The sequence below is a fragment of the Pecten maximus genome, chromosome 14 (assembly GCF_902652985.1).
Source record: "Pecten maximus chromosome 14, xPecMax1.1, whole genome shotgun sequence".
In the NCBI taxonomy this organism is placed as follows: Eukaryota; Metazoa; Mollusca; class Bivalvia; order Pectinida; family Pectinidae; genus Pecten; species Pecten maximus.
The window spans coordinates 35,938,150-35,989,693 of NC_047028.1; the positions used below are offsets into that span (position 1 = coordinate 35,938,150).

Consider the following 51,544-nt stretch of genomic DNA (forward strand, 5'->3'; position numbering starts at 1 on the left):
CATTTGAACATTTTGAAATTCAAATTTTGATTCAGTTAATTATTCTACATTCAACAATACAGCCTATTAGTTGGAAACCGAAAACTATAACTTAATGGATATTAATCTAGTCAATATATAAAAAGTATGTATTTATAAACTGTAATTCATGTTAATCTTCCCCGCATTGACAGGCCTGGGACGCGTGGTTTTATTGATAAAATGCATAGTACAGAGATGTACAGAGTTTATAATTGATACCAAGTTCTCACTATCTATGTGGGATCTGCTGGAATTGGACGCTAAATTTGTATAGTGGTTTAAGTAGGTGCAGAGGTACAGTGCTGAAACAGAATCTATTAGGTAACGTGTCTGGGTAGTTTCCTAAGTAATGTAATGATTGAAAGTGATCATGCGGGTAAGACATGCGGGCCCATTAGACCTCTTGTTAAATAGAGTTGAAACATGGGAAATAAGGGAGGGATTCCTCATTGTGTAACAATTTCGACCAACAAAATGATGTTTTGAACAATGAAATATGATACTTCTTAATATAGTCATTACATTCTTTAGGAAACTTCACTGCATATTTTAATGTTTGTTACTTTTGGCACTCGTACATTTAATGAGGAAACTCTAAACAACAACGACAGTAATAAGAATATAATATTGATAAGTATTTACAACCCACAAAGTTTCACCTCTGGTATTCTTGAGATCACTAGTTTCATCTCAGTATGGTATGTACCCACGAAGGATGTCAAACTCCTGTATTTTTCATATGTTTTGGTGTTATTTTCATCCAGAACAATTTTTGTTATATTAGTAAGCCATCACATTTAAGCTTAGATGTTAAGAAATTGGTTGTATGCTTCTTTAGACTTTTGTGGACATTTAACATATTTTGTACAATCAAAGCAGATACGTTTCTGTAATATTGTTTACACTATACGTTTATAAACAATTACTTTTTTTGATTTTTTGTTTTTGTGAAAAAGAAAATAATCATGCTTTGTTTGTACCAAGTAGTCTAATAGAATTTGCTCGGTGTTTTTCAAATGACAAAATCGTTCAAAAGGAAAGTTTTCGTTTCGGTATCTCCTGAGATTGAGTTTCTTCAGATTATGGAATGATTTTTAACTTACTGTTTGTTTTGAGATTTGTTGAAAGTAGTGGTAGGTTTTTGGCCCGGCGCCTTTAGAGGTCGTGTGTGTCACAGAGATCTTTGTACAAATCTTTGTTACGTTAGTATTAGTCGCGGGGTGATTAAGACGTTGCTGTCACCGGGTTAGAAGAGAATTGTGTTACGTACAAAGACTTTTTCCGTTAACAAGCAAGACGAGTGTATTGGATATTGATACTGCAGTCAAACTTTGTAGTTATATCTATATATATATATATATTTATTAAGGTGACATTATAAATGTTTTATCCAATACATGGATAAGCTTTAAGCTGGCTTTTGTTAATCGAATGTTTTCATTGGCATTGACTTCTGTTTGTGTGCTCACACTAAATTTGTTTTTCAAATCTAGTGCTTAACATTGACAAAATAAAGATAATTAGAAAATTATATTTTGTTGTCGTGGTAATTAAAGTGATTTGAACCTATATGTATGCTTTCCACTCAATGGCGGACCTTTACGCCTACCACCAGATGGTGGGTTGTTCAAATGGCCCTTCATCCGAAAGATCTTTATGGATCATTCTCGGATTTTATAGGTTGTTGTTCCTTGTTCCCTAGTTGTTTCTTTTTCATCAGTGTTGGTATGTATATGTACCAGTGCCACTAACCTCAATGTGAATAACTTCAGTTTCTCATAAGAACTATCGCAACCATGATGTCTACAAAAAACGTGACTGCAAGTGATTTCAAATTGATGGATTTTAATCTCACCTGTCCCGAAGGGCCGATGAGCTTATGACATGGCGCAGCATGGGTCCGAGGGGCAAATTCTTAAAAAATCCTTCTTCTGTAGGAATGAAAGGATTTGGTCTGAACCATCCCTGGATGGAAGGGATCCAACTTTGATTAAATGTTAGGTCTGGCCACCAAGGGGCTAAAGGGTGGGACCTAGTAGGGGAAATATAGGAAACGCTTTAAAATCGGTCTTATGTAGGCTTGGAAGGATGTTGTTCATATTTGGTCTGAAGTATCCCTTGGTGAAAGAAAATCAGTTTTGTATAAACGCTAGGTTTGGCTCCAAAGGGACCTGAAGGGTGGGGCCCAATAACGGAAATATAGCAAATTCTATAACATGCTTCTTATTTCATAGAAATTTAGTTATTTCCTCATATCAACAGCAAGGTGAGTGATAAGGCCTTCTAGGCCTCCTGTTTGGTTGCAAAACTCATAAAAATGTTAAAATTTATTGACCACCTACAGTAAATTACACAAAAATATTTACTGTTTTCAATTATTTGATCTAGAATTCGTTTGTGGGGAATTTTGCGTTTTAGGAGAAGATTTCAATATTCTATTGTCAGGTATGTAATCTCCGCTACCCACAAGGTCAATGCCACAGTTATAGCTGGGTAGCTCTTTAGTATATCGTCCTATAAATAGCAGAGGACGGCTTAAAAACTTTTAAAACTTAATAACTACTATCCTAGGTAGTTTCTGTAATGAGAACATGAACTTTGATATGTTAAGGTAACATTAAATGAAGCGTGTTCTCTATCGATGATACGTGCAATGAAAATTTAAATAAAATTCTGGTTTAGCCACATTCTTGAAATGACTTGCACAGATTTTCTTGGCATTTCTCTTGAAATTCCCTTTTGAATGACTTTTTCTCCGATTTCATGACATCTCTTCGTATAATGCTTGTGAGCCTGCATGGATTGAAAGTGATCTAAAATTGCGGCTTTCTATATTGCAGCTATGTTGCTCAAGTCGTGGAGAATATATTTAGTCAAAGTCGAATAACTTAAAAACCGGAGCCAGATCGCTGCTGAAGCTTTCTCTATAGAAAATACAATTTCTGCTAGGGCAATGTCTTGGAGGCTATTTTTGTCACATTAGTGATTTTACTGTTGTTTACTTTTTCAGCTCTTCGATAAAAGGTAGTTCATGCAGTTCAAACGATTGATTAGATCCTGCGCTATCAAATCCCCCAAACTAAGCTTCCTCAGAATCCAGGTATCTTGTAATAAGGCAGCTGCCTGTCGAATGTGCTGGTCAACATTAAATGTTTCGACTTTATGTAAGTTCCCTGTTCATTCATGGCAGAAAAAAACACTGTTTGTATGATTTTTCTGTCGGCTTTGGAGTTTCAGATTTATGTAATTTCCTCTTTCTGTGGTGTATTTTCCTTATCACTCTCATCACTGAAATTTCTTTTTTGAAGTAGTGAGTACTATATAATTGATTACAGTGATAGGTTATAATGATATACTCATAAACAGATATGTCTAACGTACTTCCTCCTGTACAAAATGCTAACCTCCTCACATTCCACTTCAATATGATGCCCTATCCACTGGAACTGAGTAGAGCATCTATTCTCTCCACGGCAGGATTAAAATCAGACATTACGTAGACTATTAATGCTTCCGGGTGCCACACATCCTTTTACAAGCTATTGTTGGTGAACTACGATATCTGTTTACACTTTCTAGGTATAACGCATGTCCCCGGTACTGCATTTTCCATGCGTTTTCAGGGCCGTAGTCGCTATTTCGGGGCTGTTGTTTATGTATTCATTTGTTTTTATGTATTTTGTAGTTTATGGTTTGTTTGCATGCGTATATTTACATTCTAACTTGATTCTTTATATAAACACACAAAGTGAAACCAACTAATATTTGACCATAAAAACAGTATGAAAACAGTATGAAAACACTATGAATACAGTATGAAAACAGTATGAATACAGTATGAAAACAGTATGAAAACATCATTTCCGCACAATACATCAGTTAAATATTGTTACGTCATCGTTTCATTTCCGTAAATTGTTTTCTTTGCTATCTATTCACAGAAAATAAATCTAATTGAACCGAAACCCGGATTCTTGTATTCGTTGTTTCTTTATTTGAATAATGATAATAAATAAATACATCAAAACAACCAATCTGAAACTGTGGAAGATTGTGGTAAGCGATGGCATGGAGCAATGGCGGGATCACCAGTTGTTCAATTAAAATTGCATCTTATCATCGTAAATAAATATCAAAAGTTAATAATTTAAAAATGACTCTGTTCCCTAATGTAAATATATTATGAACTGAATTGATTTTGTTCATAGCGCCTACCACGGAATATATAGATATGTTAACGTTGTGAGCTTCATGTTGAGGATTTGGATTTTGCTGTTATTCATAGCCGCAATGAAAATAAAAAAGAATCCATTCAATTCCCATGTAGATCAGACTACGGAATGGTATTTTCGATAACAAATATATAATGTACTGAACCTGCCGGAGCCCAGATATGAGGACTTGGTATTAACGAAAAATATTTCTGAGGAGAGAACTTGTTTAATCGACTAATGTAAACGTACATGAGTTTATCTTATTTTAGCACTTTTCGTCCCGGAAATATTACTTGGAATTATGATTGCGCTTATTAAACTCTTTATGCGCTTTGTTTAATAAAGAGTTTAGAGTAGGTCATGACAATCTCTGTAATATTAACACAAACTCTGTAATATTAACACAAACTCTGTAATAGTTCCACAAACTCGGTAATATTTATACAGTCTGTACCAGTACATCTCTACTGTCACTATACTATATGAACAGTGTTTACACTTATTTACACATAAATATGTGTGCCGTAATATATACAGAACGTGTTATTTAACATTTAAACCATTGTATAATATCGTTATCCAACTGTAACCCAAACGGAATATAGATATCGCCTTGTAAACTATCGTCTGTTTGTGTTGCCACGATTTCAAAACAGTCACGTAATAATTTTAAGATTATTTCCGCGCTAAATTAAGAGGGGGGATTCCCAATTAAATTGAGTGGTCAAGCTGGACATAGGGATTGACTGTGAACATTGGGACAGCACAGAAACATAACTGGAAAGGAACAAAACGCGTACATTCAGTGAAAATTGCAACGTTTATCGTGATGTCCCTTTTAAATTGAATGCAAGCTGAATAAGTGGATGCATCTATTCAAATGACACATTTGCAGTCCTATTATCACCAAAAATGATTCAAACTGATATAATTTTGTTATCCGTGCTGAAACTGCGTATCTATTAATTAAAATGTAGTTCATTAATTTATTTCACCAGTAGTTTTACATTATAACCACCAGCATTAAAGCTATGCCGTTTATCTTTTTTAAAGATATTTCTTGTTCATTAGTATTATTCATTGAATTGTAAAAGATGAAGCGTGAACAGTTTGAATTTGAAATTAGTGATAGATATGATTTAATCTATGCCCGAATATTAAAAACACACTCTACCATTCTGATATTTAGACGATTCGTGATTCTTATGTGATGCTTACCATACGAGTTGAAGTAAGAAAGGGACAATAATCAAATACAGTCAAAACAAAATAATGACTTATATAATTAAGATCTAACTTTAGTTTGTTTTTGTGTAACGTCCTATTAACAGTCAGGGTCATTTAAGGACGTGCCACGTTTTGGAGGTGGAGAAAAGCCGGAGAGTACCCGGAGAAAAACCACCGGCCTACGATCAGTACCTGGCAACTGCCCCACGTGGCAACTGCCCCGCGTAGGTTTCGAACTCGCAACCCAGAGGCGGAGGGCTAGTGTTAAAGTGTCGGGACACCTTAACTACTCGGCCATCGCGGCCCCTAAGTTCTAACAATTTGATTTGGATAACAGGGATATGCTGTCATACAAGTTGAAACAAAAAAAGGGACAATAAGCAAATAAGTCAAAACAGATCATAAAACGCACAATACACTATTTATTAGCACAATGTACCATATACACTATGTGTTGGTGATCCGAAGATATAGATTTGAATTTCCTGTCGTAGTTGTACCGAGAGAAATATATATAATATACATTTGTATGTACAATTCGTATCCATGTATGTAAATACATTGCGATCCAGGTATTCATATCATCTTATAGACGACTTCCACAGTGATAATGTGAGGGTACCGGGCCGACCATCTCTGCGCCATTGAAACGTTCTTTTTTAAGGACGCCGATGTGGCGCAGCTATATAGGCTGTGGGTATTTCCGGCTAGGCGATTGTGTGCCGTAGACCGTGAGTTCGAGGCCCGGTCAGGGCACGAGTCAAAAAGTTGTCTTTCTTCGTCATTTGTGTGGCTAAGTTTAGTTCTAACAATTTGATTTGATTTGGATAACAGGGATGCGCTGTCTAGCACAAATGTCGATCACTAAAAATTTACCAGCATGTCAATTTTGTTTAGCAAAATACAAAGTTTATAACATTCCCAAACTTTTTTTAAAAAAAGTACCATAGAAATGTGTTTGAAATTACTGGAAATCTGATAAACCAAACCTCACGTAGAGGACATCCTGCGATATTAACAATGATTATATTTATGTAAAATAGAAATATGTCCTGTTGGAAACTACCAGTTGGCCGCTTGCCAACTTTGAGTACTGTATCAAGTGTTTAGTGAGATACGTATCAGATACGTATACAGATGAAAAGGCTGTGTCGACATTGTATATACTGCAGTTTGATATACAATATTCAGTAGAGAGGAAAGGTTTAACAGGACAGCTTCTAACGAGGGAATACAGTAGTTAATAGGACAACTTCTATCTACAAGCAGTAACGAGACAGTAATCGGATATCAAATGGAATATGTAAAAACGGAATAGAAAATGGTAAATCCCTTGAAAAAAGTCTTCAGTATTAACTATGAGAGATTCTTACTCAAGAATTATCACGCTGGAACAATGATGAATATAAGTATTGCGACTTATAGAATAGAATTTGGTGAGACATTGCCGATCTGTGGACAATCCATCTATAATGAAGATATGTGCGCACCTACAGTTCGGTTGACATGGTTGTCATTGATTCTTTAGAAACGCAGTTTTAAGCATGTCTGCAATCTGTAGGTGTGTGTTTGAGCACATCAGATCGGGAGAACCATGTCCACTTACTGGTCAATACATATCAAAGGTAAGCATTGACGTCATTATACATTACTCACCACAACTTACTTTTATAGTAAACGAATGTCAGTGTATCAATTAACATTAATATTTTTTGACAAACAATAAGGAAAAGTATAAATTTTTTGCCTATAATGAAGTTCTTCCATAACAGAGTAGATTTATTAAGATATATACGAGTATACTGTAAGAGCGATAAGATATAGTGTACAGAATTATGATTAACAACTAGGCTATTTTAGTTCTCAAATAACCATTTTATATTTTTGTTAATTCGAAATTTAAAATATGCAATTACAATTCTTAATTAAAATAAAACATTCAGGGCCCAGTTGTTCAAAAGATGATTAGCTTAATCACTTGATTAGTGAAAAATTCATTTCTCCTTTATTACAAAACCAGTCAGTATATCATTTTAAAATTACAAAATGCATGGAAATACACAGACAAAATGTCTTGAGGTACATTTGACCTGCAGTTGACTTGGATTTTACCTGAAATATTTTCATGTCAAATTCAGGACTAAATTTCAGGTCAAATTCAGGTTAATTTTTAGTCAAATTCAGATCAATTTCTTGATGGTTGACTATTCTGCTCCTTTCTGGTAAATTTGACCTGAATTGATATGAAGACATTTTGCGTGTGTAACATGACTAGGTCAAATATATGAATATGGCATTTCAATAATGTTAATAATGTAAATATGGATCATTGTAATACAGATCGAATCAGTTATAATCCCTATCTTCAGTAGATAGTACAAAATTATGTGTTACAGCTTTTAATATACAATATATATCAAATTTGCAGTTGCAGCAGGATTTCGAATCAAGGTTCCATTTAAACCAGGACAACATCTCACCACTTCTTGCTCAAGTTCTGGACGACGTTCACGGCACAGAGGAAATGGTGAAAATTAGAAGAAAAGTGAAAAGTATCGCGGAATACACACGATATTATCCCGATGGATGGAAACACGTCACCCTTGGAAGTCGTGGGGATGGCTTTTTAATGCCTGGACTTGATTTCGATGTTTTGACAATCAAGACAACCGTGGTAGTAACATACCCTGATCAGCTACACCTACTCCCGCGACACAGCTCAGACAAGACTATTCTGTTAATGAGACCAGCCGGTCTTAGACCAGGGTACGTATCCCTTGAAGTAGCTCAAATTGCAAATGGATTGGGGAAATCGTATCCATTTCAATATGCAATTGTTCCTATTGGACGTTCGTTGTTTTTGTCCAGTGATATGTTTAGGCAGAAAGTTGTCGATTTGATGTCTGTATTCGACCCTAGACACTGTGTTTCCAATGGACCTTGCTGTACGTTACAATGTAAAAGTCATCGCCATGACAATACGTTTGCCTTCCCTATTGTGTGTTGGCCTAGAGAAGCTCATGAATGGATACATCGGCCTCGACTCTATGGTTGGCCAGCTCAGACAATGATTGATAAGATCATTCAGGGTGGGTGTCATGTCGTACCAGTTGGTGATAAATGTTCCACAGACACACTGCTACAATGGAGGACCTTCTTTTGCCTGTGCAGAGCAGATGCTGGTTCATTCTCTTACACATCCACAGTTCAGGGTATATGGATTATTGAAACATTTTCTTAGCAAGATAAAAGAGTTGCTGGGCCATCTGTTGGGAGATGATGACATTCTGTGCTCATACTTCTTAAAAACTATTATCTTTCACGCTGTTGAGAATTCTCCACAATTGCTATGGGATAGAAAAAACACATTTCTTTGTTTCCGTTTTTGTCTTGCAATTTTGATTGCGTGTGTGAGATCAGGTTACTGTCCAAACTATTTCATACCAACCAACAACATGTTTTTGAGGAAAGTTCACGGGAAAACACGTCAAAAACTATTGCATTTTCTTATAGATCTTTATGATTTGAAATTGATAAGCTTATTTGTTAAATCAGTTGGCGTGAACTATATTGGATCTAAGCTACAGAACGAAGAACTGCATTCAAGATTACGATCAGAATGCTTTAGGGATATAACTTTATTTTCATACTTAAGTACTCATTTCTACGTGCCCGTGAGAAGAAGCCTTTACAGATTAATGAAATGTTTTAAAGTGGCTCACACTGATATCGATGTATTTATTGCATTCCGCGCTCTGGCTAGCGCACTCTGTATTACAGTGGTAAGACTATTGAATGAATCCGACAGCAACAAACAGAAGTATGTCGTCCTTAAGAAGTGTAGTACTTTACTCAAACTTCAAGAGCCAGGATTTTTACTTTTAGCTTCATTCTATTACCTTTCAGGATGTTACAGAAAAACATTGCGTCTGTGTAGTGAAATGATGTCGACTTATCGACTTTTCATTGGCGATCAAATGCCTCTCATTGATGATCAATTTTTTGAACCATACGAACGGCTGTACTGTGGGAAAGAATACACACTGTGGCAAAAATTCAAGGAAGGCGTCTATTTTCCAGTTTGCTTTAACAAGGATAATATTATGCTTTGTCCTCCTCATTTACACACGGAAGTCACTAAAATGCCTAGAGTAGATATTCCACCACTGCCATACGCAATATTCCTGTCTTTCCTGTGCTACCACGAACTTGGTGACTTGAGGAGACGTGACACGGAGCTAGTAAACTTGCGGGCGGCGAACTATGACCCTTATCAAGGGGGACACGACTACTGGATAGTTCACACAATACTTGGGATCTGTTACCAAACTGTGGGAGACAAGCGCAGGGCGATCAGGTCGTTTACAGATTCTTTACGTGTGAAACCTGATGGTAACCCTGCTAAGGACAGAATAGAGGCTCTGCGGAATTCGCGATAGAAACACTGTACAGAGTATATATGGTGATTTGTTGATATATAAAAAGTGTGTGACGTTCAAATATGGTGCTTTGGTCCCGGAAACATTCAACTCTATCACTGTATCATGCATATTTAGAACATATTGCTTCGTTTGTTCGGCGCTGACAATTCCTATAGTTTTGAACAATTCATTTAGTATTGTGTACATTGAAAGAAAATCGCGTTGGATTTTTATGGAAACATTATTTGTTATGAGTATTCATAAAGAGAAATGCAATGTGTACTCATAAAGAAATGCAATGTGTTTTGTACTCATAAAGAAACGCAATCTGTACATAAAGATAAACTCAATTTTATATTTATAGCGAATCGCAATGTGTACTTATAGAGAAAATATAATGTGATTTGTACTTATACAGAAACGCAAAGTGTTTTTTTACTAATAGGAAAATCAATGTGTTTTGTACTTATAGAGAAAGGCATGCTGATTGTAATTATAGATAAAGGCAAGGTGTTTGCACTTATAGAGCATAATATCAAGTGTGTATTTCTAGAGGCTCGTGCTGCCTTGCGATGAATTAAGGGAGCGTCTAAATACATTTTTCAACCGTCTGCCTTGATTATAGACGTGTAAATTGCCGTCTGGTTTGGCAGACTATTTTATGTTTTAAATCCGAAACGGCTTTTAACCTTCATTTAATGGTATACTACAACTGACAAAAAGTCATGCATCAAGTTTAACAGCAATGGGTGACAAAATAATTGTGAGGACAATTAATATAGTTAAGTAAGGATAATTTATAAGGTTAATTAAGGAGAATTTATAAGGTTTAAGTTATGAGAATTTATGTAAATGCGCGAGTCTTATCTTCAAATAAAACTATTATTAATAAATTATTGAGTAATCGTATTAAGTGTCATTGTCTTGTTTTAAAGGAAATTGAACGAATTCTCAATGCAAATCTTATCACGTCAAATCATAAACACTACACTATTAACTTCCTGGTATATGTATGTCACCAACGCGTCAATACCGAAATTCCGGGAAAAAATGGCGGATGAATCAGTCAGACGTGTGTTACGAATTGGTTACGCATGGCTAATGAATGAGGATTATTATTAAATCTAGAAAACATTTTAATAGCTCGGTTCATTGATATATCGACTACTTTAAAGCATGTGTCAAATTAAGAAAAGTAAATTCATTTTCTCGATTAGATTAAATCATAGACTGATATTTTATGTTAAAGGTTACTGTTTCTTTGTGCGACATCAAGGTTTATCATATATATATATATATATATTATGTATATCCATCACAAGGACATTTTATACTTTTAATTATATAAACATATATATATTTATACAATATATATTTCTCTCGGTACAACTACGACAGGAAATTCAAATCTATATCTTCGGATCACCGACACATAGTGTTTATGATACATTGTGCTAATAAATAGATATATAGCTTAGAAACACAAATGACGACTTTTTGACTCGTGCCCTGACCGAGCCTCAAACTCACGATCTACAGCACCCAATCGCCTAGGCAAAAATACCCGCAGCCTATACCGCTGCGCCACATCGGCTTTCTTAAAAAAGAACGTTTCAATGGAGCAGTGATGGTCGGCCCGCATATATATCCCTTCATTGTGAAGCCCCCAAACGAAGTTGGGGACTTATTGGCTTTTGCTCCGTTTCTTCTTCTTCCGAATGTGATGAAATTTGGTATTTAGGTACATCATTGGACACCGGTCACTCGCGTTGCCTCATTTAACTTAAAAAAATGACCGCCATTTCCTGGTCTCTGATTGGTCTGAATTAAAATATTGTGTAACGGTTCCGTTTTGTCGTTTCAAATGTGTTCAACCTTGATCAACCCAGGTTCAGGGGAATTCTCGCGGTTCCATCCAGTACTGTCAAAAATACCAGAGTACCACACAGGTACCAAGTAAAACTAAAGACATGTTAAAAAATACAAGTAACATTTATTAGATATGAAAAGGCGAACGTAGAAACATACTACGCTAGAAACCTCACACAAGCTCCATACCAGCAACTACATGTAAATAAACCCTAACCTACACGCTAGAATAATACCTAACATAACGACATCCTCCGCACTTACCGTCCCACAGTCACCGTCCCACTCTTATCTAACCAAATGCAAAGAGAGAGGGGCCAATGGCTTCTATAGACGGACAAACAATTACAAAACGCATGAATCTATACTCAGTTGCCCAAATAATGCGTACAGAGTCTAATATGCTAGATCCTGACCCAATGCTATAGAAAACGTAACCAATGAAAATACATATATGTAAAAATATTGACCTATGACTAAGGGACTACAAAAAAGAAGCAGACGCGCGTCTGCATCCGGTAAAATGTACAAACCTATGAGCATGTCACTTACGGAAAAGAAATACGTTGAATTATGACAGAATGTCAGAAGTATTACGAACGTAGCCGATATAAATGTAACACAGGTACGTTAATAACCACCCAGAGACCCCGTGTATCTATAGATTATAACACAACTATGGCTTTTTAACTAATAAAACCTATCCCCGCTACAACTGTACGATTTTGATAAAATTTGGTATGTATTCACATCATGGGACACCGGTCATTCCCGTTGCCTCACTTTCATACTTAAACAAAATGGCCGCCATTTCCTAACCTCTGATTAGTCCGAATTGAGATATTGTCCGATATTGATGAAATGTGGTATGTATGGCTATAAGGGGACTGCAAAATCAACTGAATGGGTTTCGTTGACATAGCGACCACACGGAGGCTTCTGATTGGTCGAAATTTAGATGTCTGATTTCAATGAATTTGGTATATAGGGGTTTGAGGGTTATTGAACACAATGGTACGACTGTGGGGTTGTCTTGGGGACTTCTGTAATGGTACCCTGTTACAATTAGCACTTGTTAGACTTAAAATTAGGAAATTAGAATAATTGTTTTATGTCAGTATCATGTTACTGGTTAGGAGGGGGAGGATATAGAACAGACCGCCTTAATGTCGATATCATGTGACAGCGTAGGAGGGGGGATATAGAACAGATTGCCTTAATGTCGATATCATGTGACAGCGTAGAAGGGGGAGGATATAGAACAGATTGACTTAATGTCGATATCATGTGACAGCGTAGGAGGGGGGATATAGAACAGATTGACTTAATGTCGATATCATGTGACAGCGTAGAAGGGGAGGATATAGAACAGATTGCCTTAATGTCGATATCATGTGACAGCGTAGAAGGGGGAGGATATAGAACAGATTGCCTTAATGTCGATATCATGTGACAGCGTAGGAGGGGGGGATATAGAACAGATTGCCTTAATGTCGATATCATGTGACAGCGTAGGAGGGGGAGGATATAGAACAGATTGCCTTAATGTCGATATCATGTGACAGCGTAGGAGGGGGGATATAGAACAGATTGACTTAATGTCGATATCATGTGACAGCGTAGAAGGGGGAGGATATAGAACAGATTGCCTTAATGTCGATATCATGTGACAGCGTAGGAGGGGGAGGATATAGAACAGATTGCCTTAATGTCGATATCATGTGACAGCGTAGGAGGGGAGGATATAGAACAGATTGACTTAATGTCGATATCATGTGACAGCGTAGAAGGGGAGGATATAGAACAGATTGCCTTAATGTCGATATCATGTGACAGCGTAGAAGGGGGAGGATATAGAACAGATTGACTTAATGTCGATATCATGTGACAGCGTAGAAGGGGGAGGATATTGAACAGATTGACTTAATGTCAGTATCATGTGACAGCGTAGGAGGGGGGATATAGAACAGATTGACTTAATGTCGATATCATGTGACAGCGTAGAAGGGGGAGGATATTGAACAGATTGACTTAATGTCAGTATCATGTGACAGCGTAGGAGGGGGGATATAGAACAGATTGACTTAATGTCGATATCATGTGACAGCGTAGGAGGGGGAGGATATAGAACAGATTGCCTTAATGTCGATATCATGTGACAGCGTAGAAGGGGGAGGATATAGAACAGATTGACTTAATGTCGATATCATGTGACAGCGTAGGAGGGGGGGATATAGAAAAGATAGCCTTAATGTCGATATCATGTGACAGCGTAGGAGGGGGGGATATAGAACAGATTGCCTTAATGTCGATATCATGTGACAGCGTAGAAGGGGGAGGATATAGAACAGATTGCCTTAATGTCGATATCATGTGACAGCGTAGGAGGGGGAGGATATAGAACAGATTGCCTTAATGTCGATATCATGTGACAGCGTAGAAGGGGGAGGATATTGAACAGATTGCCTTAATGTCGATATCATGTGACAGCGTAGAAGGGGGAGGATATAGAACAGATTGCCTTAATGTCGATATCATGTGACAGCGTAGGACGGGGAGGATATAGAACAGATTGCCTTAATGTCGATATCATGTGACAGCGTAGGAGGGGGAGGATATAGAACAGATTGCCTTAATGTCGATATCATGTGACAGCGTAGAAGGGGGAGGATATAGAACATATTGCCTTAATGTCGATATCATGTGACAGCGTAGGAGGGGGAGGATATAGAACAGATTGCCTTAATGTCGATATCATGTGACAGCGTAGAAGGGGGGATATAGAACAGATTGCCTTAATGTCGATATCATGTGACAGCGTAGGACGGGGAGGATATAGAACAGATTGACTTAATGTCGATATCATGTGACAGCGTAGAAGGGGGAGGATATAGAACAGATTGCCTTAATGTCGATATCATGTGACAGCGTAGAAGGGGGAGGATATAGAACAGATTGACTTAATGTCGATATTATGTGACAGCGTAGAAGGGGGAATATAGAACAGATTGCCTTAATGTCGATATCATGTGACAGCGTAGAAGGGGGATGATATAGAACAGATTGCCTTAATGTCGATATCATGTGACAGCGTAGGAGGGGGAGGATATAGAACAGATTGCCTTAATGTCGATATCATGTGACAGCGTAGGAGGGGGAGGATATAGAACAGATTGCCTTAATGTCGATATCATGTGACAGCGTAGAAGGGGGGGGGGATATAGAACAGATTGCCTTAATGTCGATATCATGTGACAGCGTAGGAGGGGGGATATAGAACAGATTGCCTTAATGTCGATATCATGTGACAGCGTAGAAGGGGGAGGATATAGAACAGATTGACTTAATGTCGATATTATGTGACAGCGTAGAAGGGGGAATATAGAACAGATTGCCTTAATGTCGATATCATGTGACAGCGTAGAAGGGGGAGGATATAGAACAGATTGCCTTAATGTCGATATCATGTGACAGCGTAGGAGGGGGAGGATATAGAACAGATTGCCTTAATGTCGATATCATGTGACAGCGTAGGACGGGGAGGATATAGAACAGATTGACTTAATGTCGATATCATGTGACAGCGTAGAAGGGGGAGGATATAGAACAGATTGCCTTAATGTCGATATCATGTGACAGCGTAGAAGGGGGAGGATATAGAACAGATTGACTTAATGTCGATATTATGTGACAGCGTAGAAGGGGGAATATAGAACAGATTGCCTTAATGTCGATATCATGTGACAGCGTAGAAGGGGGAGGATATAGAACAGATTGCCTTAATGTCGATATCATGTGACAGCGTAGGAGGGGGAGGATATAGAACAGATTGCCTTAATGTCGATATCATGTGACAGCGTAGGAGGGGGAGGATATAGAACAGATTGCCTTAATGTCGATATCATGTGACACCGTAGAAGGGGGGGGGGGGGGGATATAGAACAGATTGCCTTAATGTCGATATCATGTGACAGCGTAGGAGGGGGGATATAGAACAGATTGCCTTAATGTCGATATCATGTGACAGCGTAGAAGGGGGAGGATATAGAACATGTTTCCTTGATGTCAGTATCATTTTACTCGGCGGGAAAGAATATAATTGCTTTGTATGATTTGATGTCTATATAATTTCCTGGATGTGTTACATTCGGAGAATTAAGGAACCATTGAGTACGACCTGCTGTTTCCGATACGCCATTCCTTTGCTGTTGGTAGGAGGAACTAGATGGGTCCGGTATCCAATTTTCTTTAAGTCAAGTATATATTGAAATGTTTACAATGAGGCTAGGTAAATCTCTCAGTAGATAATAATATATAAATACTGTAGCCTGCCTGCCTGCATGCCTGCCTGTCCATTTGTCTGTCCGTTTGTCTGTCTATAGATATATAGATGAAGCTTTGCCTCGATAGGTACAAAGACTTCTGCAGAGATTTGTCACTATGGATGGAACATGGGTCCATTATTTTACCTCAGAAGCCAAACAACAATCGAAACAATGGAAGCACTATAGCTCTCTCCTGAAAAAGAAGACAAAGACTGTTCCATCAGCTTGAAAGGTTATGGCTTCAGTTTTCTGGGATGCAGATGGTATTTTGTTTATATATTAACTCCAAAAAGGGAAAACAATCAATGACACATATTATGCTTAACCTGTTGGCAGTTGCGGGAAAATATCAAACTTAAGTGTCGCGGAAAGCTCACTGAAGTTATGTCATTCTGTCAGAATAATATTCCTGTTCATAAGTCTTCCATTGCCATGGCTGCCATTCACGATTGTGGCTTTAAATTGACTGAGCATCCACCTTATTCACATGATCTCACTACATCAGACTTTCATCTATTTCCAAAACTGAGAACAGCTATTTCAGTGACCCACTTTCAGTCTAATGATATCGTCATACATGCAGTGGATGGTTTTCTGTACAGCCAAGAAAAGGGGGCATTGAGGCCCTTAAACACCGCTGGGAAAAGTGTATAAATATACTGAAGGAATTTATGTTGAAAAATAATACAATATGTTCGGCAAAATTGAAATCATTCAATGTGAGGCTCACAACATATCAATCAGCCCTCGTATTGTGTCTTAAATAGAGGTTCCCCAACGAGTGGAGATTGTTTATCATTTTTACCCAACTGTCGTTAGTTAATTTTCTAATCACGAGCTTTAGAGTGTCTTTTCAAAATTAGAAAATTAACTCACGAGAATTGGATAAAAATGATAAATAATCTCCATTCGTTGGGGAACCTCTATTCAAACTAACTTGTTTATCCCACAACTTCTTTACTTACAAATGTAAGCATGTCAAGTTCAAATTCTCCCAACGAAAGCTTATCATCTATTTTAGATGAACGACTCATATCTTCTGTACTATATTTGTAAATGACATTATTTTACAAAAGGAAATATAAGTTTGAAAGTCCTTGTATCTGTGTAATTTATTAATAGGTAATTTGTTTAAATAACTCCGCTCGAAATATTCGAAGATGACACCGTTGAAATCGTCAAGTTGAACGTCACCGCTGAATATTAGACTAATCATTGTCATATTCAATTATCGGTCCTTTCCTGGATTTCGTAGGTATGCTATTACTGGTTATTGTGATGTTAAATGTTCATTCTGAGATTTATTCATTCAAGACATCGTGCATTTCAACAAATATTTCGGAAACCGAGCTGGAGTGTGGAGCAATAGGCCTATGCAGTTTACGTTTGTCCGTGTGTTTTCACGAAATCTCATCAGTTTCAGAGACATAGAGTATAGAGTTTACGGACATGAGACAAATGTTCCAAGATGATTTTTACATTTTTGTGTTTGGGATAAATATATTCGTAATAAAGGTAAGTGAAAGTGTTTTTTTCTGTTGGTACAATATCCGTACCAAATGATATCGAACTAGAAAAAGGGAAGCTGCCAAACAGTAACAGTCACGTTAGATGCTGCGACCGTTTCATTCAAATGAGTTTCAAACCCCAGATTAATCGACATTTCCATGAGGACACCCCTCTCATCCAGTAATGCTAATTTTGAGCACCGACAACTCCAAAAAGTGTGTACATGCTTATCTTTTGAAGACAGACGAAAAAAAAAAAGATAAGTGAGAGTAGTAAAAATAGTCCGTGGTCAAAGGCCAGAGGTTAGCCAATCAGATTTGTTGGAGGTCACAAATGACCAATCGGAGGCTTAGAAAATGGCTACACACTGCGGTGTGTAAACAAAAACAATAACACACTGCTACGAATTTTATCACGTGAAATATCAGTTGTGAAACAAGCGTAGTTATGGGATAAATGATGATAATTGACGACAGTTTAAAATTTATGTGTGTTAAAAAGATAAGCTTTATTTTGTTATCGCCAGTAAGAGTATCTCTGCTTTCAACGAATTTAAAAAACCGATGCAACCATTTTATAAAAAAAAAATTAAAAAAAAAAATGTATTTTTTCCTCGTGGAGTTTCAATATAACAATGATTTAATTCATGGAACAAGGAAGGAAGAACTATTACCATAACCAATCAATTATCACTGTGGCATAGAGATAACGTGGAAATATCAATTAGGAGCACTACGGGGAAGTATGTGAAAAAAAAAATAATGAAAAAATGAAAAAAAAAAAAAAAAAAAAATTCCAGATTTTAAATTTCCGGATTTTCCGAATGTATGTTTACACCAGTATTTTTGTCTACAGCAGAAAACAATGCCTTGCATATAATGTAAGATAGCAGAAAAGACTTAATCATGAATATATGTCAAAACAAGATTAGCTCTGTCATTCGGGGAGATATTTGATCTCAAATAAGTTTCAGAAAATAATTTTGGAGAGAACTATGTCATTTTGGGTCAAATATCATGATATTTTGCAGTTTTCAATCTTTATTTTTGAAGTTGTGACCATGGTATTCAAATCTATATACTAAAGTATAAGTTATATGTAGGGTTAACTCGCTATGTTTTCATATCTAAAAAAATGGATATTTTTACAGTACACTGCTACCTCACTGTCTCAACTATTTCATTCCAAGAAATAACAAAATTTTGAGGAATTTCACGAGGAAACAGCTCAAAAATTGTTATATTTTCTCTAGGATCTTTATCATTTGAAATTTATGTGCTTATTCCTACAATCTGACGTGCCAAACTACATTAAAAAAATCAGATTCAGCAAAAAAAAAAAACCGAATTAAAGATTGAGATCTGAATGAATAAGGGACATATTTCAACAACTGTATGGTTTTCAGACCGATGTGCTCATTGCATTCCGTGGTGTGGTAGTCGAACTCCCTCGTTCAGCCTTGAGGTTATTGAGTGCATTCATTCAACAACGTCAGAAATGACAAGCCGAAGCATATAGTCATGAGGAAATAAAGCAATATGCTAAAAGTCCCGTTTTTTGTTTGTGTTTGTTTTTTGTTTAATGTTGGCTACAATAAAGACGTCATGGCAGCAGTAGTAACAAACTAGACGCAACAGCAGCAGTAGTAATTCATTGTGATTTTTACAGCTCCATATGTATGTTCAGTTTTTAAATTTACTAAAAGACTATGCATCTGTTAATACCCATTTTATACATATCAAGCTGATATAATCGTGAATATTAAATCATCATTTATACAATAACATATTGTTATAGCATATTCTTGTTTGATTAAAAATCAAACAAATAAACAGTTCAATAATTCACGTGTACTACATACTTAAGCTTATATTGGCTAGAAAAATAGCCATAACCTTGAACCTTAAAAACACTACATTGAATATAATTGTATTTCTAAGTAAACGGCGTCATGAATGTTTATGCATTTTGTTAGATGTCGAGGAGTATTGAGTCAGGTTTGTGTAGACATTGATGTGTATGGGAATAAATTATACTAGTCTTTCGCTCGGTAGAAAAGTCTTGTCAGGAAATACATCATCATTATCTCCCTCCTAAAGAAGGATAAGAGAGCCGATATGGGTAAGTATCTTTTTTATTTTCTAAAATATAATGTAGAATTCAAATATGTAAAAAAAAATGTTTATAATACTAATTCATTCAAAAGGAATGTGATATCTATATTTTGTGTTCCAAGTATAATGTACATTGTTAATTTTTTCCAATTTATATAGATAAAGAAATAACGTTTTTCTCTTTTGTTTTTGTATAAGTATTTGTAAACTGCATTTTCCTGATTTGTTATTTGATGCACATATTCCTACGCGATGGACTAACGTTTACCGAAGTGTAAACGTCAATTTCGTTGCTATGACCAATAGTAAATGCATAACGGAAATGTAAATAAATTCATGCATTTTCAACTTTATTACATATTTTTATTTATCAATTAGCACAATCATTTATTTAGAGGAGGCTCACAACGCGTGAAATGCTGAAATAAGTTGTCGGTAAAATAAGCTGTCCGCTAAATTAAGTTGTCCGGTAAAATATGCATGTTTACAGAATTCCACTCCAAGTTACTTGTAAGTTTAGAGCAAATGACACGGGAATGTCTTTCTATACTATTAGGTGATCTTCATTAAGATATATCACGATAAAATAATTTTGAAAGACATTACAATAAATCCAACAGGGTCGGCATACATTCTGTGTTGCTAGCCAACGAGGAAAATTTTAGCGTTTGTATTTATATTTTTCATGTTTTATCAATTTAACGAAATTATTATTTTTATATACATAGCAGCAGCTTTTTGAATGGTACCTTAGTATTACATGATTTATTCCAGCGTCTGAGTTCGGTTTCCACGTGGCTGATTATGTTATTTTTGCTGTAATGATCTCCTTCTCGATAGGGATAGGTGAGTCTGCGGAAATCCGCCATGGCTATAATATCTACAAAATGTCAAAATAAAAAAAAACAAAAAAAACAAAAAAACAAATAACAAAAAACAAAAACAAAAAAACAAACAAAAACCGAAAAAAAACAAACAAAAAAACAAAAAAACAACAAAGGCAAAAATAAAAATAACAAAAAAACAACAAGCAAACAAACAGAAAAGCAAACAGAAAAAAAGTTTATCTTTTTTATGTCACTAGTCACAAGTCAGTATTAAATAATTTTTGACATGATCACCGTTATCATACTTAGAAATATCATTGTGTTGATTTAAGTACTAATTCCTTTACGGATGCTTTAAAGAAAGATAACAAGCAAGCAAACTTGCAAAAAAGCAAACGCACATGTTGATCCGAATAAAACTCGGTGTGTATAATATAACACAATGCAATAACGATATAATATGAAATAATATGATACAATATATAGTACAATATAACAAAGAATAAAAAACATTATACTACATCAAGTGTAAATTAAGATAATATAGTATCATATATATATTGTAATGTTATATAATATAAAATAATGTATAGTATGATATATGTGATAACACAATTTAAAATAATATAGTATCATATATATTGTAATATAATATGATATAAAATAATATAGAATGACAAATGGTGTAATAAAAATAATTCAATTATGATACATTTTTTAATATTTGTGTTCCGTGTTTAAGAAAGAAAATAAATCATCAATTCAAAAACTAATATACCTGATGACGTATATAAATAGGTGTGTATTCCGCGTGTTCCGGGGGCGGACAGAAGACAACCTTGGAATATCTGGTCGGGAATCGTCGACTGAAGATGTTACCGGTCGCCGTTTCTCTTGTCGTATCGTTTGAATCGTCCATATTGGTACTGGGCTTCCCCGCTGAAGTTTACATCTACGGGGGAGACCTCTTCTGGACTAGTGTTGGGTTAATGATAGCAATGTTGGTAGCCACAAGGGTTGTAGCTCCACTGTTTCATCCTCTCAAGATCACGAGTGTATTTGAGGTAACGACGACTCTAAGGATTTGTAGCTTTAAGAGCATTTTTATGGTCGATTTATATAAAGTACTTTTATTCGGTCAATATAAAGCATGTTTTGTCGGTTAATGTAAGGAGTGTTTTGTCGATTAGTTATAGAGCATGCTTTGTCGGTTAATGTAAGGAGTGTTTTGTCGATTTGTTATAGAGCATGCTTTGTCGGTTAATTATGGATCATGCTTTATCAGTTGATATCAGGCATGTTTTACTGCTGGGTTTATTTTTAATGCTAACAAAAGAGAAGTGGAAAAATAAATAATGAAAAGCTTTTTCTGCCAGCATGTATTACACATGTATATTGGCAAAGGCTGCAGTAATGAAAAACTGTTTTTGATGTATTTTATTATATATATCAAGCACACATGTCAAGGCAATATCGCAAACATGCATAAGGGATAATATATAATTGTATATTCATGAGAAAAGATACCTTGATACTTTACTGATGTTATTGTCTTTACGTAGTTCAAACATTTTATATTTGTTTTAGTATTTTGAACTCCGATACAAAAGCAGAGCACCCCGTTCATTGGGAACAGTCATCGGAATGTTATATTACGTACGTATTTTCTGCATGTCAGCGAATATTTATAATACGTGATACATAATAAGGAAGTGTTCTTAACATAACGTGGCTCTGCATGTTGCGTTAACATTTTACCACGGAGAGAGTGTCGCTAGTCATGGTCGAGAATTTAAACTACAACTGTAAATTTTCTTTACACAAACCTTACGTGATATGAATGAAATAGGAAACAGTTTTACTGCATGTAGATAAATCTTTAAAGCATCGTATAATATAAACATGATCAGTGAACTACACGTATCTACTACTAGATATACCAGCCTGAATTATGAAAATCACATTCAATTATTCCAAAAACATATTCAAAATCTTTCAAAAGTATATTCAAATTTCAAAAGGTATGGGAAGCATGCTAATCAAATATCTAGATATTACAGCATCTGATCTTAAACGCTAATACCGAAACAGTAAAAGTTTGACCTTGTATCATATGTTTCTGTTATAGATATTTTATATGGGTATCGTTCTCTATGGACCTGCTATCGCTTTGGAAGCAGGTTTGTATTTTTATAACATCAAGTCATGTTTCCCTGTGTACCCAATATAATATTACAAAGTGTTTAAATTATCTCACAGTTTCAAGCACCTCTACCCGAAGTTTAATATTTCATAATCCCGGGTATGACATTGACTTGGTCTCCAAAAATGACAACATGGATGTCCTTGTTTATCTAACAACATACCAATAGCTTGTTGAACAGTATATTTGATGTTTATATCGCATATATAGAGATTTAACAAAACAGTTTATATAATAGCAAACAGATTTCTAACATTATTATTTAATCTTCCTTTTTTTGGAAATGTTAATATGGGGCAAAGAAGTAATTCTAATAGTGTGGGCATTAACAATTTCAAATTTTCGAGGCAATCCGCCCATTTATCAGGACTCAGATGATACAAATACAATAACATGATATATAAACATTACTAGAAAATACGATAAATATATATATTTATATATATATACAACGCATTCAATGTCATATTTTGGTATAGTGCGGTACGCGGGATAAAAACCAAATACTGCATATCTGGTAATATTCGCGGGATATTTAATTTCGCTTTATCCCTGGTTATTGAATATAGCGAGAATATTCATGCATGTAAACATATGTACAAATATTTTTTACTACAGAATATTTACAAATAGTGCCTGACCGAAATTCAAAACCCACAAATTTGACTGGGACAACCATGAAATGTTAGCCTTATGGAATTTAACAATTATTCAGTATGCAATTAGAAAAATGAAGGTCATTGTATGCAGTAAAATATTGTTGCCGTGAAACAAAGGAAGACAGTTTTTGACTTGCGCTGACCACCTCCAAATCTACATTAACAAATCTTTAAGCTCAAATAGATATAGCTGGTAGCTTTGTGCCAGGCTAAATCCTTTAATGAAAAGGATAATAATCAAACAGAGTCAATGTACGTAACAGAAAACCAGGTAAATATGTTTTAAGTCATTTTATCATAAGTCATATCAACAGTTTTTACATATATCAATTATGTTTGTTTCCAGTGACAGACTTTCCGTTCTGGGCCTCTGTATTTATTGTGGCCGGGACAGCTATCATCTATACCTCTATCGTAAGTTGTTAACAAATGTTGGGTATTTAAAAAAAAATGCAAGCAACAGCATGGTAATTAAGACTGCATGTCCATCAGTGGGGTAGTAATACAGGACCTTCATTTTCAGCGCATTGAACATGTACATGTAAGTGAATACAATCATGCTAACTATATATGCTTATACGAAGGTGGCATATCATGGTAACTGCAGATACCTGTAAAAAATAGATTAAAGTTAAGATACTTATGGGAAAAGTTACATAGTTTTGGATGGATGAATTGCAATAATTTATTATATCTCCGTACAGTGCGGACTCAAGGTGGCCGTGTGGACGGATGTATTACAATGTCTTATTATAAATTATATATCTGTACAGGGCGGACTCAAGGCGGTCGTGAGGACGGATGTATTACAATGTCATATTATATATCTGTACAGGGCGGACTCAAGGCGGTCGTGTGGACAGATGTATTACAATGTTTTATTATATATATATATGTACAGGGTGGACTCAAGGCGGTCGTGTGGACGGATGTACTACAATGTCTTATCATGACGATCGGTATGATTGTTGTGATCGTTAAGGTAGGCATTTCCACCGGTGTAAATAAAATTCATAAAATGTAATTTGATTATCTAAAGCAGGTGTATGCTTACTGTAGCACACACGTTTTATAAAACAGACATGCTTCACTTCTCGAACGAACCGGAAATGCCATATGACACTAGACCGCGTTGGCAATCTGAAGTACTGATATGGAGACGGAATACACAGGAAAGTCAAAAATTCATATAACAGGGTTTTCATCAAAATGGTTTACAAAATTTTATTAAATATTTAGCCCAGGCAACATATCACGTGTTTTAACATATCACGTTTATTTGAGGTCCTGGATTAATGGCCGTAGAAGATGTTTAGTTTGCACTGCGGTCAGCAATTAAGTTCATCATAAAAAAGATAAAGCACTGGTCAACCGAATTCACTGATAATTGACAGATAAATATAGTGATAATTCTCCATTAGCAGTTGACGAATTGTTTGGTTTTATGTGAAATTAAATTCATTGATGACGACTGACCATAGTTGTCACAGAGGCCTACTATGAAGACCAGCTTGAAGACGTCTTTAAATGTTTGGACTGCCGATGAAGATGGGTAGTATTTACACGGACAATTATGTTTAAATATGTTTTATTGTGAGAAGTTACTCTATTACCTATTTTTGTGACTATGATTGGGAATTTGTTGTTTACGTAAAGAAGCATTCTTTTTTATTATTTGATTCTCAAACATTTAATCATGTTCTCGTGATAATTTTTTAAAATATTATTCAGGTATTTTCCATGATAGAAAGTTGATCGTGATAAAAGTTTTACAAAGATTTTAAAGTGATAAGAGTTTTAGGAGATTTTATAGTGATAAGAGTTTTAGGAGATTTTATAGTGATAAGAGTTTTAGGAGATTTTATAGTGATAAGAGTTTTAGGAGATTTTATAGTGATAAGAGTTTTAACCATATGCAAATATCTATCACAACCAGGTGGTTTACATTTATTGGTTGTTTTCCCAAGAAAAGATACAGTTTTAAACTGTAAAGATATTTCAACATGTTTATTACTATAAATGTAGGCGTTTTTACCATGATAAAGCTTTTGAACAGAATCATTTTATGCTTGTTTTGTTAAAGGGTACAACCGATATAGGAAATTTCGGGAAGGTGTTACAAATTAACACCGACAATCTACGTATTAACTATTTCAAGTAAGTATGTAACATATCCAAGCTATAGATCAGTGATTTGTGCTAAAACATTTTGAAATATTGTTTAACATATATGTATAATATCCCTGCAATATTCAGTGTTGGCAGTGCCCACCTATAATCCGGGGAAGTTTAATTCTCAACTCTAAACTATTAAAATTAACTAGAAATCTAGAATTTCTGATTCAACTGGCTAATAATTATATGCAATAGGAACTCTCGAATGTTCACGTCAGAGGTGAGTGCCGAGTGTACAATTCAATAGTGAGTTCCAAATGAAAATTTAGAAGTGAATTCCTGATGATAATTTCAGTGGTGATCTATGAGGATCAATTCCAACTTCTGAAAATAAATTTCCATCATGAATTATGAATGCATAATTCATTAATGATTTCCAAACATGAAATTCAATTATACAATCCGAATACAATATTAAGAGGTGAATTACGAATGCAGTGAAATTTAAACGCTTATTTAACGATCAATATTGTTTTGAATTGTAGCTTTGACCCTGATCCGACGGTTCGGCATACATTTTGGCCACTCCTTTTAGGATCAATTGTTGGGTATTTCGGCATGACATTCAACCAAGCAACGGTTCAGCGTATCAGTTCTGTCAAGACGTTGTCAGAGGCAAAAAAGTAACTTTTTATCAAAGTGTATTTAATAAAGCAGATCAGCTATTTTGACCTTCATACAGATCATTAATGCTTTCCTCCATCCAGATCAGTCATTACGAACTTCACCCAGAACAGCCAGTCTGTCCTCCACGCAGCCCAGTCCTTCGTCGAAATAAGACATTCTCTTTTTCATCCAAAAACGTCATTCTGACCTCTAAAGTAGAACAAATCAATCTTGAAAAAATTCAAAAAAGCTAAAAAAAATACCTGTTGATCATCCTTTCCACCTAAGAAAAAGTAAACAATTACTGAGTTTAAATTTCCGCTACGATTTCAAAGCGTTATCCTCTCTGAGTTCAGACAGCTATAATGACATTGTCATTATTTTTAAGCGGCAATCATCTTTATTTTTTTCACTTGCATGTGATGTGGTTTCTATTTTTTTTATAAGGAAAAATATATTTCATCACCATATAACCATATAAGTACTATCATCTCCATCATCGATTCCACATACGTATAATATAATTGTTCAAGGTGGTCGGGTGGTACAGTGGTAACACACTTGCCTTTCACCTAGGCGGCCGGGGTTCGATTCCCCGATCGGACGTGAAAAGATATGGGGTCACCTGCTCGACCACGTGGGTTTTCCCCGGGTACTCCGGTTTCCCCCCACAGTAAGACCCCTCGCGCGCTTCCATCCGGGCCAACAAGCGTGATTAATATAAGTTATTATAACTTGTTTCGCAATTGTTGTAAAATACATAAAGTTTACATTTTTATAATATAATTGGAAATAAGGAATTTACTTGCCTTTTCAGAATTCTCTATTTCGCCGGCCCAGCTTTCCTAGTGTTTGGTGTTATTGTAAATATTGAAGGATTAGTTATGTTTGCCTACTTCAACACTGTGGGCTGTGATCCGATCGAGGCTGGTATCATCAAGAACGCTAACCAGGTATATGGATTATTTATTTTCACTATAGTGAAAGCGCTAGTGCAAAATGTAACGTCATCATTTGTTAATTATCAGTTTTATATATCATATTATATAGATTCGAAGTAAGAATAGAATTTGAAAGTCGTGGGCAATTATTCAGATAAGGTAAGCTCGCTGACATTCATCTACATACATTACAGCATATTCATTATTTTATTCTTTTATGTAAATTGATTGCATTGTTCTTCAAAATTAAAATAATGTATTATCACTACATTATATTTATCGTCTACATCAAGTGGTTGTACTTTTGTTTGGGTTATGATTAGTATACATTAATTTCAAAACAAAGTAGCCTGAAAAATGGATTTAAAGTTAGATAAAATTATTCATACATAACTAAATCCATACCCTACGTCTGATTTTGGCGAGGAATCTATATATGTTTTACTAGCTGCTACCTTATATGGTGGTGAGAGTGTTCCACGGACTTCCTGGACTTGCCGGGCTGTTCCTCGCTTCATTGTTTAGTGCTTCCCTTAGGTAGGATTAGTAGTTCCGTGTTTGTCGCTTTTTCTAACAGAAAAAAAAGAACAACATGTTTTAAAGATGCTGGTCGAAAAAAAGAAAATAACTACTACATCAGTGTAAAAATAGCGCATATATTGTGTTATCAATTGTTTAATTATGACGTCATGACATATTTTCACGTCAAATTTATTATCAATAATTGCGATAAATAGAATGTTACATTCGTTTCCATTCCACATGATTTCTGAAATTCGTTGCAAACATTTCATTCACTTCTCAGATTCAGTAAATTGAAAAAGTGTATTAAAAATCATGACAAATGAAAACTCATCTGATGAGGATACTAATTAAATCAAATAACATCAGCTGATCTTTTACCATTGTAATTTTATAAACAATAAATAAAAATTAAACCATAAACAAGACTCACCACTAAGATGCTGCTGGTGGTATGTTTGCAGCACGATATCATCAGGGCTAAGTTGTCTTAGCGCCCAGACAGTTGAAGACTTCATTAAGCCAAACTATAAGGATATGTCCGACGGAAAAGCTACTGCCATAGCGAAGATGACAGGTAGGCGTCATATTTGACTCGTGCTTAAGCTATAACTTATATCGGTTTTTCAAAATGTCGTGTTGTATTCCACATATTTTGTAACATTTGTTTGGTAATTTTAATAATTGTTTTTTTGTATTTTTAATATTTTGTTTGTATTTTAAAATATTTATTTTATTTTGTAATATTTGTTTTGTATTCTGTGATACTTGCTTTGTATTTTGTAATATTTGGTTATATTTTGTAATATTTGTTTCTATTTTGTCATAATGTTTTGTATTTTGTAATATTTGTTTTCTATTTTGTTATGTTTGTTTTGTATTTTGTAATATTTCTGTTGTATTTTGTTTTATTTATTTTGTATTTTGTAAAATTTGTTTAGCATTTTGTAAAATTTGTTTTTGTGTTTTTTAATATCAGTTGTATTTTGTAATATTTGTATTTTGGAATATTCATTTTTTGTTTTTTGCAATTTTTTTTTTAATTTTTTTTTGTAATATTTGTTGAATATTGTAAGATTTATTTACTATTTTGTGAGATTTGTTATGTATTATGTAATATTTATTTGTGATTTATTGATATAGTGTTGTTATTTGTATCAAACGCAATCGTTTTGAGTGTATTTTTAGTAAGAAGATGAAGCGGTTCTTTGTTTCAGTTTTGATATACGGGGGGCTTTCCATCACAATAACAGCCTTAATAGCCAACGTATCAGGATCATTAAGTCAGGTAAGAGACAAATGTACCAAGAAAATCATAATTAGAAACAAGCGAATTTGATGCCGAAGAAACGTGATTTAGAAGGTAAATATGCTGTTCTTCAAATAGCCTAAAATTCTGAAAGGCTTAGCAAAGGTTGCCTTCCTATTTTCCTAATTTCATCACTGAATCATAGGCATCTTGATTTTAGTTGGCGTTATTTATGTTTGTAAGGAAATAATTTCTAAGCAATAATGGCATGTTAAAAGGTAGTTCGGTAGTTCTGGTAGGAAATCAATTAAAATGTTCAGATAACAAAAGAACATTGACGTAGACACGAATCGTTAAAGAGACGCTTAGTCGAAAGCAAAACATGACCAAAAAAGTAGTATACGATCCCATACATAGCAATCTGTATACATTGTATATTACTATTATAACGTTATATTTGAATGAGGTACTGAGACCAAAACATCACGAGAATAAAAAACAACAAACAAAACAATAATAATAAAAAACAAAACAAAAAAAACAACACACACACCCCCCCCCCCCCCTCCCCCCCCTCCCAAAAAAAAAATAAATAAATAAATAAAAATATGAAAAGACAAATAATCCATAATAATTCCTGTTAGACTTTTCATTGGCGTGAATATGAGTGAATATAAATATTTTTTTATGGTTGACTGGTTTTGTTACAGATAAGCGGATCGATACTTACCTGTTTTGGAGGGCCTCTATCTGGCATGTTCTTTCTTTCTATATTCTGTCCTTGGGCTACAAAAAGGGTTAGTTTCAAGCATATGCTTTATGGATTTATTTGCATGTTTACAATATCATATTTGTTTATTTTTGTTTCGTAACTTATTGTCGTTTTTAGATAATTTTATAAAGCGACCAATTAGGGCGGCATATTTCCAATAAAAGTACGAGAGTTGATTGATAAGTTGTGAGGCTCATATGAAAGGATTTGAAGTTTGCCATTACCCTAACCCTAACCGATTTTGTCCATTTTTCAAAGGCCGCTTGCCTTTATTTGGAGTTCTACCTCGTCGATATAAACCAACCAAATGAGACCAGTCATTGGGTACACGGCCCTATATAATCAGAGAATAGTAGGACTTAAAAAGATCATCCGTGAGTACCTCCTTCAATACGAGGCTCACAGCATATCAATCAGCCCTCGTACATGCTGATACTCCAATGATATTTTAATGAATAATGATAATGAACTTAGCTAATGCTGGACGTTACCTTGTTTTGAATCAATATCCCTGGCATCTGTTAACGTCTTTTCAAGTATACAGTTTATTTCTAGAACTTGCAAACGCAAAGTAGTATGTAAATAACGTCGTATCAAGGTATTTCTGTTTTCAATGACGCAGAATACCAGCTTGAAATTTGAAAGAGTAATTATGGCTTTCATATTTTACACTATTGAAGGGCTTTCTTATTGGCGGAATAGTTTCGATGTTATTTGTGCTGTGGCTATCCCTTGGATTGAACTTCTTCACGTCTGCACCCAGTCAGCCCTGGTTACCACCTAATCCGACGGACAAGTGTTCTATGGACACGACAACCTTCGAAAATTCTACTGGTTTGGTTAATACGTCTATGTTTATAAATTCATCATTCACACAAAGTGACCTATCTGTTCGTATTGACACATACCGAAAGGAAATGGATAATTTCAAGGCAAATCCTCCGTAAGTAAATGATATTTTTATTGACAAAACATTAGAATATAGGAAAGATGTATTAACTTACAAGGTACTTTGAAGACCCCGTTTAACATGTTTTGAAATTGGTTTATTTTCTTCTATATTAATATAATATATCAATGTCTAAGGTAAGGTGTGTTCCATAGCGTTCCCATTAGTGCTTTGCTCAATTTATTGCTAAACAATGTAATATTAAATGACCATGAAATGTAATTAAATTGAACTCCATGATGTTCTTTAGAACAATTTTCGACTTTATTAACCCTATTTAAAGAAGAGGTCTGGACAAAATAAATTCTGTGTCATTGTATGTTTTATGTTTTCAATGACCCAGAAAAGGCCTGGATGATGTAGGGTCATTCTCGATTTTGTTTCCAATGACCAAGACAAGGTCGTGACAAAATATATTCTGTCTCGTTTTTATTTTATGTTTCCGATGACCAAGACAAGGCCTGGACAAACTGTATTCATTCTATTTTTTTTTTTTTAGGTTTCCGATGACCCAGACAAGGCCTGGACAAAGTACATTCAGTTTTTTTATGTTTTGAATTACCCATACAAGGCCTGGACAAATTATATTCAGTCTATTTTTTTTGTTTTATGTTTCCGATGACCCAGACAAGGCCTGGACAAACTGTATTCTGTCTCGTTTCGCTGGTTTGGAGCCATAGGTGTTATGATGACTGTTGTTGTGGGAGCCATTGTAAGTTATCTTACAGGTCAGTGGAGGACGTCTTTGTTGATTATCACATGTAGGGCATGCAATTGTTAGTAATGAGAATAATTTAATAAATATAATAAATAAACTTACCAAACATGTGAAAACATGTAAAATAAGACTACAACGATTTTCTTAGAACTTAAGAATTGACTTTATCATAAAATGTGTACAGTTTCCATATAGATTTTAATCAGGAAATTAAGCAAGGAATGGGTACAATATTCACAAAGTAATGGTTTATATTTAAAAACTGACTGAGAAACCGAGTCTCGCTTCATACAGTGAATTGTAACTTTCCTGAAATAATTATCTATATATCTAATCTTTAAAGAAGCAACCTTTCTTTGGGAGTTATTAGCAGTGGACAAAACACTAATCCGAGATTTGAAATGGTATCTAATGGTATCAAGGATCTTGGGGCTGCCTTCTTTTAGAAAACGTCTTTAAAAACCTTTACTAATTGCAGACAATCTCGTTCCGTTATTTCTAGATCATCCGTCAACGGACGAAGTGGATGTGAGATACAGCTTACCTCTTGGAGACCAACTGTTTCCATATCTACCAAAGAAAGCTCGTCGATATCTGGATTTTGGGGTCGATTTTGGAAAGGTGCGTTTTAATACGGCAATAAAATAAAGATATAATCAGATGACTTATCGCGTGGAAATATACTTTCGGAAGAAGGATTACCCATAACATTCCTCACCTTAGTTATTGGAAGATAACATATCTTTATGTAACCCTGGTAAATCACGGCCGCGATATACCGCTCGACTAGAGAGATCGTCCCTTTATCAGGATAGGTTGAGAATAATACTAGTAAGACAGAGATCCTGATTTCGATCCCTAATGGAGGCAGTGATTTAGATTTAATTTAACATGTGCTCTGTTACAACCGATCGAGTTAAATTGTAGATCACTCAGCCGAGCGGCGGTATGGTGTGGCTAGTATCTACCTAGAGTGACGTGTATTTATCTCAGCCGAGCGGTATATTACGGCTAGTATTTACCAGGGTTACGTGTATTCTCTCTAGCCGGGCGGTATATTGCGGCCAGTATTTACCAGGGTTACGTGTATTCTCTCTAGCCGAGTGGTATATTGCGGCCAGTATTTACCAGGGTTACATGTTACATGTTTTCTCTCTAGCCGGGCGGTATATTACGGCTAGTATTTACCAGGGTTACGTGTATTCTCTCTAGCCGAGTGGTATATTACGGCTAGTATTTACCAGGGTTACATGTATTCTCTCTAGCCGAGCGGTATATTACTGCTAGTATTTACCAGGGTTACATGTATTCTCTCTAGCCGAGCGGTATATTACTGCTAGTATTTACCAGGGTTATATTACATGTATTCTCTCTAGCCGAGCGGTATATTACGGCTAGTATTTACCAGGGTTACATGTATTCTCTCTAGCCGAGCGGTATATTACGGCTAGTATTTACCAGGGTTACATGTATTCTCTCTAGCCGAGCGGTATATTACGGCTAGTATTTACCAGGGTTACATGTATTCTCTCTAGCCGAGCGGTATATTACGGCTAGTATTTACCAGGGTTACATGTATTCTCTCTAGCCGAGCGGTATATTACGGCTAGTATTTACCAGGGTTACATGTATTCTCTCTAGCCGAGCGGTATATTGCGGCTAGTATTTACCAGGGTTACATGTATTCTCTCTAGCCGAGAGGTATATTACGGCTAGTATTTACCAGGGTAACGTGTATTTTCTCTAGCCGAGCGGTATCTTGCGGCTAGTATTTACCGGGGTTACATGTATTCTCTCTAGCTGAGCGGTATATTGCGGCTAGTATTTACCGGGGTTACATGTATTCTCTCTAGCCGAGCGGTATATTAATGATAAATAGTTAACGCGTTAACGTACACGCTTTGTTTTGACTGATGGATATGCCAAGGTCAATAACCGTAATTACTTAAAACGGTACGTACGTGCACAGAGCCAAATGCTTGTACTTAGGAATTTGATTTTCAGTGCAGTTAAAACACTCACGTAGCTAAGCTGAGTATTTCGAGTGAACTGAGTGTTGCACCATTAGAAACAGTTTCCGGGAATGAATTCCATATTAAAGCTTACTACGCCTAACTGTATATTCATAAGTAACGTATTTCATGAATGAATTAGTTTGCATTAGAAATAATTATATTATGGAAATACAATGGTTATAATACTGACCATGACGTAATGTTACTGTTTATACTGTATATTTACAGAGGAAAAGATGGCTGGAACAGCAGGATGTGGAAACAATGAGGCCTACAGATTTGCTTGGAGAATTAAGTATCGAGTTGGATGAGGACAACGACAGCGCAATGATGTCATCCCAAAAATTAGCAAACGCTCAACCATCAGATGTCACCGAGATTGATTCTAATTCGGACAGAATACCAAACAAAGGAGAATATTAAAGTAGAACTTACTGTTTATTTACTTATTATGTGACACTGATACAATACATATTACACATAGCAGATTGGATATATCATTAAAACATGTTGAAATACATTATCCTATGGTTTCTGTAAGTTTATAAATTGCAAGGTTACAGTAGCCTGGTTACGAATAAGTTCGCTATTATTAACGGAAAACCTTAAACTATTTAACGTTATAAAGTGTCATGTAGGCACTTGTGTGTGTATATATATATATACAGTCTGAAGAGTCCCCTAGACGGGACGAAAACGTTAGATGTTGTCTGAGTCATTTTTTTAATTTTTCCATATATTTTCTTCCACAAGGACTACTATTATTTTTTCTCTATATATATTACTTGTGGATGTGACACAGACAAGCTGTTTATTCAAGTGCGAAGACCAAAATGGATGAAAAGAGTTACTTAAAAGAAATCTCCGGTAAGTTGACCGAGATGAACAAAAACATTAAGCAACTACTGGAAATCTTTGCTATTCCTGTCATCGAAAAATCAACAACATGTTTGCAACAACTTACTACCGATACACCGGATTACCATTTTACGCCAGACAACAATTCAAACAAGAAAGAAGCTGCGAAGTTACGGAAATCCATTTTGCATAATTGGAAACGTATCCTTAATGAACGGAAGCAGGCTTATTGGAACACTTTGAAATTAACAAAGACCGGGGAAGTATACCAAGATTGGATGGAACGGGACGTTGTCATCATACCGCGAAAATTTAGACCAAAATTGATTCCGGGGGAGAATGAAGATGACAAAGAAATCCGGGCTGAAACAGCTATATATAATTTCCAATCTGAAATGAAGATAATGTTGAACAAAATGAATCGCGCACAAGAAAAATGTCTGTCTCTTGACGAAGATCTGTACAAAATGATCCAGAACCGAACCCAAAATACGGACATCATACGAATTTTGATGAATCAATGGGAACAAGAATGTCGGAATGAAGAAACAAGATCCGAAGAAATATGGGAGAAAAAAAGAAAGTGGTTGAACGAATATGCCGTGAATTATGGTACGGATGTATTTATCAATGACCAAACCCCTCCAAAGAAAGACCAAGAAAAACATAGATTTTCGTCGACAAAGAAGATACCAAACACGCCTTCTACACCAAAAACTAAAAAAACCTACGCAGAAGCGATGGCGACGCCATCTCCGAACAAGTCTAGAACTACACCTAAGTTACCAAGCATGACGGCACGGAAAACTTCACGGGCTACTTCGCCTACATACAGGAAACATCAGATGAACACACGTTCCCAACGGAGTAATCATAGTGCTGCAAATGACACTCAGGAGTCTCCTGTGAGATTAAATGGAATTACCTACATTGGGAAATCAGCATTTAATCATTTTTTAGGACATTGCCAAAAAATAAACAAAGGAGGAGGATACAAACAAAATACAAAAAACAGTGTTTAACGGATAAAGAGAAAGATAAGAGTTCTACAGGTAAATATGATATTAAACAACCTAAAATTGTAAATCTATCCAATAGAATTTTAAGTATTGATGAAATGAAGGTTTTGTCCAAGGGAATGAAATTTTGTCCTACTCCTTCCGAACAAGATAATACACAATTAAAAACAGATTTGTTAGAATTCTGTAGAAGGCTCCGATTAAATGAAAAATTCTTTAAGGAAGGCACAAGTGATGATTCTTCAAAAGAAGAACCCATTGTCAAAAACAAATCTAATTATAATCCCCCTAAAAGTAGTAACTGTCAATTGGAGGATGTTATAGACAGTCTTAAAAAACTTCCTTTAGACAATAAGGGTAATTCTTCTTCTAATAAAAGAATAAAAAGTAATTTGTCGTTTAATCAACAAAGAGCTATAGATGATCTCCGTAAAGATGATTCTATCATAATTAAAGAGGCTGATAAAGGCGGCGCTGTAGTCATTATGAATAAAACATACTATTGTGAAAAGATCATAGAAATGTTGACTGATGGTGATTTTTACGAGGTTGTAGATTGTAATGCCGATGCGACTACCCGTAACCTAATCGATAAATTAATTGATAAGTTCAAAAATAATTTTATGGAAAAAGAAATTGACTATCTTACTGATTTTGTACATAGTACTAGTTATTTTTACGGCTTGCCTAAAATACACAAAAGTAAATTAATAAATGAAGCTATCAAAAGTCAAAATTCAGAGTGTACTACGATACTAGATCCTGATGACTTAAAATTCAGACCTATTGTCGGTGGTCCAAACAGTAGTACGCAACGTCTCAGTCATTTTGTAGATATACTTTTGAAACCTCTTTGTAATACTGTCAAAAGTTTTATAAGAGACGACTTTGATTTTTTGGACCATTTGCCTAAACATGTCAAACCTCATTCTAAATTAGTTACTTTTGACGTTGTTAGTTTGTATACCAGGATTCCTCATGAACTAGGATTGAAAGCTGTAAAATATTGGTTGAAAAAACACCCTGAAATTATCGTTCAACGTTTTGATCATGAATTCATTCTTAATGCTTTGGAAATTATTCTAGACAGAAATGTGTTCTTTTTTAATGATATATATTACCATCAAAAGATGGGTACGGCTATGGGTACCAAAGTGGCACCTACTTATGCCACTCTAGTCCTTGGTTACCTAGAAGAACAATTGTACGCTATATCTGAACATAAATACGGTAGGGAATATCGTGATTTCCTTGAAAATAACTTTTTCCGTTTTTTAGACGATTGTTTTGTTATCTGTCCACCTAATATTTCTATAGAAGAACTAAACAAAGATCTCAATAGTTTACACCCGTCGATTAATTATACAACGGAGGCGAGTGATTCTTCACTTCCTTTTCTAGATGTGTTGGTTGCAATAAAAGGTGATACTATTTCAACAGATTTATATAGAAAGCCTACAGATTCGCATAATTACTTAAATTTTTATTCTAATCATCCTAAACATATCAAAACTAATATTCCTTTCAATTTAGCGTCACGCATAGTATCTATCGTTAGTGAAAAAGAAACAGTAAATACAAGACTAAATGAACTTACAGTATTCTTAAAATCACAAGGCTATCCTAAAGAAATGATAGAAAAAGGTAAACAATTAGCAATCGATAAGGGACCTTTTACATCCCGTCATTCTGTTGACGACAATAAATCAGTATTGCCTTTTGTATCTACTTTCAATCCTCGTAATTTTGATATATTTCCTATTATTCGCAATAAATGTGAAGAACTTAAGCAAAGTAATGATAGAATGGGTAAGGTTTTAAACAAGTATACTTTAATAAATAGTAAAAGACAACCTAAAAACCTACGTCATATTTTGACAAGTTCTAAGTTCAATGATAATTTAAAATGCACAAAGGTTTCTAAATGTAATACACCGCGTTGCGGTACATGTAAACTTATTGTGGAAGGTAGCACTTTCAATTTCAAAAATGGCTTCACTTTTAATGTTAAAAGAAATATAGATTGTAAAAGCCGTAATGTTATTTATGCTATGATTTGTTCTCAATGTAGTGATTTTTATATTGGACAAACTGGTAATGAATTGAGAACCAGAATGACAGTCCATCGTCAACAAATACGTTCGGATAATCTCAGATTTTTAAATGTTAGTAAGCATATTCATAATTGTAGTAATGGTGATTTTAAAATTTTCCCTTTATATAAGATGGATACTTCTGATACAATAAAACGAGAATCAAAGGAGTCAGAGTTTATTAAGCTATTAAAACCAAGTCTGAATAGTGCGTAAACAGTTTTCATTTGTATGTACATGTAAGTTGTTATTGTTGTAAGTTGTTGGTATTGTATGACGTAACTGTTATTATGACGTCATGATCATTATGACGTCATGGTGCAATTGAAAATAAACAGTCTGAAGAGTCCCCTAGACGGGACGAAAACGTTAGATGTTGTCTGAGTCATTTTTTTAATTTTTCCATATATATATATATATATAGATATCGGAAAGTTAGTAATGATACAATCACATTGATGCAATCGGCAGAGCTGACCGTGGAGACCAAACGTAAAAAAAAAACCCGACAGATTTCTAAAAAAAATGTACAATTTTACGCGGGGATTGTTGATGAAGTAGACAGGCAGAAATTAATATGAAATTGACCTGTTACTTGTATATGATATACCCGATGTCAATCGTTAATGAATATATAGCTTCCGGTTAAATGATGAAAGATCTGCCAGAAAGATCTGCTATAATGATCTGCTAACAGTTCATTATAATTTTCCATGTCCATTCTACACAATGTTTAATTTTGATTACATAAGTAATATGGATGTAAAATAAATCATTACAGATCAACAAAAACTAACGGAAGGTTTAAGTTGAAAATGATTTACTTCGGTATTAACAAAGGACCTAATGCCAACACATGCCATCACATTATCAAGATAAATAAATAAATAAATAAAAAGATAAATGAAAAAACAACAACAACAACAACAACAACAAAACAAACAATAAATAAAAAAGCATAAATAAATAAAATAGATAAATAAAAAAGCAAAAACAAAAAACTTCACTTCAAAGTACTGTTGATTTATATAAGGTAACAGCAGATAGTCATTCTGTCACGCCAAAACTAAAAGGACGTCATTAAAAGTTTAACATGTCAATCTATTTGTGGGAACAACCAACTAAAAACCAAAAGTACAGTAAATATCAATATTCATGCTAGTTTCATAAACTACAAATTGTCTAAAAGATTGTTATCAATTCATAGTCTTAAAATGAATGTACAAGTGAACACTAATCTATTTAGATGAAGTGTGAACGCTCACTGTTGCAGATAATTTGTTTAGACATCCCAACGGTCAAATTTCGGTAAGGCCACTTTTTAAAAAGAAAAATTCATAAAAAGAAGATTGTGATTTATGATTAAAATGAACTTAAAATAAAAGACATTACCAGGTATTATAGAAACTAAACCAAACATCCTTTGAAACGTAAACTGTGTGTACAATCCGATGTCTAATACTGACTTTCACAAAATTTACAATGCAGAATTTCCAGACACGAAGGTCGATTATACTCTAGAGCATTAGTCATTTCTGTTCTCCTTGAGTGATGTCAATTTCAACTTTCCTTTTCGGTACATTTAATATGCATTGTGGTATGGCTGTAACCGTTTCCGTTTATGATGATTAGAAAATTATGACTCATTCTTCCGGAAAACCTGGTTTCATTGCACCATTTCAAGTGCTTCCATATATATCTATATTGCCTTCATATGTTGCGTAGTTCTGACTTAATTTGTTTGTTTGTTTTGTTTTTGTTCAACGTCCTATTAACTGCCAGGTCATTTAAGGATGTGTCTGGTTTTGGAGATGGAGGAAAGCCGGAGTACCCTGGAGAAAAACAACAGGCCTACAGTCAGTACCTGGCAACTGCCCAACGTACTGGAGGTTTCGAACTCGCAACCCAGTGGTGGGGGGCTAGTGATAAAGTGTCGGGACACCTTAACCACTCGGCCACTGCGGCCCTGTTCTAACAGTTTTATTCAGAGTACACGCCCATTGTTATATCATATACAATTATCATAAGTGTATACCATTGTTATAACTATGGAAAGACATTTATTGTTTTGTTATACACTGTATATCACTAGCATCAGTGTTATCATTGCTTATAACAATGAAATGACATCAATAGTTTTATTGTAAACAATTTCATAAGTGTACATAATTGTTATAACAATAAAATGACGTTTATTCTTCTCTAATATACAATTATCATAGGTGAAAAATATTACTATTTCTGTTATTGTTCACTATTGAAAAAAATCCACATTTTTTCTGACCAATCAAAACGCCAACAATATCTTCAGTAAAATATATATATATGTCTCGTACAGTTAACATTTTCATGTTATCACGCGTGCTACGCACAACAAAATATTAATTCTACTAGTGAAATATATTTGGCATTTTACTGAAGACACTGTTAAATATCCTGTATATCTTGCACAGACGAGACAAATTTGATACCTTGTAAACTATATGTCGAACAATTTGAAAGTAATACTTTTTATTTTACTATACGTACATGTACAATAAAGCATCGCTATACACCAAACATATAAAAATCAACAGATATTTTTTTTATGTTATCCTTTTTTTTAACAAAGACACAAATTTACAAACACATAATGAGCTCATCGACTCTAAACTGTAGTCATATACCGAATAGAATAGCTTAAATGTAAATTGATGTAGGTTTATTAAAAATTATGATAAATGCTAATAAAATTGTTCAAATGGAAATTTGGTAACTTTCCTTCCATTGTTTTTTGGGCTTGTTTTTTTGTTGTTGTTTTTTCTTCTTTTTTTTCTTATTTATTATTTTACAATTGAATAAAACTAAAGAAAAAATACAGGTGTACACCGGAAACAGCAGTAGACCTTATATTAATTATTTTTAATGCAATCTTTATAATCATGCCATAAGTTTGCAAAGATAACATTTGTAACATACAAGCTATTCATTGAATGTCAAAGCCTGTTCAAAATATGTAGCACATTGCACTGAAAAGGGTATTACTGTTGAAAATGCCATCACATTTTAAACATAAAAGAACCTCTTCGCGATTCTTCAACGTTAAGTCAATGTTATGCGTCGCCGAGAAATTCTAGTTTCTATTCACGCTTCAACGTGGCATTTTGTGATCACCTAATAAAACTTTGGTTTGGAACTGATTCACACATGGTCGCTTTGTGTTGATAATCAGTATGACTATAGAAAAGATAAAACAAATTTAACAATAATCAAAACATTATCTGCAGTCTATACAAAGCACTACATGTAGTAACTCTTTAAAGAGGCTTACCCGCAGACGGACCGGTAAACGGCACATCTCCGATCACTAAATAAACTTCAGTACACGTTTCTATGTGACAAAATTAGAGGCTTTCCGACTTTATTTCTTGAAAACAATTACAGAATATGTATTTAAAAGACGTTTTAAAACTCAACCTGAGAGGGAAATGTATGGAATATAACGGCAAATCTTCTTTGTAAATCGCCGCTGCCTTTGAAGTTATCACTGTGCGGCACTGTGCACGTGCTTGTTTCTTTGATGTGTCTATCACTTTTCAGCGTTTTATAAGGAAAATAAAATGAAAAACTCAACAATTCCAACAATCTGTCATGTGTAAAAAACCTTTTTCTATTAGCCAATTTTTCTGATCTCTCTGCGGGCAAGCCTCTTTAAATAGAATATGCAGCTATATACGTTCACAGTACCTTAAACGCAATAGAAATATTTCCGTAGTAACATAATGATAAGTTATGAATTACGTATACCCGGAGAAGATTCTATTATATATCTAGTGGTTTCATAAAGTATTAATATGCAATATTGCGTTTCAAACATCAGCTATGTCGAACTATACTTGTTCACATCAGAAAGACATGGTTGTGCTTTATTTTAAGGGCAGACAATGTGACAGTTGGGAATAGTTCGCGAGTTTTAAGTTTCCTCTAACAGAGGGGCAAATTCTGTAAAATGATTTCGCTGTCTGTAAGGTAACCAAGTGGTATTTGAACGAATAAATTGACCTTGATCTGACCTGATAGCGAAGTATACACAGACTCATCTTTTAGAGTGCCCAGCCCATCATCGAGATAAGAGTATTTCTTAAGTCCATGTTGTTCACACATCTACCCTCTTGTCAGGAACACGATGGAAACACCCCTAGTGATAATGCTTGTTTGATATCTAATATTGTGTGGTTTCATTTCGGTAAAATTTTAAAGAACAGATTCAAAAACAATCTGACCTCTAACATAAAAAAACAGCACAGTTAATCTGAGATTAGCTTAACCTTTCAAAATACTATATTTGATCACTTTACTATCGTTTGAAAATCTTTCCCGAAAACTGAATACTTGAGATTTAGTTCTTGTAGAAACCTGACAATGTGTAATGCTACAATCGATATGTTAACATTGACATGAGAGAAGAGAATGTATGTAGTCCTTTGTACCGTAAAAACTTGCACGTCTCACGACTGCAAACCTCAGACCTTGTGATTCTGACATGAATCTGTCTTGATATACCCCATGACGTCCACAGTTACTTCTCAGATGCTATATATGTTGAAATCACTGGATGTTTCTAACATAATTGTTGCTTGGGTGGTTCATCAGTTCCGTTTAAATTTGTTTCTCACAGAGAGGGCTACCAGGTAGGAGGCAGTGACAATCATGCCATGTAAAACTGTGCCATTTCCCGTAACATAGACAGTTAGCATCCAAGCCTTTACCGCCAGAATTATCTGGATTCGTTCCATACCAATTTGAGTATCCCGCCATTGGCAAGCCGGAAGTTTCCCATACCCACGTACCTTCCACCAGTCTGTCAGAACCTCCCAGCCATAATCTGAGAGCAACACTTTCTGAAATATGAGTCAATGGAATTAGCATGAAATTAATTTGAAATGATAGACAACATCATAGCGGGATATCATGTTAGAAACATCATAAACCATTTTCAACAATGACGGAAAATGCTTTCTGTGATTTCGGGGCGATCGATGTAACAAGAAAGTGTAGAAGGTTCTGTGTTATAATTAATAGCGTTATATGTAACACATCTACCACAAATACCATGTAAACTGTATGAATATGTGTAGAGAATTCTTAATTCTTTCAAAAGTTTCCAATATTTGAGTCACCCCCCCCCCCCCCCCCCTCGCAAAAAGATAAATAAATGAATAAATAAATAAAAAAATAAAATAAAAACTAAGAATTTCAGAGATAAATGTTAAGCATTGATTCATGTTTGATTTATTTATTTTTAGTTTTTATTTTAAATTTTTTTTTGCCAGGGGTGGGGGGGGGGGGGGGGGGGGGGGTGTTGACTCAAATATTGGAAACTTAAAAAAAAAAAAATGCTACCACACATTGCAGAACACACAATATTGGTATTCTACTGATCCTTACCACAGAGTCCTCCCAATCTAGCTCTATGTCTGAAATGAGAAAGCACGATGTCCCGAATCTGTACCAATCACACGGACAGCCGTCTTCAGTCCCTGAATTTCCCAAATAGAATGTGTAAGAGCTACATTGAACAGTTTTATTTGTTTGGTGTAAAAAATAGAACAACATGTCATGCCATGTTTATCTCATTGTTTAAAGAAGACATAAAATTCAAATAGTTCATACTTTAGTTTTTTGTTGTTGTTGTTGTTGTTGTTTTTTTTTGTTTTTTTTTCGTTTTTTTTATCCTACTTTTAAACATTGTCCTTATTTTAAAATATTAACCTTCGGCTGGCCGGATGCCGAAGGTTACTGCAAATAAATAAACCATAGTTAGAGTGATTTTCTTTGCAGATCAAGAGCAGGAGAGAATCTTTACCATATAAAGCCGCAAAGGTTCTAGATGCTATTTAAATATTATACAATGCTTGGTGTTTATTCGACAATTTCAATCGGAAACAATTTAACTGTTTAACATGCACAATGGTCCGCCTAAAAATCTCAACCTTAATTATTTTCACAATTACATACCAAAAAATACAGTAGATCCTATAACGACCTGATCTGACAATAGTTTAAATATAAAACGATATTTCCTTTAATTTGATATTCAATCAACTGAATTTAATGTAAACTGGTTTTCATAATCAAAGTAAAAATATTGATATTTTTAGATGTCGTTTTATCATATTGTCAAAGGGATATATGAACAATGCATTATTCCATAAGACGCTTTATTAAAAAATAAAACAAAATGATCTTCAGGTACTTATGTTTTTATGGATATCGTACTCCTCAGTTTATCATACAATGAAACAGATGCTATTTCATTTGAGAAATAGAGGTTACACAACGAGTGATTGTTGGATATGGAATTTATTTCACACGAGTAAGTTATTTTTTAAAAGTTACAAAAGACACGAGCTTTAGCGAGTGTTTTTTGCAACTTTTAAAAAATAACTTACGAGTGTGAAATAAATTCCATATCCAACAATCACGAGTCGTGTAACCTGTTTCTACCACAATAATATCGGCTTGAATCAAAGGGAAACGTGGCCAAGAATAATTTCGCGTATGCAAATAAAGTGTACCGGTGACGTCCGGGACCCGGTGATGTGACGTCATTAGATTATGATGACGTCAATAACAATTGCAGCTTGGGTCAAAGTTCACCGTGTTAGCCAATCGAAATGCGTCCAGAGTTTATACCACGTGTGGTATAAACAGATTGTTAATCAACAGCTGTAATGATTAACTGATGGTCTGAGAGTTGAATAACACAGGGTATTGTGGTAGAAAAATCTTTATAGACCTAACAAGTTGCGCTAATAGTGTCACTAGAGATGTGCTATGTATTTGTCGTATCGAATATTTATGAATAATATCAAACTGAGAGGAGATAAGCCTAGGGAGACAATGAAATGACGTACCCAGCAGAGGATGTAAGTAAACATATACGTATGAAATATATTTTTATGATGATTATCTTTTTAAAATCAATAGAAATAGTTTTTAAAAAGTACTATTCAGTCAAAATGTGTGCTGCTGTGTGCAATATCCCTTTAATTGACAACATACATATATAGATATAGATTGTTACATAGGTATTACACACGGCACATACATACACCGTGGATTTATCTATCAAACCTACTGTTTTAATAACGACAACTTTACAAGATACCGTGTAAAAATATTTAATTTCTGCCTTTTAAACGTTTTAACAAACAGCTTGTGGCCGGTAAATTACAAATTCGATAGTTATAAACAAATACACAAAGAAATACCGTACTTAGGCTCCAGACAGACGTAGAAATATTGGGTTGGAGTCTGGTAAAGTTTCCCTGACGTCCACACAAGGAGCTTGTGTTGGTGTAGGAGATGGAGCAGCACCCCTCCGTCGCTAAACAGAACACCATACAGGAACGTATATTGGACGCTAATGTAAAGTTAAACTCGTAGTCGGTATCGGGAACATAATTCCGAAGCGACTTGGCCTCTGCCCAGTAACCCTCAACACAGTAAATCCATCGAAACATGAACAACTGCAGCACAAAACCTGTTCGATATAAAAACGGCTTTAGAAAGTAGCCGGCTGAAGTTAGCAGCGGATTCGTTATTCGTTACTGGGGATTCGAATAACGAATCCGCTGCAGCGGATTGGGGATTCGAATAACGAATCCACTGCAGCGGTTGGGGATTCAGTTTTTTATGTTTAAATAATGTTTCTTTTTATTGACATTTTGACGATTGGATTCAAATAACAAATCCGTTTCAGCGGTGGATTAGAGATATTCAGTTACATATAAGTATTTTTCTTATAATATGGGATTGGGGATTCGAATAGCGAATCTTAGAAAGTAAGACTGGCGTAAGCTCTCTCTACGAGGTGAAAAATCTAACAATTATTACCTCCTTCTTTTATATGTCTTCATCTTTATGTGTAGTTAATGTTAAAATCTTATCTCGGACACTTCTGAAATAACCTTATGTATTAGTAGTTTAAACCTTATGTACTAGTAGTTTATGTATTAGTAGTTTAAACCTTATGTACTATTAGTTTATGTATTAGTAGTTTACACTTTATGTATTAGTAGTTTACACTTTATGTATTAGTAGTTTACACTTTATGTATTAGTAGTTTACACCTTGTGTATAAGTATTACACTTTATGTATTAGTAGTTTACACTTTATGTATTAGTAGTTTCCACTTTATGTATAAGTAGTTTACACTTTATGTATTAGTAGTTTACACCTTGTGTATTAGTAGTTTACACCTTGTGTATTAGTAGTTTACACCTTGTGTATAAGTAGTTTACACTTTATGTATTAGTAGTTTACACTTTATGTATTAGTAGTTTACACTTTATGTATAAGTAGTTTACACTTTATGTATTAGTAGTTTACACTTTATGTATTAGTAGTTTACACCTTGTGTATAAGTAGTTTACACTTTATGTATTAGAAGTTTACACTTTATGTATTAGAAGTTTACACTTTATGTATTAGTAGTATACACTTTATGTATTAGTAGTTTACATCTTATGTATTAGTAGTTTACACCTTGTGTATAAGTAGTTTACACTTTATGTATAAGTAGTTTACACTTTATGTATTAGTAGTTTACACCTTGTGTATTAGTAGTTTACACCTTGTGTATTAGTAGTTTACACCTTGTGTATAAGTAGTTTACACTTTATGTATTAGTAGTTTACACTTTATGTATTAGTAGTTTACACTTTATGTATAAGTAGTTTACACTTTATGTATTAGTAGTTTACACCTTGTGTATTAGTAGTTTACACCTTGTGTATTAGTAGTTTACACCTTGTGTATAAGTAGTTTACACTTTATGTATTAGTAGTTTACACTTTATGTATTAGTAGTTTACACTTTATGTATAAGTAGTTTACACTTTATGTATTAGTAGTTTACACTTTATGTATTAGTAGTTTACACTTTATGTATTAGTAGTTTACACCTTGTGTATAAGTATTACACTTTATGTATTAGTAGTTTACACTTGATGTATTAGTAGTTTCCACTTTATGTATAAGTAGTTTACACTTTATGTATTAGTAGTTTACACCTTGTGTATTAGTAGTTTACACCTTGTGTATTAGTAGTTTACACCTTGTGTATAAGTAGTTTACACTTTATGTATTAGTAGTTTATGTATTAGTAGTTTACACCTTATGTATTAGTAGTTTAAACCTTATGTATTAGTAGTTTATGTATTAGTAGTTTAAACCTTATGTATTAGTAGTTTATGTATTAGTAGTTTAAACCTTATGTACTATTAGTTTATGTATTAGTAGTTTACACCTTATGTATTAGTAGTTTACACTTTATGTATTAGTAGTTTACACTTTATGTATTAGTAGTTTACACTTTATGTATTAGTAGTTTACACCTTGTGTATAAGTATTACACTTTATGTATTAGTAGTTTACACTTTATGTATTAGTAGTTTCCACTTTATGTATAAGTAGTTTACACTTTATGTATTAGTAGTTTACACCTTGTGTATTAGTAGTTTACACCTTGTGTATTAGTAGTTTACACCTTGTGTGTAAGTAGTTTACACTTTATGTATTAGTAGTTAACACTTTATGTATTAGTAGTTTACACTTTATGTATAAGTAGTTTACACTTTATGTATTAGTAGTTTACACTTTATGTATTAGTAGTTTACACCTTGTGTATAAGTAGTTTACACTTTATGTATTAGAAGTTTACACTTTATGTATTAGAAGTTTACACTTTATGTATTAGTAGTATACACTTTATATATTAGTAGTTTACATCTTATGTATTAGTAGTTTACACCTTGTGTATAAGTAGTTTACACTTTATGTATAAGTAGTTTACACTTTATGTATTAGTAGTTTACACCTTGTGTATTAGTAGTTTACACCTTGTGTATTAGTAGTTTACACCTTGTGTATAAGTAGTTTACACTTTATGTATTAGTAGTTTACACTTTATGTATTAGTAGTTTACACTTTATGTATAAGTAGTTTACACTTTATGTATTAGTAGTTTACACTTTATGTATTAGTAGTTTACACCTTGTGTATAAGTAGTTTACACTTTATGTATTAGTAGTTTACACTTTATGTATTAGTAGTTTACACCTTGTGTATTAGTAGTTTACACCTTGTGTATAGGTAGTTTACACTTTATGTATTAGTAGTTTACACTTTATGTATTAGTAGTTTACACCTTGTGTATAAGTAGTTTACACTTTATGTATTAGTAGTTTACACTTTATGTATTAGTAGTTTACACTTTATGTATTAGTAGTTTACACTTTATGTATTAGCAGTTTACACTTTATGAATTAGTAGTTTACACTTTATGTATTAGTAGTTTACACCTTGTGTATAAGTAGTTTACACTTTATGTATTAGTAGTTTACACTTGATGTATTAGAAGTTTACACTTTATGTATTAGAAGTTTACACTTTATGTATTAGTAGTTTACACCTTATGTATTAGTAGTTTACACCTTGTGTATTAGTAGTTTACACTTTATGTATTAGTAGTTTACACTTTATGTATTAGAAGTTTACACTTTATGTATTAGTAGTTTACACTTTATGTATTAGAAGTTTACACTTTATGTATTAGAAGTTTACACTTTATGTATTGGTAGTTTACACTTTATGTATTAGTAGTTTACACTTTATGAATTAGTAGTTTACACTTTATGTATTAGTAGTTTACACTTTATGTATTAGTAGTTTACACTTTATGTATTAGTAGTTTACACCTTGTGTATAAGTAGTTTACACTTTATGTATTAGTAGTTTACACTTTATATATTAGTAGTTTACACTTTATGTATTAGTAGTTTATGTATAAGTAGTTTACACTTTATGTATTAGTAGTTTACACTTTATGTATTAGTAGTTTACACTTTATGTATTAGTAGTTTACACTTTATGTATTAGTAGTTTACACTTTATGTATTAGTAGTTTACACCTTATGTATTAGTAGTTTACACCTTATGTATTAGTAGTTTACACTTTATGTATTAGTAGTTTACACTTTATGTATTAATAGTTTACACTGTATGTATTAGTAGTTTACACCTTGTGTATTAGTAGTTTACACTTTATGTATTAGTAGTTTACACTTTATCTATTAGTAGTTTACACTTTATCAATTAGCAGTTTACACTTTATGTATTAGAAGTTTACACTGTATGTATTAGTAGTTTACACCTTGTGTATAAGTAGTTTACACCTTGTGTATAAGTAGTTTACACCTTGTGTATAAGTAGTTTTCACCTTGTGTATAAGTAGTTTACCCCTTGTGTATAAATAGTTTACCCCTTGTGTATAAGTAGTTTTCACCTTGTGTATAAGTAGTTTTCACCTTATGTATTAGTAGTTTACACTTTATGTATAAGTAGTTTACACCTTGTGTATAAGTAGTTTACACTTTGTGTATTAGTAGTTTATACCTTGTGTATAAGTAGTTTACACCTTGTGTATAGGTAGTTTACACCTTGTGTATAGGTAGTTTACACCTTGTGTATACATGTAAGTAGTCTAGACTGTATACAGATGTTTAACCCCTGGATGAACTGATCATGTTTAATACACCAATCGTGGAAACAGATAAACACACCATATATTAATAAATGGATGATATAGCTCTCAAGTGGATTAGAAGTAATTTTTATATATTTCCCGCTTCAATAGTTGTTTTTGTCTAATTAAGCCGTATTAATTATTTAGTGTAAGCAATTAAAATTAGCCTAGTAATATTGTTAGCTAGCTCGGGTTAACAACTAATTGCAGCTTAATTCAAATGAATATTTCCTTTAATAAGCAATATAGTTAAGCTTCTCGTGAATCTTAATTTCAAATAATTTTTCCTACACGGGTCTAGTCGCACTCTAAATCAACAGGTCGACTGTGGCTAGGGCTATCCGTCAACAACACTACAGTCGTCTACAACTACAGTATTGGGTTTTGTAAATTTATTTTAAAAGATATACTTAAATTATTTATTTATTTATTGCTGATTTGTTTTCTTTTTTAAGAAACCAAAAAATGACTAAATTTGAGATAATATATTTAAATGATGCTTCTTATCGACATTTGAATTATGCACGACGAAATATTTTATTGATCAGAAACAATAGGAACATGGCCAAAAAGACCGAGAAGGGAGGTATGAGGGGTCAAGGAATAGTTCTATGAGCAAAACGGATGTGAGTACAGATGGGCTAGTAACTGGCTTTTCAAGTTTTTACCTGTCAAACTAAGAAAAATCTCTCCTCACTAGGAATTTAGTTTATCCCGTAGAGGGACGGGGTAGACAAGTTAATATTAGTGGAATCCAAATTAAAGAAGAAATTTGTTGCAAAAAAAGAAGAAAGAAAAACAACAAAAACAAAACACAAAGGAAACAAAAAACAGATTACATCAAAAAATGTTCAGAGATTCTGACTGGATTAGTGCACCAAATTAGCACTTAAGAATGATCTAGCTATGAATCAAAACTGGATCAAATGTTGATTTTCGCGCGATTTAAACTGGCGTTAAACAATAATTCTACGTATTACTTGTCAAAAAATGTTCACGATTATTGAACAATTCACACTGTCCTTATGAAAAAATGAATTAAAGAGTTTTATTGCATTGTTGCCAGCGAAAATTGTTCCTATATAAAATTTATCAAACTGATCAAACTTATATTTTCACTGTAGCGATGTGCAGTGAAAATATGAGATTTTGCAGTGAAAACACAACATTTTGCAGTAAAAATATAAGTTTTGCAGTAAAAATATAAGTTTTGCAGTAAAAATATAAGTTTTCCGTTTTTGACCAATCAGAGAGAACCTTTGTATTCACCTTATTGAAACGAAGATATATATATATATATTTTGCTGTATTTTCGAAACATTCACACTAGTTTTTGACAAAATACTGACTTGGCGTTAGCTTCTCAAGCACAGATTATCCGATAACAGAAATAAAACCTCTTGAATTACGCTGATCAGTCCTATCAAAATGACACCATCAAGTTGAAACGACGTCATGAATTATGTTACTGATTCCTTCACTTTTTGACTAATTGATTAATTTTCGATGTTTTTAATTTTGTTTTTTAGCATCGTATGTAATAAAAACAAAATTTGCATGGTTTTCCATTTTCAGGTATAACTAAACCGGTAAGGTATAACTAGACTGGTGACGCGTAAATAGAATCGTGAGATGTAAACTGATTAACAAAAATGGTGCTATGTAACTTAACTGGTTTTGAAACACTCGCGGTACCATGCTGACATGTAATAGCCCCTTCATTAATCTATAATTAAGGGGGTACAACTCACCAAATAAGGCATTGCTACAGTGTTACATATCACCAGTTAAGTTACATCTCACCAGTTAAGTTACATCTCACCAGTTTATTTACATTGCACCAGTTTAGTTACATTTCGCCAGTTTAGTTACATCTCACCAGTTTAGTTACATTTCACCAGTTTAGTTACATCTCACCAGTTTAGTTACATTTCACCAAATCAGCTATTACTACAGTGCAACACGCATATCACGACGATAATTCACACTAGTATGTAGACAACTAGGTTAAAAAACGTGTGACTTTAATAAGTTGGTCACTTCCTTTGTCTCTCTCAACCCCAACACTCGTCATCACTGTCACACAGGTGTACTCACTCGGGAGATGAGCCGGATCAGCCGGTGTTTCAACTGTGTGAACGATCGCGAGTGGAAGCGGCTAGAGGCCGCCACTGTGTCTTTGTTTAAGGACCGTACACTTGGGCCTTGTTGTTCGAGAGCTGATTAGGCTGATCGCTTTAAACGAAAATTTAAAAACTATGATTCAAGAAACTCTAGCGGCCTTCCTTCTCTTTCCATCTACCTGTTTGATGAAATATGAACACACTGGAATTTAATTGAAAGAGAAATTTAAGTGGTTGAGTCAACTTGGGCCTTGACGTGTAAATAGAAAAAAGGTTAATATCCTGTAGATTTACCCGTATATTGAATGCATATTCACTGATGTGTATGAAGTGGACAATAGAAAAAAATGAATGTTTTACTTACCGGTGATGAGGAGAGCAGTGGACATTCTCGTTGTCATGTCGTGTGTGATAGACGGCGAGTTAACATGGAATCCGTGATCATGAAGCTATCATTGGGTCGTTATAAGATTACAAAAATTCATAATTCAAGATCTAGAATAGAAACAATGCGCATCATAACAATAATGTGGGAGATCAACGAGT

At 34.3% G+C, this 51,544-nt stretch overlaps 3 protein-coding genes across 3 annotated transcripts; all 3 read left to right on the forward strand.

Annotated features, from left to right (window-relative positions):
- The first annotated feature begins 6,667 nt into the window (after positions 1–6,667).
- On the forward strand, positions 6,668–9,901 carry LOC117341885. The gene is made up of 3 exons (XM_033903746.1): positions 6,668–7,087; positions 7,891–8,674; positions 9,369–9,901. Exons 1-3 carry the CDS (start codon positions 7,007–7,009, stop codon positions 9,899–9,901), a joined length of 1,398 nt encoding a protein of 465 aa, XP_033759637.1. The 5' UTR covers positions 6,668–7,006.
- Positions 9,902–19,703: 9,802 nt separating this feature from the next.
- LOC117341886 (sodium-coupled monocarboxylate transporter 2-like) lies at positions 19,704–28,227 on the forward strand. The gene is made up of 11 exons (XM_033903747.1): positions 19,704–19,707; positions 20,475–20,546; positions 21,326–21,591; positions 22,115–22,183; positions 22,656–22,707; positions 23,736–23,803; positions 25,473–25,546; positions 26,050–26,187; positions 26,988–27,123; positions 27,560–27,648; positions 28,098–28,227. Exons 1-11 carry the CDS (start codon positions 19,704–19,706, stop codon positions 28,225–28,227), a joined length of 1,098 nt encoding a protein of 365 aa, XP_033759638.1.
- A 2,016-nt stretch (positions 28,228–30,243) lies between these two features.
- On the forward strand, positions 30,244–33,988 carry LOC117342058. The gene is made up of 4 exons (XM_033904033.1): positions 30,244–30,597; positions 31,231–31,331; positions 31,824–31,942; positions 33,565–33,988. The coding sequence occupies exons 1-4, from the start codon at positions 30,362–30,364 to the stop codon at positions 33,757–33,759; spliced, it is 651 nt and encodes a 216-aa protein (XP_033759924.1). The 5' UTR covers positions 30,244–30,361; the 3' UTR covers positions 33,760–33,988.
- Positions 33,989–51,544: the final 17,556 nt, after the last annotated feature.

Coding starts and splice junctions, on each gene's coding strand:
- LOC117341885 (XM_033903746.1), top strand. CDS start 7,007: ATGTCTGCAATCTGTAGGTGTGTGTTTGAGCACATCAGATCGGGAGAA. Junction 7,088..7,890: donor CTGGTCAATACATATCAAAG/GTAAGCATTGAC, acceptor TCAAATTTGCAG/TTGCAGCAGGATTTCGAATC. Junction 8,675..9,368: donor TTACACATCCACAGTTCAGG/GTATATGGATTA, acceptor ATTACCTTTCAG/GATGTTACAGAAAAACATTG.
- LOC117341886 (XM_033903747.1), top strand. Junction 21,592..22,114: donor AGATCACGAGTGTATTTGAG/GTAACGACGACT, acceptor TATTTGTTTTAG/TATTTTGAACTCCGATACAA. Junction 23,804..25,472: donor CTATCATCTATACCTCTATC/GTAAGTTGTTAA, acceptor GTTTTGTTAAAG/GGTACAACCGATATAGGAAA.
- LOC117342058 (XM_033904033.1), top strand. CDS start 30,362: ATGTTATTTGTGCTGTGGCTATCCCTTGGATTGAACTTCTTCACGTCT. Junction 31,332..31,823: donor CATTGTAAGTTATCTTACAG/GTCAGTGGAGGA, acceptor CGTTATTTCTAG/ATCATCCGTCAACGGACGAA. Junction 31,943..33,564: donor TTGGGGTCGATTTTGGAAAG/GTGCGTTTTAAT, acceptor GTATATTTACAG/AGGAAAAGATGGCTGGAACA.